Raw genomic sequence first — 70243 nt, 5'->3', positions numbered from 1 at the left:
AAATTTTTCCACAGTGGTTAATTGTTGCCTGTTTTAAACTTTTTTATTGGGTTATATTGTACAGTTTTGTTTTATTATTGTAAACTGCATTGATGTAGGTTTTATGACATCATATTTTTTAAAATAATAATAATACATAAATTATCTGGCCAGGGTGATGAGTGCTGTCCTGCCATCCTCTCTTTGGCTTTGCTGCCATTTAGAGGTTCCTCCTGTATCCACCTCTCCAGCTCTGAACTTGGGCTTTCTGTTTGGGTTGTAGGTTTTAGCTTTGCCTTACTTGGGGTTTAACTTGGAGGAAGCATGATGTGTTTCTCCCCAGTTTCTCTCTCTCTCTCTCTCTCTCTCTCTCTCTCTCTCTCTCTCTCTCTCTCTCTCTTTCATTGCCTGCAATAGAATTTCATTTATTTTCACCTGCGTGTAGCTTTTAGTTCTTTAATGCTGCATTCACCTCCATCTGCAAGAAAGGAGCTCTTCCAGGTGCTGGTGGTCTTGGTCTGCAGCAGGAGTGACAAATGAATGATGATTATGATGATAATAATAATAATAATAATAATTTATTATTTATACCCTGCCCATCTGGCCGGGTTCCCCCAGCCACTATGGGCGGCTTCCAACAAAATATTAAAATACAGAAATCCATCAAACATTAAAAGCTTCCCTAAACAGGGCTGCCTTGAGATGCCTTCTAAAGGTCTGGTAATTGTTGTTCTCTTTGACCTCTGGTGGGAGGGCATTCCACAGGGTGGGTGCCACTACCGAGAAGGCCCTCTGCCTGGTTCCCTGCAACTTGGCTTCTCGTAGCAAGGGAATGAGGCCCTTTAGAGATTTCTGGGGTTCCATCTCACATCAGTCCCAGACAGAAAAGTCAGGGGACTGAAGGGAGTTGTAGCCCTCCTCTCTCTCTCAACACTGCAACTTGCGGACAACCAACGAAACTGAACGCTGGAAGATTCAGGAGAGATAAAAGGAAGCCGTTTCTGCAGTGCATAGTTAAAACTACGGAACTTTCCCCCCGCAGGAGGAGGCAGCGATGGCCACCAACTTGGATGGCTTTACTAGAGGATTGGAGAAATTCAAGGAGGAGGAGGAGCAGGCTATTGATGGCTATTAGCCACAGTGGCAATGCTCTGCCTTCATGGTCAGAGGCAGCAAGGCTTCTGCTGGCCACAGTAAGAACGGGATGCTGGACTAGATGGGCCATTGGCCTGATCCAGCAGGCTCTTCTTAAGTTCTTATGTAGTCCTGCATTATCTGGAGGGCCAAAGGTTAGCCACCCCTGGCCTACTAGCATAGTAATGATTCTCTGCTCAGCTCTGAACTCACTTCGAAATTTTGAATTTCATGAGGGTTGCTGTGGTGAATCAGGCTTGAGTTTGTAGTTTCTCGTGTAACATGGGAATCTAGAAACAGCGCTGTGCCGAGACCATTGGTCCATCAACCTCTGCAGATTCTCTCCATCATTCCCTCCCTCCAGGTGATGATGGAACCAGAACCTTTTGCAAAGCAGCCACGCTTCCCCAAGCTGCGGCTGCTCTTTCTCTCCCCGTAGGCTGCTGGTGAAAGCACAACTGTGTGCATGCATGATTTTAATAACAAATCGCCATAATTCAAATTCTTGGGATTGATAATATTGACAGTCCACATGGCCCCAATCACAGAGTTTTTGTGTGCGTGCGTGCGATTATAATGCTTCATGTTTGTGCATTGACCCAGTTGTGTAAGAATTGCCAGGAGCAACGGAGCCATTTTCATTCATTCTGGCGCGTGAGAGCAGGAGGTGGTTGCCATAGAAACTTCTGGGGTGGACCAGAGCACAGCACATCAGAAAGCAGCCAGCTTGGTCCCCTGATCAGCTGCTCGAGCCAGTGATTTGCAGAGGGACAGCTGTGATTTGCACGGTGATGGAAAGGTTGGCAATTAGCAAGCCCCTCCACTTCCGATTTTTTACTCCTCCCACCCACCCACCTCTCCCAATCCTATATTAAACACAGCTCTGTGTAACACAGCTCTAAGTCAAGAAATCCACCCTGACATCTCTGGGTTTGCGATTCTTCTTTATTCAGTTCCTCTTTCCCCACCCACTGGTGATTTTATGTATCAATAATAATAATAATAATAATAATAATAATAATAATAATTTATTTATACCCCGCCCATCTGGCAGGGTTTCCCCAGCCACTCTGGGCGGCTTCCAACAGAAAAAACCCCACAGTAATCTATTAAACATTAAAAGATATCTATATCTCCCACCTTTCCCCCCAGACTCAAGGTTATGTGCACAAATTAAAACAATACAGATGCCATGCAGACTGACATTCTGAATAAACCTTTTTAGAGGGAAGGGGAGGGGGCAGTGGGGATGAGCCCCTGGAACCAAGGGGGTCCCCTCCCCCCCAAAAGCTTGGGAACCGCTGGCTTAAACTGTGGTTTATGTGACATGCACACTGGACCAGTGCTTGTCCTTTGCTTTTAGCTGCGAAGTTTTTATTGATTGCTTGTTTTTATGTCAGCATATGAAGGGGCGTGGGTGGCGCTGTGGTCTAAACCACTGAGCCCACGGCTTGCCGATTGGAAGGTTGGCGGTTCGAATCCGCGCGATGGGGTGAGCTCCTATCGTTCGGTCGCTGCTCCTGCCAACCCAGCAGTTCGAAAGCACATCAAAGTGCAAGTAGATAAATAGGTACCACTCTGGCGGGAAGGTAAACAGCGTTTCCATGTGCTGCTCTGGTTCGGCAGAAAGCGGCTTAGACATGCTGGCCGCATGACCCGGAAGCTGTAGCCAGTAAAGCAAGATGAGCGCTGCAACCCCAAAGTCGTCCGCAACTGGACTTAACGGTCAGGGGTCATTTACCTTTACCTTTATAAATTTATATTTTGGGGGTGGAATGTTACTTTGGGGTTCTTCTAAGCAGAAAGCAATAGCTTTCTGACATGCAGGTTGGATGGAATAAAATTTCTAGTTTGGGGCATCTGTGTGCTGAAGGCACCATGTTGGAGATGGCAGGTGTGCTTTTGTGCCTGTGTGGGGGGCAGCTTTTTCTTTGCACGGTCGGTTCAGAAAGCGGCTTCTTTTTGCAGCCGAGACATCGGATAGTGGGAACTTGGCTGTCCTTGTCCATTCTAGACCTCAGAAGATAGTGGCCTCTCCTTCCTTGGAGGTTTTTAAGCAGTGGCCACCAAGGATTCTTTAGCTGGAATTCTTGCATTGTCAGGGATTGGATGAGATGGCATTTGGGGGGTCCCTTCCAATTTTACTTATCTGTTGTTGATGTTGCAATTCCCTGATGGCTTGAGGGCATCTTTGCACTTTGGGAAGCTGGTACAATGACTCCTTCCATTGCTGATACAAAGGAGTCCTGTGACTTTTAAATGAGTACATAATACACAGTGCCAGTGCCAGCATTTATATTATATCTCATTTTCTGTTGATGTTATCAATTTCCTACCTGGCGACGGCATCCTGAGCCAAATGCATCCGAGTACCAATGCAGTTTAAACCTTGCTGGAAGGAAGAGGGGCTAGTGCCTTCCTCCCTCTGGTCCTGCTCTCCTCACAGCATTTGAGTTGGTGCTGGGGTCTTGTACATTTGCATGCACCCTTCTCGCTCTGGGACGGGCCCTTTCTCCCTCTCCTTTCCATGACTTGCTTTAACTTCAACACAGTTTGTAGAGGGTCATTAATCCAACTTGCAAAGGGAGCTGGTTAGCGTTAAACCAGGGTAAGCATGTTTGCGGAACAAAACCATGGTTAGAGCAAACCATGGGAGGGAAGGATTTGTGTAGAAATGGTGAAAAAGTAGGAGGAGGGAGCCCCTGCGATAAGAAAATATGAAGAGCCTGCTGGATCAGGCCGGTGGCCCATCTAGTCCAGCACCCTGGTCCTCACAATGGCCCATCAGATACCTCTTGAAATGGCATCGCCTTTTCATTCAAGCCCTGGGCACTTGTGCAAAAGCTTCTGATGGCTGTTCCATAAGACTCCAGAGTGCAAGGCTGGGAGGAGCTATATAAGTAGTCACATGGACTTGGGCGGGGCTTATGGGGAGTATATAAGAGAACTCTGCTTAAGTTTTAGCTCAGTTGGCTGGGGGAGCATCTGAGATTTAGCCAGGGCAGCCCTGGTCTTGGAGGGCATATCTCAGCTGTTGCCTGTGGATAGGATCACCAAGGCTTGCATTGTTTGGGTGCTTAATGGCTATCGATGGCTATCGATGGCTACTGGCCGCAATGGCTGCTTTCCGCCTCCACAGTTTGAGGCAGCATTGCTTCTGAATACCAGTTATTTGAAACTAGAGGGCAGTGGTGTCCAACAGGTCATTCAGGAGCGATTGTTCGATCCCCAGGAGGTTCTAGTAGATTGCAGTTGATGGCGGGCTCCTTTTCGTTTGCCGTGTCCTCCATTTTCATATGTTCGCTGGAACGGTTATTGCTGTGAGGCAACTTGTTTTCTTAGCACTAATTTGGTGAGTGAGTTTCCCCCTTACCCCTTTACTCAAGTTTGACATTCTCCTTCCCCAAAAATGGGACTCCCCCCCAAAAAAAGCTCAACAATTTTGACCTGAACCCCCAGTTTTTTATTCTGAGAATAGATCGCAGTCTCTTGGGAGTTAGACGCGCCTGCTCTAGGGGAAGAGAATGCTCTTGTGCTCGAATCCTGCTTGCAGGCTTCTCACAGGCATCTGGTTGGCCCCTGTGAGAACAGGAGCAGGGTGAATAAAAATCAATGGTTTTTTTAAAAAAATATTTTAAAAATCAGATTTTTTTTATTTAAATCAGATTTTTTATTTAAATCAGATTTTTTTAAATTTAAATCGGATTTTTATTATTTAAATCAGATTTTTTAAAATAAAATGCTTTTTGAGGAAAATATATTACCATCCAAAGGTTATTCTATCATGAAATAAAGATTAGTTTTTTAATTATGTAGAATAAGGTTGTATATGTTTAATTTTTTTGGTAAATAAATTCCATTAATCCATTCACAATGTCATGCTCTTCCAGAGGTTTTTGTAAGATTATTGGGCAGTTTCTCTGCCTGCAAGATATTATCACAGATGCTTGGTTTACTTTTGCAGTTCTCAAAACTGAATTTGACTCAACAGAGATCACATGCCTCTTCTTCACAGCAAAAATGTTATAACATGAACAGAGTTGAGAAAAAGACCTTAATCCTATTGTTCTACAAACCTATGAATACAGAATCAACCCCTTCAGTGCTAAGTTTCAAGAAGTTCAGTGAATAGAATAGAAACAATATTTTTCTGATTGTTTGGAGTGGACAGTATTTAAGTTTTTCATGTGTAGGCTGGGCTGACAGTCTTAAGTTTCTTAAAATATATATATTTTGTTTTTGTTTAGCCAAATTACTTAACAAACATGGATGTTTGTTTAAGCAAATAACATATGCTGTAATGCTGTAACATATGCTGTAATGTTGTTGTTTCAGTTGAATAAATCTATTTAAATTGTTATTATTAAGGTAATGATTATTTTTCTCCTTCCTAAGTACAACAGAAAAGTTGTCCAAATACAGTATGAATGTATTATATTACTCTACAGGTTGCTAAATTCCTAACAGCCGTCCTCTCGTACAAGAGACGGAATGGAATGTTAGCAGATTATTTATAGTTATAAGAATTTTCTATAATGACATCAGATATTGATTTTAGCGTAGTGCCTAAATTTTTTAATCATAATCTTAAACTTTTCTTTTTTGATTGTTAATATTTGTCCTTGTGAGCTGTGAATTGTGTTATATTATTTGTGGCTTGAACGAGTCCGCTGTTTTATTTGATTTATTTTGTTGAGTTGTGTTTTATGATGGGCGTAAAGCCGAATAAACATCCTGATGATGAGGGAGGAGACCGTATGAATGATTAACCTATTAAACTGGGGATAAAAAAACTAATATGAAAAGTTGTTATTCTAAAAATCTTCATCTACCAGCATATTAAAGTTATACCAGCAAGAAAACTATGATTTAAATCAAGCCTTACTGACTAGAGATTTAAATCGTGATTTAAATCAGTTGTTTGATTTAAATCAAATCCACCCTGAACAGGATGCTGGACTAGATGGTCCAGTGGCCTCCTATTATGTTCTCACAAAGCAGCATTCACACGGCACTGACTGCAATCCATATTGATCCTATAGCTTCTTGATAAATGCTGCTGTTTGATGCATTCCCCACCCACCACCACAAATCAGCTTCAGTCCAACTAGGATATCACATGCAATGGTCTCTAAGGTGCTACTGGAAGGATTTTTTTAAAAATTTATGTTTTGACTATGGCAAACCAACACGTCTACCTACCTGTAGGCAGGTCATGTGTGCAGATGGAAGCCCTTCACCCTGACCCCCCTTGCTTCTTTCCATTAAACCTTTGCCTCTCTTGTCCTGCAGGAGTTAGAGTTTGAAAGCAAGCTGGATGGAGAAACGGCGTCAGACAGCGAGTGCAAATCAGAAGTTGCCCAAGCAGCGCCGGTGGATGACACCCCAGAGGTCCTCAACAGGGCTCTCTCCAACCTGTCCTCCAGGTAAATGCTGATGTCAAAACACACTCGGACGTTTTGCAGCAAAGCCCACTTTTTATTTATTTCATGTATTTTATACACTGCTTGATATTGGGGAAAAACACAAATCTCAGCATTGTTTACAAAGTAAGGCAAAATAATAAAAGGATCGGTAAGAAGAATCAGTAATGATTTAAGACATTCAAAAACTTAAAATCTCAATGGACTGAAAACAGCTTAAAACTCACATCAACTTTCTTAGCATCTGGGTAGGCTTGTCAGAAGGTGCCTGCCTGATATCAATAGGCAGGGAGTTCCAAAGTGTAAGTGCTGCCACACTAAAAGATTAAAGTTCTTACAAATGCGGAACAGGCATCATGGGGCACCTGTGAGACTGAAGTGGTCAAGTGGAGTAGTGATCTCACAAGCATTTCTCCCTCCCCCAGGTGGACCTGAAAGGGTGCTTTATCTAATAGTTATGGTGTCATAGCTCTGCCGAGGAGCAGGAGCCAAAATGGCAGGGGCCTGTATGCAACCAGGACTCCCCACCCCACCAACCTCCCCAATCCTACAGATTTGCCACCATCATGTGTTATGAGAGGCTGGGCCCCCCACAAACAGCACAGGCATATAGGAAGCTGCCTTGTACAGAGACAGGCCATTGGTCCATCTTGCTGAGTATTGTCTACACTGACTGGCAGCAGCTCTCCAGGGTTTCCAGCAGCCATCTCTTCCAACCCTGCCTGGAGATGCAACTGGGGGTTGACCAGGGGCCTTCTGTTTGCAAGGCAGATGCTGTGCCACTGAGCTCTGGCCCTTCCCCAACAAATACTGCTTGGTGCCCAGTCCCATCAAGGCTGGCCCAAGAGGTTATGGTGGCACCTCTCTGCCCACCCCCTGCCCCGTCTACTAATGAGCAAATAATAAATTAACGAATTCCTATGCCCCACAAATAACCCAGAGGTGCATTTTAAATAAAAGGACACATTCTACTCATGTAAAAACACGCTGGACCATCTGCGGGCTGGATTGAGAAGGCGATTGGGCCGGATCTGGCCCCCGGGCCTACCAATGTGTTAGACAAATGCCCTCCCATGAAGAGGCATTTTCCAATTCCCCCCAGCACTGTCCAGCTCTGGCTGCCTTGACCAGCCTGGAAAGACCACTGGCAATGTACACATCATGGCCCTTGTGGTCTCTTCCAACTCTATGATTCTATAAGGTTGTTTTCTGCTGCTCCAGAGAAGCGGACACGGAGCAATGGATTCAAGCTACAAGAAAGAAGATTCCACCTAAACATTAGGAAGAACTTCCTGACAGTAAGAGCTGTTTGGCAGTGGAATTTGCTACCAAGGAGTGTGGTGGAGTCTCCTCCTTTAAGCAGAGGCTTGACAGGCATATGTCAAGAATGCTTTGATGGTGTTTCCTGCTTGGCAGGGGGTTGGACTGGATGGCCCTTGTGATCTCTTCCAACTCTATGATTCTATGATTCCAAGGATGCTGTCCACCTTCTTTGGCTTTCTTCATTAGAACAGCCTGCTTTGAGGGGGTGGGGGTGGGGGTGGGAACGGACTCCAGGTGCCAGAAATATGATTTGTTGCAGGCATGACACATTTTTTTGGCTGGGTGCTTCCTCAGGGACACCACAGGGTGATGTAGTGGTTAGAGTCTGTCTAGGGCCTGAGAGACCAGGGTTCAAATCCCCACTGAGCCCTGAAGGTTACTGGGTGATCTTGGGCCTCTCACTGCCTCGCAGGGTCGTCGTTGGGATTAAATGGAGAAGAGGAGAACCACTTACGCCACCTCGAGCTCCTTGGAGGAGAGGCGGGGTAAAAATGCAATAAAGAAATACAGTGGTACCTCTACTTAAGAATTTAATGCGTTCCGAACGCACATTTGTAAGTCGAAAAAAATTGTACGTTGAATCCCATAGGAATGCATTGGGAGAAATAATTCGTAAGTCGAAGCAACCCTATCTAAAAATTCGTAAGTAGAATAAAATCCTATCTAAACCGCATCCAAGATGGCGGACGGAGCTCCATTCGTAAGTACAGTAGAAACATTCGTAAGTAGAGTTATTCGTAAGTAGAGGTACCACTGTAATGCATAGGAAGGAGTATAAATAGCTAAAGCTGGACCATTAGGTCCAGTCGCAGACGACTCTGGGGTTGCGGCGCTCATCTCGCTTTATTGGCCGAGGGAGCGGGCGTACAGCTTCCAGGTCAAGTGGCCAGCATGACTAAGCCGCTTCTGGCGAACCAGAGCAGCACACAAAAACGCTGTTTACCTTCCCACCAGAGCGGTACCTATTTATCTACTTACACTTTGACGTGCTTTTGAACTGCTAGGTTGGACCGAGCAACGGGAGCTCACCCCGTCGCAGGGATTCGAACCGCCGACCTTCTGATCAGCAAGCCCTAGGCTTTGTGGTTTAGACCACAGCGCCACCCGCTTCCCAGGAAGGGGTATAGTGAGCACAAAACGCAATGAAGTATAATGCTACTTTTTCATCATCTCATTCCAAAGGAATGCCACGCAAAAATTATGAAATTTCTCCTATATATGGTAAAAGTCACTAAAGGAACTAAAAAATGTCTAGAACTAAATAAAGAAAAATACAAATCAAATAAAAAAGAGGACACCTTAAAAAAGAAGAGGTTTTTTGGGGTGGGAGGTGACTGTCAGTGGTACTATTTATTCTCTATCTGCTATCGTTGGCTACTGGCCACAATGGCTGTGCTCTGTCCCCACAGTCAGAGGCAGCAAGGCTTCTGAATATCAGTTACTGGAAAGCGCAGGACAGGAGGGGGCTGCTCTTGTGCCTGGATTCCTCCTTGGGGGTTTCCGTTTGGGGCACCTGTGAGGACAGCATGCTGAGCAAGGTGGGCCACTGGCCTGATCCAGGAGACTCGCCTTATGTTCTTACGTTACGCTGCTCTCAGGTTGTGTTTCAGTCTTGCGTCTGTTGCTGGTATGTGTGTGTGTGTATGTGTTTCACAACGGCGTCTTCTGCAGGCCTCTGTTTCTCTGGCAGGGTCTGGAGCGTGACCTTCTGCCAAGAGACCCCGAGGGAGAATGGTGTGTGTGTGTGTGTGTGTGTGTGTGTGTGTGTGTGTGTGTGTGTCTGTGTTCTCTCAGGAAGCAGCCTGGTGCCAGAAATAGCAGTTGCCTTTCGCCCTTGCTAGGAATGTGCCAAAACTTTGAAAGCCATCAGGGAGCGGATCTTCCGATTCTGGGAAGAGTAAATTTCCACAGCGGGGCCTCTGTTTCTTCCCCTGCAAGCTCTCTCATAGACTCAAACAGGGCGGATTTGATTCAAATCAAATCAATTTAAATCAGTAGTCAGTAAGAGTTGATTTAATCACTAGTCAGTAAGACTTGATTGATTTATTACGGTTCTTGACCAGCACACATAAATATGCAATACATAAAACAATAAAGGAAAAACAGTAATAATCTAAAAATAGGCAATAAATATAGGTTTTAACAATTGTTTAAAAGAAAACTGATTTAATCAGTAAGACTTGATTTAATCACTAGTCAGTAAGACTTGGTTTAAATCATTTTTGACAGAAAGGTTCAACCTTGCTGGTATCCTCTTAATATTTACAATCAGGTGAAGGTTTCATTTTTGGAATAATAAATTTTCAGAGTAGTTTTTACAGTTATATCAAAAATTACTGCTTTGGTTATACTATCAGAAATACATAGACAGATAATTATTAAATTATCTATCTATCTATCTATATATATACAGTCGTACCTCGGGTTACGAACACCTCGGTTTGCGAACAGTTCGGGTTACGAACTGCGCAAACCCGGAAGTGTTTTCGCCGCACGCGCGTGCGCAAAAGCAGCGCACGCGGTCTGCGCATGCGCAAAATGGCACTTTGCGCTGCGTTCGGGTTTCAAACTTTTCGGGTTACTGTATATGTAGAAGGTCCATATTTGTTAGGCCGTGACGTTCTCCGAAACCGCTTGCCCGATCGCGTTCAAATTTGGCCACAGCGTCACATGGGGATATCCGAGTGTTTCCATGTGCTTAGATTCCTCACATCTCACACCTGTGCCACGAAAACCAGGTAAAACCCACTGGTTTGAAACCCTGAACTCAGAGAGCCAGGGAAGCTGGGAAATAGAAGGCAGAAGAGGTTGCAACACAGTGCCCTCTAGTGGCTGCTACACTGGTACCACAGCTAGAAAACCTTGGCCCTCTATCAGAGGCTACACTGGTACCATGGGCGTACCCAGGGGGGCAGCTGCCCCCCTCCAGAAGCCAAAAAAATTACCTCCCTTCCTTCTCTCTCTTCCCTCCCTCCCTCCTTCCTTCTCTCTCTCTTCCCCTCTCTTGCCCCCCCCCTAGTTTGGATCCTGGGTACGCCCCTGACTGGTACTGCAGCTACTAGGCCAAATGGAGACTCGCCTTTACAGACTAGGCCGAATGGAGGTGGGGACTCGCCTGGGTGTGGGTTTGGGGCAGGAGGGGACAGGGTAGGTCATGGATCGGGACAGGGTGGGGGGAATCACAGGCATGAGCCACAGCAACGCGTGGCCTGGCCAGCTAGTTGTTTATATATGGCCAACTTTTCTGCTGTACTTTATTGGAAGGAGAAAAACAATCATTTCCTTAATAACAATTTAAACAATTTAGTTAACTAAAACAATAACGTTATAGCATATGTATCCATGTTTGTTAACTGATGTGGTTAAGCGATTTTTAAAAAACAAACAAACAAAAAACTAGACTGAGTTTTAGCACAGATGAAAAACTTTAAACAAATCCTTATTTCCTGGTGAATAGCCTTTGGACTAGAATGTAACTTAAGTAGAAAACCATCTTTAGAAAGATTTTTCCTCCAGAAGCATTTTATTTTAAAAATCTGAGTTAAATAAGTAAATAAAATCTGGTTACCGCATTTTATTTTATTTTTGAAAAAAACATTGGTTTTTATCCACCCTGGACTCAAACACTTGTTGAGTTGGAGAGGTCCCAATCTAGTACCACCCCCTGCAGTGCAGGAGTCACAGCTAAGGAATCCCTGATCTCTTTTGATGCTTTCCTTCCTCTGCAGATGGAAGAACTGGTGGGTGAGAGGCATCCTGACTCTGGCGATGATCGTCTTTTTCTTCATCATCATCTACCTGGGACCAATGGTCTTGATGATGATCGTAAGTCTTTGTGGTCTTTCTGGTCTTTTCCCGATGGAGGCCTGGGGGTTCGGGAATGGCTTCAATCTTGCCGGAAGGCAGGGCTGGATTCCACCTCCTCACGAGTTTAAAAGGCCATGGGGAAAGAGGAATGCTTTTGCCTGATGCCTCAAATTATGTACTGAGGGCTCCAGGCAAGCCTCCCTGGGGAGATAATTCCACAAGCAGAGAGCCATCCATTGAGCATAGCTGCCAAGTCTCCTGTATTCCCCGGGAAACCCCCGTTTTCCCAGCTGTTCCCAGCTGAAAAAACGGGTTTTTTTTGTTTCCCCCCGGTTTATTCTGGCACGGCGGCCATTTTGGAACTGGACGGAACATGCTCAGAAGCGACTTTTGGTGCTGCTCTGCCCAGTTCCAAAATGGCTGCAGGGCGACTTCTGGTGCGGCGGCCATTTTGGAACTGGGCAGAGCAGCATCAAAAGTCGCTTCTGAGCATGCTCCGCCCAGTTCCAAAATGGCTGCAGCGCTACTTCCGGCCTGCTACTTCCGCTCCGATCCCTTATTTTTCCGGCAGGAACTTGGCAGGAATGGCATGGGATATAAATGTAATATATAAATACAAAAAAAATATGCAAGAATGCTTCTTGTTCTCTTGAAGTGACCTGTAAATTTATTAGAACTCGTGCCCCCTTGCTGTCTGTCTGTCTGCAAAAGCATATTTAGGGGAGCATGACTGGTTTGGTTGCACTGGGTGCAGAGCCTCAAGGGCGCCACAACTATGATGTAAAATAGAAGATGTATGTGAGTGCCAAATGTTGGTGTCGTAGGAAATTTGAGACCCCAAAGTCCACCGCTGCTGTCTGTCTGTGTCTGTCTCTCTCAGGTGATGTGTGTGCAGATCAAGTGCTTCCAAGAGATCATCACCATCGGTTACAACGTTTATCACTCCTATGAGCTGCCCTGGTTCAGAACCCTAAGTTGGTAAGTGGAATCAGAGTTTGAGCTACCTGAGTAAGCTCTTGAAGTCTGCTTTCCCTTTTCCATGAGGATATCTCTATGCAGCTCTGTTCTTCTAACCAGCTCAAGGCGGCGGCTGTTGTTAACCTTTTCCTTTATAACTGTTAATTTATGACTGTTACCCAACAGCGCAGGGCAGTACATCATACCATGTAGAAAGCAAACAATAAGAAAAAGGAACCAATATAAATCAAGGCTCCTGTGTTCCCGAAGCTTTAATGGATGGTAAATGTTGAGCATCTAATTCTGAAACACAGGAAATAAAACCCCACCAGATGGCATAAAAGCCTTCTGGACCCTCTATCCCCCCAGAGACACAGAGTTTATGTCTTATCTTTTTCTCACTGGCCAAAGTCTGTAAGTTATTATGCCACAAAGCTAAATGCAGATTTTTCAGGCGTTTCCATTGCTGGACTACTGAAATCCTGGCTGCAGTCCACCAGCTGGTGCTGCAAACGTGGGTGGGCCGCCCCCAAGCAACTCACTTTTGTCCACCTGCTGTCACTCCCTTCCCTAGCCATTGATTTCTCTCTCAACCATTCTCTGAGTGTCTCATTCCAACGGCTGGTGAGAATTCCATGTCTAGCTGGGCTCTCAGCTGCCTTTACCTCAAGTCTGGAGGTTGGCTGAGCCATGTGGTTCTTGACCTGTGTCTCCCCCTAAAAAAGCTCAACAACTCAGCTCAATCCTCCCCCCCCCAAAAAAATGCTCCACAGCTATGGGCAATGACAATGGGTAGATCACTGCCAGTTTTATTATACAGTGGTACCTCGACTTACGAATGCTTCAACTTCCAAAGGTTTCGACTTACGAAGTCCGCAAACCCGGAAGTATTTTCGGCGCGCGTGCGTTCTGCGCATGCGCAGAAGCGGGGGGCACGGTATGCGCAAATCGCACTTTGCGCATGCGCAAAATGGACGCTTCGACTTACGAAGGATTCGACATCCAAAGAGCGCCGCGGAACGGATCGCCTTCGTAAGTCGAGGTACCACTGTACTTGGAGTAGATCGCAGTCGCTAGAGAGTTGGACGTGCCTGACCTAGACAACTTTCTGGTGTTTTCCAGCACCAGGATTCGATCTGTAGCTTGATCAGCTCATTCAACCGGGTGAAGAAGAATTTCCAAATTTGGTTGAAGTATTTCTCATGAAAGGAGCCTTAGGAACCTCTATGAAAAAGACAACGTACTGTATATTCTTTTAGGTACTTCCTGCTCTGTGTGAACTACTTCTTTTATGGGGAAACCGTGACGGATTATTTCTTCACTTTGGTCCAGAGGGAGGAGCCCTTGAGGATCCTTAGCAAATATCACCGCTTCATTTCCTTTGCCCTCTACTTAACAGGTAAGTGGGACTCTGCTCTCCCATTCAGGACAATGGCACTTGAAGGGGCTTCTTCAAGGATTCCTGGAGCCAGGCGGCAATATGGAGACACGGCGTCCTTTTCTCATTGGGCGCCATGTTTTGATAGAAGCAGAGTCTAGTCCAGTCGCCCACTTGGTCTGAAGCCAGCCCTGTGATTGGCCAGGATGTACTGAAGGGGGGGGGACATCAGGTTCTCATTTAATTATTTTATCTGTTTCTGCAGGCTTCTGCATGTTTGTTCTGAGCCTCGTCAAAAAGCATTATCGACTCCAATTCTACATGGTAAGAGAGATTTTCTCTTTTCAGAGTTAATAGCTTGTGAAGGGGGAGAGAGAGAGAGAGAGAGAGATAAGGAACAGACTGTTCTTATCTTGCCTTTGACTGGCCTTCCCCATCCAGATGCCCTCCAGATGTTTTGACTACAACTCCCATCAGCCCCTACCAACGTGGCCATTGGAGGGTACCAGCTTGAAGAAGGCCTTTTTCTTTTTTTGGTATTCCTTAAAACACTTTACGTATTTTCTTTGGTGTGTGAACAACGGATTGAAGAATGGGGAGGCCCACAACTCCTGCCAGTCTTAAAAGTTTATTTTGCAATTGCCTAAATCTTTTTAAACACCTGAAAACATATGTTAATAAACAAACGGATTAAGTATGAATTCATTACACATGAGTTTCCAGGTGAACTCAGGCTTGGAGCTGACCACCCCGGGGCTGGATTACTGCAATGTGTTCTACGTTGGGCTTCCCTTGAGTTTGGTTTGAAAGCTCCAAGGGATGCAGAATGCAGTGGCCAGGCTGCTGATCGCAGCTTCTGGCCAATAACATGCAGGACCCTGGTTGAAGCATCTGCGCTGGCTGCCCATCTACTACTGAACCAGGTTTACACTCCTTGTATTAAGCTACAAAGCCCATAACAACGTAGGCCCAGAGTACCTCAGGAACCCCCTGAACCCTCATATCCCAGCTTGATCACCAAGATCATCGCTGGTCATTCCCCGAGTTGGTGAGGCTCATTTGACAACAGCAAGGAACTGAGCCTTTAGTGTCACAGGCCTAGTCCTGTGGAACCCTCTGCCACTAGAGATACAGCAGGTTCCTCCTGTGCCAACTTTTGAACGCCCGCAGAAAACTTTTCTATTCTGCCAGGCCTTTGTAGGCCATTAAAGAATAAATCATTCTGCAATGGGTTAATTGGTGTCTGTTTTAAACATTTAAATGTTTTTTTATTAAACAGTTTTGTGTTTTTATTGCTGTACAGTGGCACCTCGGTTTAAGAAGAGTCCGGTTTAAGAACAATTTGGTTTACAAAATCCGCAAAACCGGGAATAGTGTCTTGGTTTGAGAACTTTACCTCGGTCTAAGAACGGAATCCAAACAGTGGAAGGGCACCGGCGGCGGGAGGCCTCATTAGGGAAAACACGCTTCAGTTTAAGAACGGTTTTGGTTTAAGAACGGACTTCCGGAACAGATTGAGTTTGTAAACCGAGGTACCACTGTAAACTATTTTGATTTTTTTTTAATGCCATAGAGGCACAAACATGTTTTTATAAATAGATTAATAATACACAATGTACAAGGTTGTGAAAGGGCAGCAAAGGTTCCCACTTCTGTAAGCTATTACTGTGGCTTTGGCAAGGCCAGCCCTTCAGCACCACCAGCTGCCACAACCCCTGAGCAAAACCAAAGGCTCAGGCCATTGCTGTGAGCAGCTGTGGCAGCTAAAGGGGGGACTCTCCCTGGGCCTCTGCTGGAGAGGAAGGAGCTATGGAGTGCTTTGCCCATGTCTCAAGTTGCGTGGGAGGATTCAGTGGACAGAGCCAATGTTGCTCCGGGGGGTGCCCGCCCCCCCCCCTCGATGTTGCTGGGCTCCAACTCCCATCATCCCTGGGGATGATGCTGGCTGGGGAGGATGGGGGGGGGGGAGGTCCAACGAGATCTCTAGACCTCGCCTTTGCCCAGTTCAAAATGAGGCCTCTCTCAACAGCCGAATTGCTGATCAGAACCCCGAGGATGCAGATATATCCGGATCTGGTCTGCATGGGAGAATGAATGGTGGGTGGACCTTTGGTTTTTTTGTTTTGTTTGCAAGAAAGAAAGCATGGACAGTGGGCCTCCTGGGAAGCGATGATCGGTTTTGGAAGGGGCTCCCCCTTGATTCCAGACTAGAGACAAGCTGCCGTGTGTGTGTGTGGTCTTTTTTGCTAATGCTGTGCCTATCGTTGTGGTACGTGGGGTGGCAAATTCCCTGATGTTTTCTCTCTTTCTCTAATCAGCATTTTGGTGTGTGTTCTTGAGAAATGTTGTTTTTTGCCCCCTGCAAACTGGATTGCATGCTGTTCTTTCTTTCCAGTTTGGCTGGACCCATGTGACTTTGCTAATAGTTGTTACCCAGTCCCACCTCATCATTCACAACCTGTTTGAAGGAATGATCTGGTGAGTTGGTGCTGCTTACTGACTTTCTGCTGTGCTGCCTTGAAGGACAAAGAACATAGCATGGGGACAGGCCTCCTGCATGGGGCTTCACTAGTAGGAGCAGGAATCAGTGGGCCGCTGGCTCATGCCCCCTCTGCCCACTGCTCCACCTGCCTTGGGGCAACTGTTTTGGGTTGGCATGGTGAGATCTGGGGGGAGTTTTCCTGGCATTAACCAGGCAAAAAGGAGGAATCCCAGTCTGCTTTTCTGTGCATGCATGTGCTCTTTCTAAATATTGAGGCAGCCACTTAGTGGGCCTTGCACAGGAACTGCTCTCTGCTCAGCAAAAAAAGCAGGTACGCTTCGGGCATTTTCCTGCATGAGGCTTAAAGTTCAGCTCTTGCTTCAATCTGATTTGTAAGGCCAGCATAAGACCAGTTCTGAATTAGTAGCGCACGAGAGGCCCAGAGGCGACTTAAGCTTCTTGTCTGAAAATGCCCTTGCAACCTGAATTGTGTGGTCTCCATTTCTGTCCTCATCCAGGACAGGCTGCCTACTCCGTTCCCTAACAAATTGCAAGCTTGGTGGCCTAAATGAAACCACCAGCAGTTTGAAAAACTGCAAGACCCTCTTGGAGCCCACTGTCTACTCCAACTCAGTCCAGCTAGGAGAGGCCCAAATGACAATGAGTGCCATCACCTAATGTGAGACCTGGTCCATGTGTCCCATCTTTTCCCCAGGTCATCTTCTGGGATAATTCAGCCTGGCAGGAATCCCCACCCCAAATCCATCCATTGGCTAACCTGTCCTAACGGCTATCTCAGAGTGAAACACTCACAGTTGGAGGGAGATCACTCTCATTATGCCAGGTGCCATAAAAATGAATAACCATTCAAACCATGCCAGCATGAAATGATAACACATCAAGGTTCCCACAACCAGTGTCTTTTCAGCTGGCTCTCACTTTTGCATAAATTGTAATTTCATTTGTCCAGAGGATAAGGATGCCTTTGGCACTTACCAAGGGAGCCATCTGTAACATGGCTATCAAAATACATTTAGCGTAGCTTGTCAATCAGCATAGGAAATGCAGCCACTGGCAGGATTATCTGTTTGTTGTTGTTGTTTTTGCAGATCAAACCAATATTCACACCCTTTAAGTGAAAACATAGCAACTAAAGGCCAAACTAGGCATGATATTCAGAAATGCCAACCTTTAAAAAATGCATCAACAAGGGGGTTGGGAAGGCAAGCTAATAAATATTGGGATTGCAGCAAACATGGAGGGAGAATTTAAGAATACCCTCCCTGCAGTACCGGTAGTCCTGGAGAAAACTTTTCCTCAAAAACTAGTATTTGCAGGGGTTGGGGAGAATCCCTCTGGACACTAGTGGGAAATTTCCTTTCAGGGCAAATAGAAGCTTTCAGCTGTAGCTTTTAGCATCATGTATAGTTAGTCCCTTGATGATAATGATAACCATCCAAATATTTCTCGGAACCATGATGTGAATTTCATCACAGAATGCAGAGACGTGTTTAGCACAGAAAAGCAAAATCTAGCTTTGGCAGCTAATATCTTTGAAAACAACCGCGAGGAGGGGTGTGAAAATCCATACACTTGAATGATACTTGTGGTTTCTGAAAGCCGAAATATCTGCTTAGCAGGGTGTAAATTCTCATTTAAACTGAGGTTCGAGAGAAGCTCTGGGCCCTTAATTTGCACCAGGAGTTCTTTCTATAAAATGAAATTATGAAAGCACTATTAGGAGTGGGAGTTTTGCTGATTGAAATGGCGCCTGCTGGTTCAAATGAACGCATCCATCCACCCGTCAGGGGACAGGCTTCCAGAGTGCCATTTCTAAATTAGCAGCTAGAACTCCCTGCTGGCAAGAAGATCTCTAGGTCTGAGCCACAGCTGTGGGCTGCTGCCCCTTGCTGTTGTCAAGTGTGCTTCTCTCCAATCCAGGCAGGTCCTTTGAGTGGTTTATCGAGGTCTTTTTCCCTTCCCCGCTATCTAGGTTTATCGTCCCAATTTCCTGCGTCATCTGCAACGACATCATGGCCTACATGTTTGGCTTCTTCTTTGGACGCACTCCGCTGATTAAGGTTGGTTCTGGTCCCGAGATGGATGGACAACTCTTGGGAAAAGCTGTTCTTGGAAAAAGCTGGGTTTGAATGCCCTTCCAGGGAGGCACCTCCTCGGTTGCATCCAGGCTGATAGTGCTGTGTGAGAGGGTGGAGTGTGTTTGGCAGGTGCACTAGAGCACAGGAATGTAGAGAGCTGCGTTATACTGCATCAGACCATTGGTCCATCTAGCTCACTATTGTTTGCACTGGCTGGCAGCAGCTCTCCAGGGGTTTCAGGCAGCAGACTCTCCCATCCCTACCTGGAGATGGAGCCCGGGTCCTTCTGTCTGCAAGGCAGATGTGCCACTGAGCTATGGCCCTTCCTCAATGCTTATACAGCGAGGGGGAGGGAAGTATTTGATTCCCTACTAAATTTCAATTCCCTACTAAATTTCAACTAAATTTCCCTACTAAATTTTAAGCATCAAGAATTGATGCTTTTGAATTATGGTGTTGGAGGAGACTCTTGAGAGTCCCATGGACTGCAAGAAGATCAAACCTATCAATTCTTAAGGAAATCAGCCCTGAGTGCTCCCTGGAAGGGCAGATCGTGAAGCTGAGGCTCCAATACTTTGGCCACCTCATGAGAAGAGAAGACTCCATGGAAAAGACCCTGATGTTGGGAAAGATTGAGGGCACTAGGAGAAGGGGACGACAGAGGACGAGATGGTTGGACAGTGTTCTCGAAGCTACGAACATGAGTTTGACCAAACTGCGGGAGGCAGTGGAAGACAGGAGTGCCTGGCGTGCAATGGTCCATGGGGTCACGAAGAGTCGGACACAACTAAACGACTAAACAACAACAACTAAATTTGCCCATTTGCCCTCTAACAAAAAAATGACCAGTCCATAATTTTAATGGTAGGTTTATTGTAGCTGTGAGAGACAGAATAACAACAGGAAAACCCCCAGAAACCCAGAAGACAAAAGTCAGAGATTGATGTGCATTATAATGAGTGAAATAAGCATTTGATCCCCTATCAACCAGGCAGATGTCAGTCTACCTGGTATCCTCACTGCATGTAACGAGCTGAGATTAGAAGCACCTGCTGTAAGGGAGAGGTCTTACCTGTAATCCCAGCTCGTTACAGTACCTGTACAAAAGACACCTGTCGACAGAAGCAATCCATCCAGCAGATTCCAAAGTAGCCACCATGACCAAGAGCAAAGAGCTGTCCAAGGATGTCAGGGACAAGATTGTAGACCTGCACAAGGCTGGACTGGGCTTCAAGACTATTGCCAAGCTTGGTGAGAAGGTGACAACAGTTGGTGCAATAATTCGCAAATGGAAGAAAAACGAAATAACTCAACCTCCCTCGGTCTGGGGCTCCATGCAAGATCTCATCTCGTGGAGGGAGTTGCAATGATCAGGAGAACGGTGATGAAGCAGCCCAGAACTACACGGGGGGAACTTGTCAATGATCTCAGGGCAGCTGGGACCATAGTCACCATGAAAACAGTTGGTAACACACTACGCCATGAAGGACTGAGATCTTGCAGAGCCCGCAAGGTCCCCTTGCTAAAGACAGCACATGTACAGGCCGGTCTGCAGTTTGCCAATGCACATCTGAATGACCCAGAGGAGAACTGAGTGAAAGTGTTGTGGTCAGATGAGACCAAAATCAAGCTCTTTGGCATCAACTCAACTTGCCGTGTTTGGAGGAGGAGGAATGCTGCCTATGACCCCAAGAACACCATCTCCACTGTCAAATATGGAGGGGGACATATATTATGCTTTCGGGGTGTTTTTCTGCTAAGGGGACAGAACACCTTCACCGCATCGAAGGGACGATGGAAGGGACCATGTATCATCAAATCTTGGGTGAGCACCTCCTTCCCTCAGCCAGGGCATTGAAAATGGGTCGAGGATGGGTATTCCAGCATGACAATGACCCAAAACACATGGCCAAGGCAGCAAACAAGTGGCCAGTGTGGTGTAGTGGTTAAGAGACTCGTAATCTGGGGAACCGGGTTTGTGTCTCTGCTCCTCCACATGCAGCTGCTGGGTGACCTTGGTCTAGTCACACTTCTCTGAAGTCTCTCAGCCTCACTCACCTCACAGAGTGTTTGTTGTGGGGGAGGAAGGAAAAGGAGATTGTTAGCCACTTTGAGACTCCTTCGGGTAGGGATAAAGCGGGATATCAAATCCAAACTCTTCTTCTTCTTCTTCTTCTTCTTCTTCTTCTTCTTCTTCTTCTTCTTCTTCTTCTTCTTCTTCTTCTTCTTCTTCTTCTTCTTCTAGAAGAAGCACATTAAGTTTCTGGAGTGGCCTAGCCAGTCTCCAGACCTTAATCCCATCGAAAATCTGTGGAGGAAGCTGAAGGTTTGAGTGCTTACACATCAGCCTCGAAATCTCACTGACTTGGAGAGATGTTTGCAAACCTGGTGGCCCCCTACAAGAAACGCCTGACCTCTGTAATTGCCAACGAGGGTTTTGCCACCAAGTACTAAGTCATCTTTTGCAAAGGGATCAAATACTTATTTCCCTCATTATAATGCAAATCCACCTCTGACTTTTGTCTTCTGGGTTTCTGGGGTTTTTTCCTGTTGTGATTCTGTCTCTCACAGCTGCAATAAACCTACCATTAAAATTATGGACAGGTCATTTTTTCATCAGAGGGCAAACGGGCAAATTTAGCAGGGGATCAAATACTCCCCCCCCTCACTGTAACTTAGTTTTGGGACTTCTGTCCCGTCCGATGTGTTCATGGAGTCTCTGTTGTTTTCTGCAGCTCTTACCTTTTAACGTTCTTGCCTCTTCCTGTATCTGCAGCTCTCCCCAAAGAAGACCTGGGAAGGCTTTATCGGAGGGTTCTTTGCCACTGTGGTGTTCGGCCTGCTAGTAAGTTGCTTCTTTCCTTTTTGGTTAAGAACAAAAGTTGTGTTGGGCCTTGGAGCAAGAGGCTGTGTTACCCGTAAAGCGACCTGATGGAGATAGATGGTGGAAGTCTGGGACCTGTTGAGGGCGAGGGGCCTGCCCCACAGAGCACCATCAGCCCACCAAGGAAGTTCTCTGAATGGTAGCCTCCTTTTGTGAATTTACAATAATCACCTGAGGTCCTTCTCCGTATGCTCCCACCATGGGAGGTCTGGGGGGCGGCAACAACATGAGAGCGGGCTTTTATAGTGGCAACTCCTCATTTCTGGACTGCTCTCCCCATGGGGGTGCTACTGGCGCCAGGCAAAAAGTTTCCTCTTCGACCTGGCCTTCGCCTTTTAACTATCTATTGCCTATTTGGCTGGGTAGGATGTTTAAATGTAGGTGGTGGTTGTTTTGCTTCAGATATTGTAGGCCACTTGGAGTTGCTGTGGGGGGGGGGGGGAAAGAGAGAGCGACAATTTTGATAATAATTCAGTTCAGGAATCCAGAACTGAAACATCAAGTAGCTATCCAATACAACAATAATATTTGGGCTCAGAGCCTGAAAGAAATGTAGGCAAAGCATGAGAATAATTCACACATTTCTGTCATGTCTGGTTCCCAAGGCTCCTAGCCATCCAACTGGTCCACTTAAAATAAATATCTGAAGGGCTGGTCCATGGAAGACGGAGCAAGCTTGTTTTCTACTGCTCCAGAGGGTAGGTCCTGAACCAGTGGATTCAAGTGACAAGAAAGGAGATTCTAAATAACCTTTAAGAATATTCTGCTGGGAAGAGTGATTTGGCAATGGAACAGACTTCATTGGTTGCTGGTGGACTCACCTTCACTGGAAGTTTTCAAACAGAGGTTTCTCTAGCTCTGATTCCTGCTTGCAGGGGCTTGGACTAGATGGCCCTTGAGAGCACCTTCCAACTCTGCTGTGATTCATATCAGAGTCCCTTGGCAGTGACTCACCTTTTGCCTCTTCCGTTTCCCTCTCTGCCAACCCAGCTGTCGTATGTGATGTCTGGATACAGATGTTTCGTGTGCCCCGTGGAGTTTAACAACGACAGCAACAGCTTCACTGTGGACTGTGAGCCCCCCGAGCTCTTCCAGCTGCACGAATACAACATCCCCTTGGTGCTTCAGTCTGTCATCGGCTGGGTAGGCAATCCGGGTCAGAGCGTTCAGGTTTGGAAAACTTCTGAGAACATAAGAGCTTGCTGGATCAGGCCAAAGGCCCAGCCAGTCCAGCATCTTGTTCTCATGGTGGCCAACCAGATACCTATAAGCCAGGATTTGAGCACAAGGACACTCTCCCCTCCTGTGTTTTCCAGCAACTGGTATTCATAAGCATTGCTGGTTCCAGCATCCTAGCCTAGTAGTCATTGATAGCCCTCTTGTCCATGAATCTGTCTAACTCTCTTTTAAAGCCATCTAGGTTAGTAGTCAACACTGCCACTTGTGGGAGAGAGTTCCATAGTTGATAACTATGTGCTGGTGCGTGATTTCTTATTATCTTTAATTCATTTATATCCCACTTTTTTTCTCCAGGGAGCTCAAGGCGGTTCTCCCTCTCATTAAATTCCGCACAACAACCCTCTGAGGTAGGACAGGCTGAGAGGCAGTGACTGGGCCCCCTGAGGTTTATGGACAAGTGGGGATTTGAACCCTGGTCGACAAGGTCCTAGTCCAACCACCTAACCATTGTGCCACACTGTTTTACTAAAGCAGGTGTGTGCGATGATTGACAGTTAACCAGCTTATACGTTCAGCAGAATCAAGCACGGCTTTCCTCGGACTGTACCAGGGCAAGCGAGGGATGGTCTGAATCTACCCTACAAATGCGAGCTCTTTCATTGAGAAAATGAGGACGTTTGAGAGAAATGTTCTGCCTCTGCGTTTTGCTACTTGTGGACGTTGTGGGAAGGGGAGGTCTGGGGGGGGGGAGGATTTGTGGGGAGCACATATATATATACAGTAGTGCTTCCTCCCCCTACACAATTGCAGTCCAAAAATGGTACGGGCCAGAAAAGAAGAACAACCCTCCTGAACTTGTGGACACCCAAGGAAGCTGAATGTTGGGTGATTCAGGACAGATGAAGGAAAATGTTTCTTCACGCATCGTTAAACTAGGGAACCCCCTTCCACAGGAGGCACTGATGCCGGATGTAAGGGGAAGAGAATATAGGGATCCTCCTCCCCTCATCAGGAGCAGCTCCTCCACTAGCAGCAGTGCCAGCGAGGATGGGGAGGAGTCCAGTGAGGAAGGGGAAAGAGAGGTCCAGGGCTCTGGCAACACAGAAGAGCCCCTGCTACACGTGAGGGAGGAAGAGAGCGAGGGGGAAAGGGGGGAGAAGGAAAACATGGAGCGTAGACCCTTTTTTCCCCCGGTTCCGGAATTACGCAGGAGAAGGAGGGGAAGGAGATTTGCCGTCCCGAGACTCTTATGCTGGAAGAAGTCTAGGGGCGGTCCATTGCCGGATTCTGCATCGGACTGAGCAGACATGTTCTACACACCAGTTTCACTGTAAATAGACTGCACTAAATAAAACTGTCTAAAGACAAGAATGCGGAGCGTCGTTACTCTAGAGTAGTCGCAACAACCCCCTGACACCAACCAACTTGGGTAGCTTTCAAAGAGGACTGGGCAAATTCATGGAGGAGAGGGCTCTGCTCATGCTTCTGAAGGCCTGTTGCTGGATATCGCAGGAGGAGGAGAGTGCTGTTGTGCTTGAATCCTGCATCCGGAGTAACTGGTTGATGAGAAGAACAGGATGCTGGACTAGATAGGCCATTGGCCCGATTCAGCAGGCTATCCTTATGTTCTTAAAGTCAGTCGTAAGGCTGCAAGTATAATAGGCAGGGTTTGCAGAGCCGTTTTCCAGTTCGCCTCTGCTGGCGTGGCAGAGCTTCTTGAAATGACAATGACCCCCCCCCCTCTCCTTTTTCTAGAAAACAGTTCGGATGTACCCCTTCCAGATCCACAGCATTGCACTCTCTACTTTCGCCTCTCTCATCGGTCCCTTCGGAGGGTTTTTTGCCAGCGGATTTAAAAGAGCTTTCAAGATCAAGGTATGGCACAACTGGAAAGAGCATGGTCAAGATGGCAGGTCTATCGAACCCACATCAGTTCTAATAAAACATTTCCTGGAATATATTTGTATTTCTCTGTATCCTGCCTTTTCCCCAGACACAAATTAAAACAACACAGATAAAATACAAAAAAAGCTAAAAACATGTAAAGTATTATTTTTAAAGTAATTAAAACTCTAATGGGATAGTTATTTAGATATTATATTATACCCCACTTTTATTATCTAGACTTTGAAATGTCTTGCAGTGATAAAAATGTACAGTTTACAAAACTTTAAATAGTTTTTACTGTACTGTATATGTCAATTTACAGGTTTTGTTTTTTAAAAAAAATCAAATGTTTATATAAAATATAGAAGCTTTATTTCAAAAACAGAAATCCTTCTCCTTAATGTCTGGGTAAGTAAACAAGAAGTGAAACAATTTAGATTCCATAACTTCCAGTGGGGTGTGAACAGACTGAGTGAGGACTCTTTGTTTGGTAAGGGGCTAATGGGGGTGGAAATTAGTGATGATCTTTTCCTCTTCCCTGTTTCCTCGTGTCAGTGTCAAGAGGGCAGGTGGGTTTGGATCAGGAATCCCCTCCACCTGCCAGGGCATATACAAACTCTACTTTCCCCCTCTCGATTGTGCAGGACTTTGCCAACACCATCCCAGGGCATGGAGGCATCATGGATCGGTTCGACTGCCAGTACTTGATGGCCACCTTTGTGAATGTCTACATTGCAAGCTTTATCAGGTGAGATGATGGTTTGGTTTGCTTGCGGATCGCACCATCAATCCTTGGGTTCTCTTTTTCCTGAAAGTATATGTTTATCGGCTTTTGAAAACGCAGCTGTAAAAAGGCAAAGAGATGTACAGATCATTAAAAGGAGAACAAAACACAGCTCTGACTGAACAGAGTACAGAAGTTGTTTACAACATCATCGATATTAGGAAATTAATGTGGAGTGGTGGGTGAGAGTGAAATCAGAACAGAAGCCATTAGGAAGAGAATTAATTGGTTGGGGAAGGGAGCAGTCAGAAACAGGTCTAGGCTAGGCAAAAGAAATATCCATCAGGAGGAAGGCAAATACCCCTCCAGAGCTATGCATGAGTCATTGGAGGTTTATATAATACGCTATTATTGCTTATGAAAGTTACAAATGACTATATCAAAAGGGTCTTGTTTAGCCAAACCTCAGTTGACTCTGGGACGGCGAATCAAATATTCTGACAGTGCAATTTCCCCACACCACCTCTAATAATCCTTGTGTTCTCAGTTCAGAGTTTAGGAGGGTGGAGAGAATGTGAGGCTGGGATCAAAGGGATCCCTCGCTCAGCATCAAAGGAGAGCCTGACGGTGGCATTGAAAGGAAGACTCGCCTTAGCCATTAATCCTAGTAACAAAACTAAACAAGGCGTGGGTCTACAGCAGGGTTTTCCAATCCTGGGCATCCAGCTGTTTATGGACTACAACTCCCATCATCCCTAGCTAGCAGTACCAGTGGTCAGGGATGATGGGAGTTGTAGTCCAGCTGGCGACCCAAGTATAGGAAACCCTGGTCTTTGGGAAGCCTCCCTTTCCAAACGTTCCCAGCCTGGTGAGGTGAGGTGATTGCCTTATTCTTTTTTTTTTCTCACTCCAGGGGTCCTAATCCGAGCAAGCTGATCCAGCAGCTGCTAACTCTGCGACCGGATCAGCAGGTGAACATCTTCAACACGCTAAAGGCCCACCTGGTGGACAAGGGCATGTTGGCTGGCTCTGAGGACGCATAGGCGCCTGTGCTGTCAGGATGGAACTGAGCACGGGCAAGCCCCCCCTCACCCCCCAGAGGAAACCCTCTCCCAGCTTGCCTGATTTAGGACAGTAACCAAGCCTCATGTCTCACACTTCCTTTTCCGTATAAAAGGTTTGCATTTGTGCATTTTTTTTAAAAAGAAATGTATCTATATCTCTGTGGCGGTGGTTTTGAGCAAACAGAGGGCAGCTTTTAGCTGGGAAGGAACCGTGGCGCGGAAGGAGACGCTCAGCTGATGGTTTCGGAAGGTGGTTTTACCCCTCAGATCTGCCCGGTGGTTTTTCTTATTCCCAGATGTGTATAGAAAGTCGTGCAAGGCTCGTTCTACTCTCAGAGCAGCGGCGTTTTTGTAGCGGGGAGAGGGAAGAGACAGGAAAGAGTGCCAAATAGCGTGGGTTAAAAAAAGAAAGAAGGCAGGCATGTTGAATCAAAATTACCTGGATTATGCACCCCTGTTCCACCATCCTGGCTTCCTTATCCATGAGATGGATCCGGTGCTGCGTATTGCATTTGGCAAATGCCCAGGTTCCTAAGTGCAGTGAAGTGAGCAGCTTTCCCCAATCTGCGTCCCTGTTCACCACACAGACATCCGGCAATGTGGTGGTGCAGAGACCCATCCTTAGTGCCAAGTGTATAATGTTGAGTGGGTTTTCATAGGGGTGGGTTGGAGATCTCGCCCTCCCCCCGGCCAGCCAAGAAAACTGGGATCCAGGGGCACTTTGCTCACAGAAGCAGCTCGAGAGCCAAGAAGACTCAAGGACAGCTATGCTGAATGTCCCTAAATGGCGCTTCTGCAAGGGGGTGGGGGCAAGGCCTGCCATCCTGCCCTGGAAACAGCTGCCCTTGTCTCGCTTCCATGCAGGGGAAATCCCTGCCAGCAGGAGAAGCCGCTTCCTCTTGTAACCCAGTTTCCTGCGCAGAAATGGATGCATGTTGCTGCCTGTCCTTGTGACGTTGCCCTATTTCTTGCGTTGCTGGCAGAAAAGGATGCAAAGTTCACCTGCTACTGTGCGGTTCTTGATAAGCAGAGAAGATCAGAGCATTTATCTTCATGTTCCCGAAGCAGAGCAAACCATTTGCCACAGAAAAATTTGGAAGACCATGAAGGCAAATGCATTTTTTTGTTTGTTTAGGTTTTATTTCACAAATCCTACTGAACTTTTTTGGGGGGTGTTTTTTTTTCCCTTTTTCTTTTTTTAAGCCTTCCTTCATTTTGGAGGAAGAGCACCTGAATAGATGGATATGGAAGCAGGACATTTGGCCTCCTGGGAACTTAAAGGGGTTGTAAAGGAGCGGAGGCTGGCCTGGGTGCCCAGCCATTGCAGTGCCCAGCTCATGCAGCTGTTTGAGTCCCTGCTGTTGTGAGGCTCCTGTTTATCTTCTGTCCCCTCAAACACTCCCACTGGAGTCCCCGTTCCCAAGGCAGTGGTCCCACTTTCAGTTGCAGAAGGGGACTCATATGACTGAAAGCTCGTGCTTACAAAGGCATTATCAGGACTCAGAAAGCGAGAGGGTGAGAATAAAGATTCTGTTAGCTTTCCATATGAACGCACGTGGGTGTGTTTTGGGGTTTATTTGTTTTGGGGTTTTTTTGGAAGGAGGAAATTTCAACCACGTTGAGCCCCCCCACCACAGCCTGAAGTGGTCCAGCCTTGATTCAGATTGATGTATGCTTTGAGATCTGGGCCTGAGTCACTGAGCAGCTGCTAGCTTAGGTACGATGCCTGATCTCTTTACGTGATTCCACTTCAGGGTCCCCTTCGCCACCTGTGCTGTCACTTCCTCTCTGACAGAAGAGAGTGCGTGAGGAGCCCTTTGCGCTAGGCTGATTAGCTTTTTTTTTTTTAAAAAAAAAAAAAGGTGTATTTTTTGAAAGCTGCTCATTTATACTGTTTTGCTGCCTCTTCTGGTATATTCCCTGATCCCATCTGCCCCAAACGCTCTTGGATTCAGAGTCCAGGCATCTGAAACCACATAGTGGGAGAAGCTTATTGAGTTGAGGGGGGTTGCAGGGAAAGATTTTTTGCCCCCCTCTTCCCGTTCCTCTGCTGTCAAGACACACACACCCCTCCCCAAAGGAAACAGTATTTTTTCCTGACCTAACAATCGCCTTTTAACCGCAGCTGACCCCTAAATTGAACATGCCTGCCATTTTGATGGGAAGTTTTGGGTTTTGATACCTAAAAAAGGGTGTGTGTGTGTGTGTGTGTTTGAACTTACTCAGTGTTTTGACCTTGGGGGAAGCAGGACAGAAGCAGAATGGGTATGTGGGGCAACGAGTGGCCATGCAACGGTAATTAATTAATAAAGAAAATTGGGGGAGGGGGCTCAAGGGGGGGTCCCTGTTTCATTGAAATGTCACTGACATGCCCTGATTCCAGCTAAATTCAGTTGTTTGGTTGGTGGCCACAATTCCTTGCATCCTGCCTACCAAAGGGAACTGGAAATGAACAGTTTATCCTAGACTCCACACACACACACACACACACACACACACACACACACACACACCTGCAGCAGCCAACAACACTTCTAATATATAAGGCCCGTTGTGTGCACTCTGGATAGTTGCGCACTGTTCTGGGATTGCTTCTCATGTCAGTGCATTTCAGGTACTGGGTGGGTTCAGTGTCCCAGCAGTCCACACATTCTTGCAAGATTCAGTCTTGGGTATAAGTCAAACAAAGTGTTGGTGTTTCTGTTGCAAAGGCACCACAGTTGCACCCCTGAGAACTGGCACTCATTTAAAGTTACCCAGAATAGGAAGGATTCACATCCTGGTTTTAGTCATTAGATGACAACATTATGGACAACTTTAAGTTCGATACCTTTTTTTTTTAATTTAATGGCTTATTAGTTTTCTCTTTGGGGGAGTTTAAAGACGGCCGTGACCCATCCATATTAGAAAAGGGCTGCTCAGGGATACAGAGCATCAACACAGAAACAGCCGGTTCCTCCAAGGGGCTGAGGTGTAAGTGAGAGAGAGTCTCTCCTGCCCAAAGGGAAGCCTGTGGGTCTTAGTTCAGTTGCACACAGGTAGCAAAGGTATGGGGAGCAGCAGGTAACAAAAGGCAGTTTGGTATGCAGTGGAGTTGCGGTAGGGGTAGTTAGCGGTGCGGGTGTATTTGCTGGTGAAAACCCCGAGTTGGCCTGGAGTTGAGCAGGATTAGTTTGGGGTGCTGTAGCTGTTACTAAGAGGAGTGTGTGCTCCATATGCTAGGCCTAGTCCGGCCAAAGTGTGTCCTTTTCCATGGTTGGCTGGCCTGATTGCCTGGCACACAGCGCGCACGCACCAGTAAGCCAGGTGGAGCTGGAGGTGTGTTGCGCGTCACACCTGAGCCAGGTGACCTTGGCCCACCTCCCCACAATCCCAGTGGTAGCTGGGCCAGCATCAAGGGAGTCCTTGCACACCTCTCACGGGATGGGGAAGGTGGATCCAGAGGGGTTGTGTGAGGAAGCTGGATATCACAGGGGTTGGAGCTGGGTCCAAGTCCGGATTCTGCATTCTTTGGGGCTAAAGAGAGACACTGACACAAAGCAGTGTCTCTGGAGTGGAAGACAGGCACTCACTTGCGAGGCGGTTGTGATGATTTGAGTGGAGATTTGGAAGGCTGGCTATGTGGAGTTGGGGACAGAAGAACTGGGGAACACGGGTCAACTCACCCCCCCCCCCATTTAAAAGACCCTTTGCTTAACGGGTACTGGTTGCTTAGCAGAAGTATGAGATTTAACGTTTCAGGAGCTCTAAGGCTGACGTCCTCCTAACTCCCCTCTGTTATTTCAAAGAGGGGGTCCCAGGGCATATCTTTTGGGATGTTCTGCCACATGTATCTGAGGGGGACTCCTTGCCCCGCTTGCTAGCATGGGCTCCCAGAAGGAAGTGCTTCTACATTCCTTAACTGCCTCTAGACTTGCCAAGTATCAAATCAGACTCTTAGCCATCCCTTTCCAACCTTTCTCAGCCCCCCCCCAATTCTTTCTGGTAACAGCTCTGTATGTTTGGAGGGGTAGCTTAGGTTGACAGAAAAGTCCCGCATTCACAATATCTAAAGCTGGCAATACAACCTTTGTGCTCATCGGCATGTCTGTATCAATGAGAACTTGTGAGCCCCTTTAATGTCCCTGTGACATCTTCCTCCACTCACAGACCCCACTCCCACCCCTGTTTTCCTTCTTCTGATGGGGATGTGCTTATCCCCTCCACAAATCCTCTGCTTTATTTCTCTGTGCTTTTGTCTTTTACAGGAGGAATGTTGGTGGTTGGTTTCTTTGGGGTTTTTTTTGCAGACACTTGTAGGCTTGCCTCTTTTTGGTTCATTTGACTGTCAGAATGTGAAATATTATATAAAGGTATTTTATCCTATTTATATACGGTAATATTGTTAAATAAAAATGTATCTAAACTGTTTGTGTGTGTGTGCGTGCAGTTTTTTAGGCCAAGCAGAAGGGTTTGTTTTATTCTATTTTTTGTTTTAAATTTTTATTTGCATTTTCAAAAACAGGAACAGAGAGCATATTTAACCCCCTCCCCTTCCCTCCCCTTCTCCCTGTCCCACTTACAACTTTAAGGGGGATGCTACCCCCCGCTGTCCCCCAGTAGCTCCATTTGAGCGACTTTCCATGCTCGCTACAGGAATTGGAAGTCCCATATTGATCTTATTAATGGTGCATTCATTCTCTCCCCCCCCCATTCAATATGTTTCAAAGCTTGAAATGCTGATCATTAAAAAAAAAAGGACCCAAGAGGAATTAAGCTTCTCTTAATGATAAATAGAATGAATCCTAAATCTTGAGCCAGCTCCTCTGGTTACCCCCAAGAAAAATTATCACACCCAAAACATAATTCTTGGTCTTGTTGTGCATTATAAAAATTGCCTCAGACACAAATGCAACTACCAGGAAATACAGCTGCAATTACACTGCTTCCACAATATACCCTGAAGCTAAGAAAACCAGACTCGTCAGATTGCTCATTACCTGATCAATAAGCATTGCACAAGTCCAGTAAACCACAAGTTGTAATGCAGATAAGGTGTCGTCTTCAAATAACACCTTTTATGAAGCGTTTTCAAATACGAAGTTTTCCAGATGTAAACCTAGTCCAATCTGGGGTTGAACTAGATGACCCTCGGGACCCCAACTCTACGATTCTATGATTCCATAAGTGCTTCTTTCTTAGAATTACTGAATTGGAGATCCCAGTTTTGGGATCCAACACTGCTTCCTCTGTGATCTGTGCTTTTAATGGTAGTGCTCTGCCTTCCTCCTGGAGCACATCCTGCTTAAGGTGCCTTGGACCATTATCATAGCGGTGGGCTAGGAAGGGCTGGTGGGGAAGATGGTGTGTCGCACAAACTGAGCTCTCTCCCCCCCCCTCACTTCACACCTCCCCAGAAGTTTTAAAACACACTACAGTACAATCACACCTTATATGGGGGCTCGGTTCCAAAGGTTCGGCCTAAACATAAAAATCGCATATACCCAAATCCTTGGAGCCGCCCCACAGCTAGTGGGTGGGCAGGAGAGAGAGAGGGAGGGGGTGTCAATCCTCAAGCTCTCCCAGAACCTGCACGCCAAGCGGGCCTTGCTCAGCAAGCAAGGTGAAGAGCTTAAAAAATTTGCGCCGGCTAACCAAAGCAGACCTGTCGCAAAAAGAGCTTTTTGAGCTCTCCACCTTCCTTGGATTTTAGTTGTTCACCATCTCAACCAGGCCTGCCTTCTGCTGCGTATGGCTGAAATCACACAAGTTAAATGCCTGTTAAGATGCGATTGTACTGTACTGTGTCCAGGGCAGCTGTCTATCAGCTCCATCTGGTACGCAGGCTGAGACCCTACCTGCCTGCGGACTGTCTCGCCAGAGTGGTGCATGCTCTAGTTATCTCTCGCTTGGACTACTGCAATGTGCTCTATGTGGGGCTACCTTTGAAGGTGACTCGGAAACTACAACTAATCCAGAATGCGGCAGCTAGACTAGTGACTGGGAGCGGCCGCCAAGACCACATAACACCGGTCTTGAAAGATCTACATTGGCTCCCAGTACATTTTCGAGCACAGTTCAAAGTGTTGTTGCTGACCTTTAAAGCCCTAAATGGCCTCGGTCCAGTATACCTGAAGGAGTGTCTCCACCACCATCATTCTACCCGGACACTGAGGTCCAGCACCGAGGGCCTTCTGGCGGTTCCCTCATTGCGAGAAGCCAAGTTGCAGGGAACCAGGCAGAGGGCCTTCTCGGTAGTGGCGCCCACCCTGTGGAACACCCTCCCATCAGATGTCAAAGAGAAAAACAACTACCAGACTTTTAGAAGACATCTGAAGGCAGCCCTGTTTAGGGAGGCTTTTAATGTTTAATAGATCACTGTGTTTTATTTTTCTGTTGGAAGCCGCCCGGAGCGGCTGGGGAAACCCAGCCAGATGGGCAGGGTATAAATAAATTATTATTCTTATTCTTATTCTTATTCTTATTCTTATTCTTATTCTTATTCTTATTCTTATTCTTATTATTATTATTATTATTATTATTATTATTATTACAACAGCAGGAAGTTGTGCTGGTCGGGGACGCTGGTGGGGAGTCCAAAATGTCTGGGGAGGCTGGCCTCATGGATCACTGTCTGTGCCAAATTTGTAGCAGTGTGTGTGTGTGTGTGTGTGTGTGTGTGTAGGTTTTACATAACTTTACACATTTTAACTTTAACCATTTCAAACATTAAAATAAAAAGTTCATTCAAACCTTCAGACCTCCTTCCTTCCCTCCATGGGTTCTGTGTTTAAAATAAAGTATTCTGCATCTTTTACCCTTATCCAGCTATTATATATCCACGGTTACCATAGTTAATTCCACTTTACAAGTGTGATTACATCCCTGCCAGAGTTTAACTGTTTACAGTGGTCTTTTAAATATATGGAAAATTTACAACAGTCTTTTAGGAATCCTTGATCTTCCTGTTTTCTGACCTTCGCCGTCAGTTTCGCCATCTCTGCATACTCCATCAGTTTAGTCTGCCATTCTTCTTTTGTTGGTACTTCTCCATCCTTGCATCTGTGGGCTAGAAGCATTCTCGCTGCCGTCATTGCATACATAAAAAGTATTTTATCTTCTCTTGGTAGCTCTTCACCTGTTATACCTACGGTAGTAAAAGGCAGGCTTCTGATTTTTTTTTTAACAAATGTTTTTTTAAAACATTTTCTTTGGTTCATTAAATATCATTTCCCAGACAGCCTTTACCAATGTACATGTCCACCACATATGCATAGCTGCCAAGTTTTCCCTTTTCTCGCGAGGAAGCCTATTCAGCATAAGGGAAAATCCCTTTAAAAAAGGGATAACTTGGCAGCTATGCATATGGTAAAGAGTACCCTCCTTCCCTTTACATTTCCAACACAAATTTGAACTAGTTTCAAACATTTTCGCAATTTCAGTTTGTGTTAGGTAAAGGAGCCCCTGACCATCAGGTCCAGTCGTGTCCGACTCTGGGGTTGTGGCGCTCATCTCACTCTATAGGCCAAGGGAGCCAGCATTTGTCCGCAGACAGCTTCCAGGTCATGTGGCCAGCATGACAAAGCTGCTTCTGGCGAACCAGAGCAGCACACGGAAACGCCGTTTACCTTCCCGCCTTCCCTATTTATCTACAGTACTTACACTTTGATGGGCTTTCGAACTGCTCACCCCGTTGCAGGGATTCGAACCGCCGACCTTCTGATCAGCAAGCCCTAGACTCTGTGGTTTAACCCACAGCGACAATACATGATTTTCATATCATTTCCCTTCAATGAGCAGCACGTTTTAAACTTTTATGTCCTCTTTCCATAACTTTTCCCAAGAAGAAAGTTGTATAGTATAACCAAAATCTCTAGCCCAGTGCATCATCACTGCCTTAATTTCTTCATCCTTTGTATATCCTTCCAAAAGCAATTTGTACGTTTTTGATAATACAAATTTGTAGCATTGTTCGCAGTCTGGTCTAAAGGCGACGCATCCTGTTAAGAGAGGAAGGGGTTGCCACGCTCGCGGCATGTTGCCAGACATTTCCCACAGTCATGAGCTGAGTTGCACATGAAAAACCTTTAATACTTTCTGGTTGTCCTCTCTCCCCACCCCCAGGGCCAGATTTAGGTTTGATGAGGCCCTAAGGTAAAGGGGTAATGGGGCCCTTTATATGTCCAACTGTCCTTTGTCAACAACAAATTGCCACTATTTTTTGTGTTGAATATATGCTATAGTATATAGTAATTTATGGACCTAACAGGTATCTAAAGCCATTTGTACATGCAGAATGTAGGCACCCTATATATAGAAATGAGCAAACCAATGATATTTTAGGGAGCAGGCTAGCCATTACTTACATCATAGGAGCCTAAAGGTAAAGGTAAAGGACCCCTGACAGTTAAGTCCAGTTCTGAGCGACTCTGGGGTTGCGGCGGTCATCTAGCTTTACAAGCCAAGGGAGCCGGTGTTTGTCCGCAGACAGTTTTCTGGGTCATGTGGCCAGCATGACTAAGCTGCTTCTGGCAAAACCAGAGCAGTGCACGGAAACGCCGTTTACCTTCCCGCCAGACTGGTACCTATTTATCTACTTGCGCTTTGACGTGTTTTCAAACTGCTAGGTTGGCAGGAGCTGGGACTGAACAATGGGAGCTCACCCCGTCGAGGGGATTCGAACTGCTGACCTTCCGATTGGCAAGCCCTAGGCTCAGTGGTTTAGACCACAGCGCCACCCGCGTCCCCTCATAGGAGCCTACACAACACAAAACACTGTTGCTGTATGTAGGTTATATTTTATTTGTTTTTTATCTTATATTTTGGAAATGTACATCCAGTTGTTGTTTTCCTTTAAATTTTTTTAGGGGGCCCCAAGAGAGTGGGGCCCTAAGCTATAGCTTGTTTAGCTTATATGTAAATCCGGCACTGCCCACTCCCCAGTGCATGAGTAATGTACAAGCGGCAGCCCCCACTTCCTCAAATGCGCTAACATAGTAGCACCCATACAGCTCCATGAACCAAGCCTGCAAACTGTTTCAGGGTGTGTACATGTGCCGGTCTTAAAACATGTTTGCACATTAGCAGGGAGCTAAATGCAGCTAGAGCTCAGGTGCTCTCCAAAGCCCTTGGAGGAATGGGGGTGGGTGTGTGCAGGTTGGAAACAAACTGATATTTGCATTGCACCTAGAAATTGAAGAGACTGAACTGGAAAATAAAAATAGAGAAGTCCTCCTTTGGGTTTCTCACAGAAGATCACAGGAAGTTGTTGGCAAACCAACGTCAACCGAGACTTTTCTTCTTCTTTCATGTAAGCCCAGAAGGAAATTAAATATATATATATATATAGCATGCGCACACAATCTGTGGAAGGGATTCAGACCCGCAGTTCAGACACATCTGCGCAGACCTTCCCGCCACTGGAACCGGGATGTCTCTCAAGCTGCCACGGAATTGGGATTTCAACCTGAAGATGGACATGTCTAAAATAGGTACGGCTGTTTTTTTCTTGACTACATTTCTAGCCTGCAGCATAGATGGCCCTCCCTCATTTTGTCCTCTCAACGACCCTGCGAGGGAGGCTAGGCTGAGGCAGAATGACTGGCCCAAGGTCACCCAATGAGCTTCCTGGCTGAATGGCGATTTGTACCCAGATTTCTCTGGCCCTTGTCCAACGCTCTTACTGCTCTTGTTTCCCTAATCTCTTGCGTGTATCGAGGGCTGCTTGGGTTTCATGAGAACTCGGGAGTGAAGCTCCCCCTTTTAGCCAAAGGCAGACTTCCTCTGCTGTCACAAACCTCTGCACAACATTTCCCCCAGGCCGTTTTACAGAGGCCACGTCTACAAAAAGATGTCCAGATTAGCTTGCCTCCTTATCTCAGACATGTTGCCTTTCTTCTCTACGCATCTTATGATCTGATGCAGTGTCCACATTTCAGCTTTTAATTCTTTTTTTATATATAAAAAGGAGGAAGTTGGATTGTTCACCCTTTTAATTCTGCAAATGAGCAGGCAGTGATCACTCGAGGACATGAAGTTTCTATGCTCTGAAGTTCTGTCCTCCTCTTCTACAAGAAAGAAGATTCCACCTAAACATTAGGAAGAGCTTCCTGACAGTAAGAGCTGTTCGACAGTGGAATTTGCTGCCAAGAAGTGTGGTGGATTCTCCTCCTTTGGAGGTCTTTAAGCAGAGGCTTGACAGCCATATGTCAAGAATGCTTTGATGGTGTTTCCTGCTTGGCAGGGGGTTGGACTGGATGGCCCTTGTGGTCTCTTCCAACTCTAGGATTCTTTGAGCTCTTTGCCCACCCCCAATCCTTGCCACTCCATGCTCAACTACATCATGTCATTATTCCTCAGTTGCCCCTGTCTTTCTGGCCACCTCACAGCTTCTGAACAGAGGGAGCAAATGTTTGTCCCCAGGGCCTCTGTGAATAGACGGACCCAAGGCAGAAGGATTAACCACAGCAGTTCTGCAAGAGAAAAATATTTGCATGTCTATTGGTATCACTTGAATAAGCCCCTGGGGGAAGGGATAAGATCTTGCAGCAGAAAGGTCCTAAAGGGCATACTTTTCTCTCCTGCTCCTCCCTGGTCTCTCTGTCACAGGCGGGGCTCTAGGTCCTCATAATCGGGGTGTGAAAGCAGCAGCCCCACATCTGTCCTCAGCACCTGACACTCTCAAATCCGCTGCTGCTGTGAGTTGAAAAGCAGGACCTGCTGCATCGGCCTGTAGCCATGGCGGCAGGGGTGGGGCAGATTTGGGGACACCACCCCTGTCCAGAACAAGGCTGGTCTACCTGTGTCCTGTGCTCTTTCCAAGGTGGAAGAAGGTGCACCAGAGCCAACTCCTAGGGGCCAAGGGAGCTTTGGTCCCCCAATAAAATATTTGAGGGGCTGCCCCCCCAAGTTGATGGGCATTGCCATTCAAATGGTGTGTGTGCACCATGTCATGTGATTGACTATGTGGGGTGGGGCTTACCTGCCCCCCCAATGTTTTATTCAAGCTGTCACCACTGAGTGTGTGTCTTTCCTTTGCTACCTGCTTTGCACAAACTGTCTTCTTTTGGGGGTGGGCACAGGTAAGGTAAAGGTAAAGGTGCCCCTGACCATCAGGTCCAGTCGTGTCCGACTCTGGGGTTGCGGCACTCATCTCGCTCTATAGGCCGAGGGAGACGGCGTTTGTCCGCAGACAGCTTCCGGGTCATGTGGCCAGCATGACAAAGCTGCTTCTGGCGAACCAGAGCAGCACACGGAAACGCCGTTTACCTTCCCGCCGGAGCGGTCCCTATTTATCTACTTGCACTTTGATGTGCTTTCGAACTGCTAGGTGGGCAGGAGCTGGGACCGAGCAACGGGAGCTCACCCCGTTGCAGGGATTCGAACCGCCGACCTTCTGATCAGCAAGCCCTAGACTCTGTGGTTTAACCCACAGCGCCACCTGGGTCCCTGGAGGTGGGCACACTGTGGAACAAAACATTCTTCTGCGTTAGTGCTGTCAAACCTTCAGTTAATATGGATTTTCTGCCATTCTGTATAAGCTTCTAAATGTGACCAAACACTTGGTTACTTGAAGTGTGTCCCCCAAAGCACAGGAGATGCACAAGGGGTGCTGATATTGCAGCAGGGTGTGCAAAACGAGTAAGTCACTCTCCTCCTTCGAATGCTGCAATCAATAAACCCACGTAAGCTGGGCTAACTCCAGGGCCACTTTATTCTGAGTAATGGCACCAACCATCGGGCCGTTTAGCACATTCTCTCTGCTTCTCTTGACGTGGAGAAGGTCATCTCAAAATAAACTGAGAAAAGCTTTCACAAAATAACGGATGTTTCCAGCCAGGAGCACAACAAGCACTAAGGTTTTTTTTTTTTTTTTTGCTGAGCGCCTTGAAAACATGAAGCATTGCTTCTTCCTGCTTGTGTTTTGAGAGCCTGCAACAGGAACCACCCGGAAATGGCCTGCAGCCGACATTTCGTGTCTGAGCAGTTTTTTTTTCAGTGTGCAGAAAATGCCATCAAGGCATGTGCATGTTACATGCAGTTTCCTTTCAAATTGAAATATGAGGTGCACATTTTGCAGCTCTCTATGAACTTGCTCTTCTATCTGTAAGTTCTCCGGCTTGTATCTAAGCATCTGCTCCAAGCCTATTTGCATTCATTCCGCCATTGTTTTCACTGTCAGTTCTTTCGGAATCAGCGGTGGGGTTGGGGGGGCATCAAAGCAGTCCAGAAGGCAGGACACAGGTTGAGATTTCCTGCTGCACAAAGAACCACAGTTCTTGAGCAACTTGTTTGGAGAGACGGAATTTGTGCAAAACAGGGGTGCTATCCTTAGACCAGCTAAGCAGCTGCTAGAGTTTGAGGAGCACTGTTTTATACAGTTTAGTTTTTGTTATATCCTATAAATTTTGGATACTTTGCGTTTATTTTATATTTTGAAAGCTCTGATATATATATATATATATATATATATATATATATATATATATATATATCACACATACTTGGAATGGTGGAAAATTCAAGAGAGAGAAAAGAAAATCCTTCCATAGCTCAACTATAGAACTTGCTCCCATAGGTAAAGGGACCCCTGACCATTAGGTCCAGTTGTGACTGACTCTGGGGTTGCAGCGCTCATCTCACTTTACTGGCCGAGGGAGCCGGCGTACAGCTTCCAGGTCATGTGGCCAGCATGACAAAGTCACTTCTGGCGAACCAGAGCAGCGCATGGAAACACCGTTTACCTTCCCGCCGGAGCGGTACCTATTTATCTACTTGCACTTTGACGTGCTTCCGAACTGCTAAGGTTGGCAGGAGCTGGGACCGAGCAATGGGAGCTCACCCCATCGTGGGGATTCAAACTGCCGACCTTCTGATTGGCGAGCCCTAGGCTCTGTGGTTTAACTCACAGCTCCACCCGTGTCCCTAAATGGCTTTAAAAGAGGGTTAGATGAATTCATGGAGGGGAGGGCTATTGATGGCTCCTAGCCAGGATGGCTCTGTTCTGCTTCCATAGTCGGAGGCAGCAAAGCAGGCCCGGCTCTAGGGGTAGTCTCGGAAGCGCGGGGTGCCAGGGCGCTGGGCCGGCAGGTGGGCGCTGCGTGCTGCGCCCGCCCACTAGGGCGGGGGCGCCAGAGCGATCTCCGTGCCCCGGCGCCAGGGCGCCCGACCTGCTTGAGACGGCCCTGCAGCAAAGCTTCTGAATACCAGTTTCTCTGAACCTCACAGGAGGGGAGAGTTGCCCTCGTGCTTGAATCCTGCTTGCAACAGGCCACTGTGAAAACAAGGTGCTGGATTAGATTGGCCATTGGCCTGATTCAGCAGGCTTTTCTTACGTTCTTAAAAACAACAGCAGCAGCCCTTTTTGCTGCAATATTTCACACACACACACACACACACACCCTTGCAGACGTTTGTGCTGCTGGGAAATAAAGAGTGTTTTCTCCAGCAGAGGAAACAGCTTCGAACCTCTGGGAGGTTTAGATCAGAACATGGTGGTGGCAGGAGGGGAGGAAGTGATCTTCTCCGGAAGGTTTCTTTTCTTTAAAGGAAACAGTGGGAGACCTGATTATGAATCTCTGGTGTCTCGCCTTGATTGGGGCTTTATGAGACAGATCCACGAAGCTCTCGCTTAGCAAAAGCTGGGTGGCTCATCCTGTCATCATTTGTTCTTCCTGCAGCTTTTTCAGCCAAAAGGCTGATAATGACAAAGGCAATGAACTTCAAATGCCGAGGATCAAAGAAAGGAGGCAATACGTTAATTCCACCTTACGTGAGAAGACAAAAAAATGAACTGTGAGCGTACAAAAGAAACACAGAGTGCAAATGAGTCAAAGCAGGCATAGGGTCTCACTTTCCCTCTCCTGCTGCCTCGGTTATCACAGTTGTGTGTGTGGTTGATCAATGACTCAACAAGCATTTGGGCTGTTTGGAAACTCCACTTGCAGCTCAGATGCCATTTCTGGACATTGGAAGCTGCCCCATATGGAGTCTGATCCGTGGTCCTTCCAGGCCAACCTCCCCCAAGTGCATGCTCTCCAAAAGCTTGGGACTACAATTCTTTTCAGATCCAGCATCCTAAATTTGAGCCAGCTGGGGCTGATGGGAGTTGTAGTTCAAATCATCATCATCATCATCATCATCATCATCATCATCATCATCATTTTATCATTTATACCCCGCCCATCTGGCTGGGTTTCCCCAGGGCAACTTCCAGCACATATAAATGGTTTTTTTGTTTGTTTTAAGAAAAGAAAAGTGTTAACAACATCCCCAAGAACAACAGAAGAACCTGAAGCACCAGGCCAATATGGCCGATCTAGTCCTGTTCTCATGGTGTGCAACCAGATGCCCCAGTGGGAAGCCTGCAAGCAGCATTTGAGCCCAACAGCCCTCTCCCCTCCTGTGGTTTCCAGCCATGGGCATAGCAAAGGGGTGTGTGGTAGGTGTGGTCTGCCCTGGGTGTCCCCATTGAGGGGGGTGACAAAATGGCGGGCGGCCCTCACTGTGGGGCCTGGAGCGCACTGGAGCCACGTGCCCCAGGCACCCGCAGGCTCCATAATAATGATAGTAATAATAATAATAATAATAATAATAATCTCCTGCCAACCTAGCAGTTCCAAAGCACGTCAAAATGCAAGTAGATAAATAGGAACCGCTACAGCGGGAAGGTAAACGGGGTTTCCATGTGCTGCTCTGGTTCGCCAGAAGTGGCTTTGTCATGCTGGCCACATGACCTGGAAGGTATACGCCGGCTCCCTCGGCCAATAATGCGAGATGAGCGCGCAACCCCAGAGTCGGTCACGACTGGACCTACTGGTCAGGGGTCCCTTTACCCCTTTACCTTTACCCTAATAATAATAATAATTTATTATTTATACCCCACCCATCTGGCTGAGTCTCCCCAGCCACTCTGGGCGGCTCCCAATCGAATATTAAAACAACACAGCACTAAATATTAAAAGCTTCCCTAAAAAGGGCTGCCCTCAGATGTCTTTTAAAATTAAGATAGCTGCTTTTTCCCTTGACATCTGATGGAAGGGCGGGTGCTGCTACTGAGAAGGCCCTCTGTCTATTTCCCTGTAACCTCACTTCTCGCAATGAGGGAACCGCCAGAAGGCCCTCGGCGCTGGATCTCAGTGTCCGGGCTGAACGATGGGGGTGGAGACGCCTGCTGCCTCCCCCCCCAGCTGTAGGGCGCCTGAGGCCCTGGCCCCCATGCCGTGCCCTGTCCCTAAGGGCATCATGCCCCCCACCCTGTCCCTCTGGGTGCCGTGCCAGGAGCCCGAGAGCCTTTCTCTGCCTTGCTTGCTAGACAAGGCCTGTTCAACACTTGGAAGGCAAGGGGATTCTCTCTTTCTCGTACTTGCACCCGCCTCAGCACGGGGGCAGCTCCAAGGGTTTAGGTATACGCACTTTCCATGTATACCCAAGATGCGATTGCACTGCGATGAATTCACATCTTCTCCTTCTACCCACGACCTGATCCACAAGCCTCCAGCAGAGGGAGCTCATTAGCTAATAATGACACTTAACCTTTATGGAGTTTGAGAGAGTCTTATGCATTTACCTGGTGACAACAGCCCTGTAGAGCAGGTCAGGCCCCATATTACAAGTACTGAATCTGAGGAGGAGCCCACATGACACGGGCAGTTGAGTCTGCCTAGCTTCTGGTTTACCTCTCAGCAGCTGCAGAGTCCGACTCAAATCAGTTTCATTTCCACTTTGCACCTTATTGCATCGCTGCTGTGTTTCTGCTGAAGCAAATATTTGAATGGCCTAATTTAGCCATTGGCACTTTGGGGAGGAGTCTTAGCCTGATAGGGCTGTTGTTGTTGCCTTGGCTTCAACAGCACCTCCTGTTAAGGGATTTGGGACAGCAAAGTTGAGGAATGAATGGCCTGAATGCAGGGCCGGATTTAGGTGTGATGAGGCCCTAAGCTACTGAAGGTAATGGGGCCTTTTATATGTCCAGCTGTCAACAACAAATTGTCATTGTTTTTTGTGTTGAATATATTCTATAGCTATATGGTCATTTATGGACCTAGTAGGTATTTAAAGCCATTTTTATCTTATATTTTGGAAATGTACAACCAGGTTTTGTTCCTTTGATTTTTTTGGGGCCCCCAAGAGAGTGGGGCCCTAAGCTATAGCTTGTTTAGCTAAATCCAGCACTGCCTGGATGGAGATCGAGGCAACACAACAGAAATATAAAAAAACTGTGCATGGCATGGAGAAAGTGGATAGAGAAACACCCCACCCCACCCCGTCTCCCATAGGAGGCTGTCATGGCCACCAGCCAAGATGGCTTTAAAAGGTTGTTGGTGTCTGTCTGTCTCAAGAGACAATGGAGTGCACCTCCAGGGGTGATAGTTAAATTGCTGTGTTAGATGCTACAACCAAGTGATGGCATCCTCCAGACAAATGGATGGGTCTTTCCTCCACAAGCACCCATAGCTGCTAGGAAGGAGAACAATAGTCAGAGAGAGTTGTGGGTGAGCTGAGCTGGAAGAAGGCTGGCCGCTAGAGGCACAGAGACATGCTAGTTCTGTGCTGAATCCAAAGCTGCGCCTAATGGAGAAGAAAGATCTGTTGGGGTGTGAATGCTGTGAGCCCCAGTTTCACGTTCAGGATGTATGTTGTCAGCATCTGTCTGTCTCGAGAGACAATGGAGTGCGCCTCCAGGGATGAAACCAAACTGCTGCGTTAGCTGCACTGAAGTGACCTCCCTGGGGCACAAGCCACCCTGGTCTGCCCAGAGGACAAGGCGCTCCTCTTGTCCTCACTGATGTGGTCCAAAGGAAAGCAGAGCAAGACGTTTGGCACCAACAGGAGTTGCTGGAAGGAGGCGTACAAGGCTCCATCCAATTGTCTTAGGGACTCCACTCCGGATTAGCCTTTTCTTCTCCTGAAGATATCCTGCAAAGCAGTGGAGGTTTAGGAGCAGAGTTTTCCTTCTCCTAACGGGCTTCCTTCCCCTCACTTCCCTCCTACAGCACATGCAGAAATCACCTTTCTAACCATTGGACCCACTCTTGGTCTCACCCACTCAATCTGCTGGAGCCCTTCTTCACATGCAGGGGGATGTCCCTAACTCACTGAGCGTTTGAGGCCCACTGGCTACCCTCACTTAGTTTAGTCGGCCAGTGAAAGCTGTTTCCTGGGGTGTGGCCACTGTCCCACGCACGCGGACAGCTTTTAAGAGTCACAGGTGAGAGCTGAGTGGGGAGCAAAGGTGTACAAACTCCCCCAGAAGGAGCATTCCTCCTCCTCTGACACCCCAAAAGATAAAACAACAAAATTATCAATAAGAAGAATTAACAACAATAATTTCAAACATTCAAAGGTTAAAATAACAACAGACTGAAAACAGGTTAAAACTCCCATCAACTTTCTGAACATCTGATTAGGTTTAGAATCATACAGTTGAAAGGGGCCATGAGAGTCACCTAGTCTAGCAATGCAAGAATCTTTTGCCCAGTGTGGCATTCCTGGCACGTGACACAAATGTCCTGTCCTGATTTTTCTTGGTGGCTGCCGAGGAAGGCCCCGGCAGGTCCCCCTCGTTCCTGAACAGCCGCATTTAATAAGAAAATCTGATGTCCTGGTTGGTGGCAGCTTTCGGTTGCTTGCCTGCATTTGTAAAGACGAACGCCCACGCAGGAAAAAGGAAGTCCATTTGAACAAATAGCTGCAGTGGCTTCCTTTCTCAAAGCTACGGGCTGCCGTGAGCCCCGCCATCCGGCAGCAATACCTCCTTGGACTCACTCCTCTGCTCTTTGCTCCGTTGTGGAGGTGCAATGGTGGACTTTCCTCCCTGACGGGCTTGAGCCACTTCTGGGCCAGAACTGCCCCCTGGCTTTGCTCTGGGGTGTGGGTGTGTTCTCCCTGCTCCAGCTCACTGCCCCTCGCTTCTCCCCCAGTCCGCTCCCAGAGCATGATGGCCGTCGACCCGAAAGGCTCGGGCAGCTGGTCCCATCCTCCCAACCTTCTGGAGCGGCCCCTGAAGACCGGCTGGCTGAAGAAGCAGCGCTCCATCGTCAAGAACTGGCAGCAGAGGTACTTTGTCCTGAAAGGGCAGCACCTGTATTACTACAAGGATGAAGAGGACCTCAAGCCCCAGGTACTGTTCAGGAAGAGGGGCCAGGGGGATCGCCCTGGGCCAGGGGGAAAGAGCTCAGTCTCAGGCAGAACTGGCCCAAGATGTTCTGCCACCTGAGGCCCAATGGCCGCTTCTGCCACCTGAGGTGACTGAAAATGGCCAGGGGAACCCCCGGTGCTCTGAAGGTGGAGAAAAAAGGAAGCTGGAGAGGAGCAAGTGGTGGGGCAGTGGGCGACAAGCCCAGGAGATTGGGAGGGGGAGCACCCTTTGGTCCTCCAGATCTGCTGCCCCTCCCTACTGTCCTGAGCCTGCCGCCTGAGGCAACTGCCTCACAGAGCCCCATAAGTGGGCCGGCCCTGGTGGCAGGAGAGGCTGTGGAAGCAAAGTCAGTGAGGTTCTTGTGAGGTGGGCTTGGGGGGAAAAGGGCTGATCATATTGTCACACCTCAGAAGAGAGAGGCAAGATGGAGCTGCCCCTGAATTCTTCCCTGGCTCAGATTGAAATCCGAGCCGGAGAAGTGATTCTGGCTTGTCTCCTGCAAGTTCTCTTCTGCCCCACCCGCCCCACATGCAAGCTAGTGGAGCTGCTTCTCTCTGCTAGATTGTATGGGGAGGAATCTTGCAGGGGCAAAATCCAAAATCCAAAACCCCTGTAGTGCAGATATGGGAAGGGCAGGGGAGATGGGCAAGCCAGTTTCAGAAACTGTGGTTTGACGTAACCTTCTTTTGAAACCAACCAGTGTTTCCTAAAAACCATGATTCCTGCTCTGGACAATATGACAAACTAAGATTCAGAGAAAGTGGACAAAGGGGTGGGGGTGGAGAGCTGGTGGTCCTTCTCCTGGCTGTGGGGAGGGGCTGGGGCAGGGCTTGTGGAGGCTCCTCCCTGCTTATGCAGATCTCACTATACTTCAGCTAGCATAAGGTTACCAGAATTTTTTTCAATGAATCCAGGGACACTTTAAATAAATAAATAAAGTAAGTAAGTTCGGGACGTTGATGCTCCAGCGATGGCGGGTGCAGAGGGGCGGCCGCCGCCTTCACCTCAACCGCCATGTTTCCCCTTCCTCCAAGGCTTCTATCTCCTTTTCCCATGAGCCTGGGTTGTTGGTTTTTTGGTGGTGGTGGTGGTGGGGAAGCGGTGCGCGGTGGGTCAGGCATGGAAGGTGGAGAAGGAGGCCCGAGAGCAGCAGCGGCGGCGGCGAGGCTCGGGCAGCGCGATGCCTCCCTTCCCGTCGGAGCAGCGCCAATCCCATTCCTACTTGCGTGCAAGCAGGAGGGGACGGGGATCCCTCAGCTGGGAAAGGGGGCTTCCCGTTGCCCAACTGAGAGATCCCTGCCCCTTCCTGCTTGCATGCAAGCTCTGATCGGCAGCGTGAAGCCTCCCTTCACAGCTGAGTTGCTGGGGTCAGGGAAGGTGGAGGCAGCCCGGAAGCTGCATCTTAGAGCCCTTGCACCACCATCAGATGGGGATTTCCAGGCAGTTCCTGAAGCCAGCCAGAGCCAACTGAGCTACCAGGCTGGCTCTGAGCTGCTGAGGCTGCTGCTGCCGCTGCCACATTTCCAGGGGACATTAGATGAAATTAATTCTGGGGATGCAATTTGTCCAGGGACAGATTCACAAATCCGGGGACTGTCCCCAGGAGACGGGGACGTCTGGTAACCCTAAGCTAGCATAAAGTGTGAACCAGATTCTGAGCTTTAAACATCTTGGTAATGTTATCCAATATAAGGCCTTTTTAGTTTCCTCTGCATCTAGTGGCTTCCCACTGCTGACGTTGGTAGTGTGCCACAACCCCATATCTATCCTGTTGTTGCTTATGGAAAACTGCGTTTTGATACATTTCCCCCCCAAACCAGCTTCAATCTGAATTGAGAAGAACGATGGCGTAGCTGCATTTTTAGCTGGCAATGTGTACACAGCCTTGGTGGCGTTTTCATGTTTTAAGCGCTGGCTAAATATATACCCAGCTTCCTTCCCCGTTTCACAGAGCAGCTGGTATTACACTGGTGGACTATAAATTCTCCTTCTTTCATGATGTAGATTAAGATTCACGAAACCAGATTTTGTGACACCGTCACCAGAAAGTATGCAAGAAAACATTTGTAGAACGTTTGCAAAATGATAAGCTGCCTGGAGAGGGAACTTTCCCTTTCTTTTTCAGAACAGTAGAATTTGAGCCACCCCCTTAAGTGGATTCTGCCACTGGGGAGCTCACTCCCACAAGCTTTAAAGGTAAAGGGACTCCTGACCATTAGGTCCAGTCGTGACCGACTCTGGGGTTGCGGCACTCATTTCGCATTATTGGCCGAGGGAGCCGGCATATAGCTTCCAGGTCATGTGGCCAGTATGACAAAGCCGCTTCTGGCAAACCAGAGCAGCACATGGAAACATTGTTTACCTTCCCGCTGTAGCGGTTCCTATTCATCTACTTGCATTTTGACGTGCTTTCGAACTGCTAGGTTGGCAGGAGCTGGGACCAAGCAACGGGAGCTCACCCCGTCGCAGGGATTCGAACCACCGACCTTCTGATAAACCTCAGTGGTTTAACCACAGCGCCACCTGGGTCCCTTCACCCACAAGCTTTAGCAGTGGGCAAATGTTTAATGGCATGGATGTAATTCACCAAGGACAAGTCTTTTCAAAGGGCTCCTCAATAGAACCTCCATCTTCAAGAGAAGTCTATCTCTGAGTTTTAGGAGCTGGGCACAAGGAGCGGGAGAAGGTCACTGTTGCCTTTATGCCTCTTCTGCTGCTTCTCAGGGGCAGTGGGCTGACCACAAAATGGGGGGCTAGAATGATGCACTTTGCTCTGCCTCACCAAGACAGTTCTTTTATTTTTACTTTTCTGCACACTGCTGGGGGTGGAGGAAAGGCCTTTCCTCCCACCCCAAACCAAATTACCTCTAAAGACCCTCACTCATTGGCAGTGATCTTGTCAGCCCCTGCTCAAGAAACTCTGCACTAGGGGTAGCGACTGACTTACAATAAACAATGTACCCCCAAACAAATCAAAACCCGCTAAAATGGAGAAACATGGGCCCGGATCCTGTGCTTCGAGCAACAGGTTAATCCGCAAAGATCACTAGGTAGAGTCACCTAGAACCACAGAATTATAGAGCTGGAAGGGACCCCCAAGAGTCATCTAGCCCAACCTCTTGCCATGCAGGAAGAAACATTCATGGTGCGGTGGAGATGAACTGCCCATAGCTGCCAAGTTATCCCTTTTTAAAAGGGATTTTCCCTTATGCTGAATAGGTTTCCTCGCGAGAAAAGGGAAAACTTGGCAGCTATGGAACTGCCATCAAAGGCGCAGGAGCAGGGGCTGGTTAAACAGCTGGCAGTCTCATCTGCTAGAAGCTGCTTGGCTTCTCCGCCCCCTTCTGCCCACCAATATAGTTCCTCTCTTCTGATTTCGCTTCCCATTTGCACAGGTCCGTCCTGGGTCTCGCTCCACCCACACGTCTGCTTGAACCCCCTCCTGCCTTTGACTTTTGCCACAATGCTTCCTGTGGCAGGAAAAGACCCTGCAATGCCACACACTTAATCTGTCACACCCACGAGTTATCTGGCAATGATGTGCAATCTTCACGATAAAAATACTTTGCACCTTTTTAAAAAAAAATATAAAAGTGCAATACAGTTGAGTAACCATGAAAACACCCAAGGCAGCCCTTGCTACCAGTTTGGCTCAAGTCATCTGCCTTTTCCTCGTGACTGCCCTGACTCATGACATTGCTGCCTGAGCTCTTCCTTGGGCATGAAGAAAAGGCTGTGATTCCTTTCATTGGGGCAGGGCTGAAATTCCACCCTGCCTGCCCCCCGCCACCCGGTTTCCCAAAAATATTTTCCCCTTGCAAAAAAAAAAAACAGGGACTGATTTTCTGTTCCTTTCTGGATGGGGGAGTGGGGAGTAATAGCACCACAGAATTGTAGAGTTGGAAGGGTACCCCAAAGGCCATCTAGTCCAACCCTTTGCAGTGCTGGAATCACAGCTGAAGAATCAGTGACAGGCATGGCAATCCAAACTCTGTTTTAGAAACTTCCAAAAAAAATAGAGCATCTGGTTTCCAGGTAATAGGAGGACAACTTTGCTGCTGTTTCTGGTTTCAGGGATCGATGCGCCTTCACGGAAGCACCATCAGGGAGGTGGCAGCCACCGGCTCCGACGAAGTTGGGAAATTTATCTTTGAAATCGTCCAAGGTGAGCAGCCCTGAATGGCCTGGCGATTTCAGTCCTCCTTTCTTTGCTCTTCTTCGCTCGGTGACAAAGGCCCTGCCCATGCCGCCCAGTTAAACCAGTTAACGGTCATAGCTTCCCTCTGTGGTGCCCTTGGAATTTTCGTTCAGCTAAGAATCTGCAAGCCTCTCTTGCTTCCCTGAGCAGGAGGAAAGAAAGAAAGAAAGTACGTCTTCCTGCAGCGCATAGTTACCGTAAACTACAGGATTCACTCCTGCAGGAAGCAGTGATGGGCACCAAACCTATAGGTGGCTTCAAAAGAGGTTTAGACAAATTTATGGAGGGAGAAGCCTGTGGGAGGCAGTACTGCAGGGGTCAGCAAACGTTTTCAGCAGGGGGCCGGTCCACTGTCCCTCAGACCTTGTGGGGGGCCGGACTATATTTTGGGGGAAAAATGAAAGAATTCTTATGCCCCACAAATAACCCAGAGATGCATTTTAAATAAAACGACACATTCTACCATAGCTGCCAAGTCTCCCGTATTCCCCAGGAAACCCCCGTTTTTCCAGCTTTCCCCAGCCGAAAAAACGGATTTTTTTGTTTTCCCCCGGTTTATTCTGGCGCGGCCGCCATTTTGGAACTGGGCGGAGCATGCTCAGAAGCGACTTTTGATGCTGCTTTGCCCAGTTCCAAAATGGCTGCAGCATGACTTCTGGTGCGGCGGCCATTTTGGAACAGGGCAGAGCAGCATCAAAAGTAGCTTCTGAGCATGCTCCGCCCAGTTCCAAAAGGGCGGCAGCGCTACTTCCGGTCTGCTACTTCCAGTCCAGTCCCTTATTTCTCAGGCCGAAACTCGGCAGCTATGCATTCTACTCATGTAATAACATGCTGATTCCCGGACCGTCCGCGGGCCGGATTTAGAAGGCGATTGGGCCGCACCCAGCCCCCGGGCCTTAGTTTGGGGATCCCTGCTGTACTGTTTCTGAATCCCAGTTGCTGGAAACTGCAGGAGGGCAGAGGGCTCTTGTGCTTGGGTCCTGCTTGCAAGTTTCCCACTGGGGCATCTAGGTGGCCACAGTGAGAACAGGATGCTGGACTAGGTGGGCCACTGGCCTGATCCAGCAAGCTGTCCTGATGAGGATTCAAATTTGCTACACCTGGCCCCTGCCCCAATAAAAATGTTGGTACTGTATGCCACTGGCTGGAGTCCACGCCATCTGTTGCACACAAGGAGGGGAGTTTCCCAGTATCCTCTCTGCAAGCCTTTCTTAGTCTTAGTGCGCAAGGCAAAGAGAATTTAAAATAATGCATCCTTGATAGGTGGGAGCCCCTGCAGGGCAGTGGCTTCCAAAGTGGGTGGTACCTCCCCCTTGGGGTGGGGGTGGGATAGGGGGATTACGTAGGTGGGTGCTAAGAGGCAAGCAGGTAGCAGCGGGGCTAGATTCATTGCATCAAGTTCATCAGTTTTGTTGATTTAATTAGTTTAAACGGGGTTTTGAATAAATGTGCAATTAACTGTTGCCATTCTTAATTTCGTTGTGTTGTTACCTTCCTTAGCGGGTTGTGCAAACTGCTATTCTGAATCATGCTTTTTACAGGGTCTTATTATTGCTATTATGATTTATTAAATTTATATGCCACTGCTCTTCATCAAGAGGTACCAAGGTGGTTCACAGAATAAAAATACAAGTGAATATTTAAACCAAAACAACAAAACAATAACCCCCGCTTAGCACGCACTGGGGAGTTGTTTTTGGAACCAAGCGGGGAGTGGCCAGAACTGCTGTTTCCCCATTTTTTTAAAAAAGCTAGCTCTGAATAATGTTGATTTTAAGTGCGCTTTTTGGATTCAGTCCTGGGGAAGCACTGCTCCTCTGAGTCACTGCCATAATTTACAGGCAAAAGCCTGTTGGGGAAAGACATTAGTAGGGAGAGAAATCCATTTGCAGCATTTTCTCCACTTTCCAGGATGAGTAACTTGCTTCCCCCTCCCCTCCACGCAGGAATCTCGGGAGACCAGAATCGAGCGGGACAAGACTCTTACGTGCTGATGGCCAGTTCCCAGTCTGACATGGAGGACTGGGTGAAATCTCTTCGCCGCATGGTGGGGTCTCCCTTAGGAGGTAAAGGGGGATGCAAAGCTCTTTTGTATCAACATGCTTTTGGCCCAACCACCATTTAATGCACTTTCCATCCATTTCAGTAGGACAAGAGACATCCCCACTTTTCATCTTCATCACTGTGGGAAGTCACAGGATAAAATTTCCTGTGATGGAGGTTTCTGAAACTCTGAGGATGTGAGAAAGCTGTGGGGTTGCAGCATTGTGAGGGCTGTGTCATAGCCAGCCTCAGCAATGCAAGAGCTGTTGTTCTGTTATTCATTACCTGCCCTTCACCCCAAGATCCCAGGGCGGGTGGCATCATTAAAACACAATATTCAAAACAATTTGCAGTCTTAGAAATCGGATGAGTTCTAAAAGCATACATGCATGCTGAAGAGCCAGGTGTGAGTAAGGTGCTTTTGGTGCCAAGGATGCAGGTGGTGCTGTGGTCTAAACCACTAAGCCTCTTGGGCTTGCCGATCAGAAGGTTGGCAGTTCGAATCCCCATGATGGAATGAGCTCCTGTTGCTCTGTCCCAGCTCCTGCCAACCTAGCAGTTCCAAAGCAAAACCAGTGCAAGTAGATAAATAGGTACTGCTGTGGCGGGAAGGTAAATGGTGTTTCTGTCCGCCCTGGCTTCCGTCACGGTTCCGTTGTGCCAAAAGCGGTTTAGTCATGCTGGCCACAGACCTAGTAAGCTGTCTTTGGACAAACGCCGGCTCCCTCCTCCTGAAAGCGAGATGAGCGCCGCAACCCCATACAGTAGTTGCCTTCGACTGGACTTAACTGTACAGGGGTCCTTTACCTTTTGGTGCTGGAAAATGGGTGTGGAAGATCCATACTTAGCCCCTGATTTCCAGTTGAATGTTCCTGGGGTGGGTGTGAGTGAATGAGACATGTAGGGGTTAGTGTCGGACTAAGAACTGGGAGACCAGCGTTCAAATCCCCACTCGGCAATGACACTCGCTGGGTGACCCCAGGGGCCAGATCCTGCCTCTCGGCCTAACCTACCTCACAGGGTTGTTGGGATTACACGAAGAGGGGGACAACCTTGGAGGAAAAGAGTGGGACAGAAATGCAGCAAATAAACAAAACAAATATGCATTTTATTTATATGCCATATTTCCAACAAACTGCATAATTTTGTAATTAGTTTGGCCTTGGCAACAAGAGGCCACCTTAGTGGTGAAGACAAGGAGGCCTTGATGTGATGAGGACCCAGAGATGCTTGTGCCTGTTACTGGCAGATGGCTGGGCTTCCCTAGGCCACCTCATGAAGAGCCCACTGTTAGCCGCTTGTCATTGTAGACCTTGATTCGACTGCAGGCTCCAGAGCTCCAGAGCCCTGCCTCTGACATGGGCAACGTCATAACTGACACAGCCATATCCCTGTTGGAGAGACTTTGGGCTCCTGGTCGATCATCCACGGAGCATATTGATTTTTCAAAGTGCTTTAGTCTTTGGCCTCGTAACAGCTGGGGGAGGCAGGCTGTGGACACCCTCCCTTTTGAAGGCTGTGCCATAATTTCAAGGCAGAGGGCGAGATGTGATCCCAGGCCCCAGGCTGACTAGCGCTGAATCGTGGCGCCGTTTTGGAGGGAAATGACTGCCTCTTTCTTTTGCTGCAAAGAAGGGAGCCGTGATGTGGAGAGGGCAGCTTCAGTCTGAGTGAAGGAAGTCATATGCAGGACTCAGAGTAATGGAAGGAAGCACCCGTTTACTATGCACAATGACAGGTTTATGATGATTCTCTAAAAGCCAAAGAGCTCTTTGTAAACCGTCGGATCCTTGCCCCTCTTGGCGTTCCTGGGAAGAAGGATGTGTGGACGCTGGGCTGATTTGGAAAGGGAAGAGACTCCAGGATTTCCTTCAGAATCTGGAAGCAAGGATGAGAACAGGAGCCCGTCAAAAGGCATAGAAGCAAGTTCTGAAGTCCTTTCCAGGTTGGAACTTGGACTTCCCTGCCATCCTCTTCCTGCCTGGACTCCCGATGAAAGGCTGGGAGTTGGGTTTTTGCTTTCCAGACCTGGAGATGTTCTTTTGCTGGGAGTACAGGAAGAAGAAGCAGCAGCAGCCCATGGCCCACAGGAAAGGTACTGCTGCTGCCTCCTTAAATGCCAGCCTCTTAGAAATTCCATGCACAGTGTGGCCTTCGTTTTGACTGGTGCAGCAGCAATGCACACAAATGCGTCCGGAGCTCTCTGAAGAGGCGGATTTAGGAGAGTGCAACCGGTTTGCCTGCCCTGGGCGCTGAGCTGAAAGGGTGTTTGCAGGGGACACTGCAACAATGACGATCAATGGAAGGCAGGGGGTAGGGGGCCTGAATTTTGGTGTTGCACAGGGTGCTGCTAAAAATGTTGAAGCCCAAAGCCCGCCACTGCTCTCTGTGTGTTACACAGCAGGACTTGACTTGCCAAATGCCGAGAGCCATTGAAAAGCTTTTGTCTCTAAAGTGGTGAAATAAACTGGCAGGGATGGCTGAGCTGTGAGTCAAGGAAGTCTCTGGTTCAAATCTCACCTCTGCAATACTCAGTAGGTAGTCTTAGGAAAGCTACTATTCTCCCCCCTTCTCATCTACCACAGGGGGATGAGAGGAGCCTACATTGCAGGGCTGTTGTAGTAGCTAGTAAGGTTTTTGTGTGTGTTATTTCATCATTTGTACTCTCATACATTTTTTAAAATGCAAAAGTACTTTGTTGTTTCATTTTTTGCACTTCTGTATTTTTTTAATTTAACAGAATTTCAGTTAAGGGTCATCCACAGGAGCCTTCCCTCAATCTGGTGCCCTCTGGATGTTTTAAATAAGTGCTTGCCAAAGTGTTTTCAGCACACACCCCACCCCTAGAGGAGCACTAAGGGGCAAAAGGGTGGCTCTAGTAGTGTACATGGCCATCAGACTTTGAAAAGCTGGCATTACTGGATGAAGTCCATCCATTCTGTTGAATTAATTAAACTAAATAGTTTTCATTGGGTTTTGAATAAATGTGCAATTAATTGTGACTGTTTTGAATCTTATTGTGCTATTATCTTCCTTAGTGGGTTGTGCATAGGGTAGGGTAGGGGGGCCCTGGGGGTGAGTTTATGGAAACAAGGGGACAGTGGCCTAAAAAAGGTTGGGACCCACTGTTCCCAATTTTGGACTACAAATCCCATCAACCCACCAATGCTGCTGTCAGACCAGCGTCATATGGCTGGTGGGAGTTGTAGTCTGTAAAATCCGGGCAGGCTGATCTATAGGGATGCAGAAACAGAACTGAAGATTAAGTGGGCTGGTTCCCGGATAGGACCTTTTGAGAACCCATCTTTCTTTTGTGTCTTCTTCTCCCCTCCTCCCCCCCACAGTAGTTTTTGGGCAACAGCTGGTGGAGACCATGGTGTATGAGCAGAAATTTGGGCAGCATCAGGTCCCCATCCTGGTTGAGAAATGTGCCGAGTTCATCAGGAAGCACGGCCTGAACGAAGAGGGCATCTTCCGACTTCCTGGCCAGGACAACCTGGTGAAAGAGCTGCGGGATGCCTTTGACGCAGGAGAGAGGCCGTCCTTTGACCAGTAGGTGGCGCATTTCTCAAGGGAATCCATGGCTGCAGGTTCTAGGGGATGTGATTGACCTTTAGATTTCACACCCCACATTCTCCCCACACTTTAGGCTCACATGCATGCCTTCAGAGAGATGCTGGAATAAAAGTGTTTTGATAGGAAGCTCTATTTGGGTGCTGAATTATGCCCCACTTTTGAAGTTTCTTAAAGCGAAACCTAGAGTTACACGAGTATGACTCGTCCCCGTTTTTCCAGCACTGTTTGTGGGGTCTGCTCCTGCCAGGAGCAAGGTCCTTTGGATGCCTCTCTATCTCCTCTCCTTATTTTGCAGAGACACAGACGTGCACACGGTGGCTTCTCTGCTTAAACTCTACCTCAGGGAACTCCCTGAGCCTGCCATTCCTTGGACACAGTATGAGGACTTCCTCTTGTGCGGCCAGCTCATGACGGCTGATCAGGCAAAGGTTCGGAATAACGCACCTCTTATCAGCATTCTCATGTTATTTTCTAGGATGCAGTGAATGTGCACACTTTTTGTATGGGTTATGTAAACAGCCTGAGCTGCCTTGGGATACACCTCCAAGGGGCAGTACAGCGCTATCCCGGAAGTCAAACAGAATCCGTTCCGGAAGTCCATTCGACTTCCAAAAAGTTCGGAAACCAAGGCGCGGTTTCCGGTTGGCTGCAGGAAGCTCCGGTTTCCGGTTGGCTGCAGGAAACAACTTTCGTTGTTCCCGCAAGGGGACAATGACAATGACAATAAAGATAAAGATATCTAAAGAAAGATATCAAAACCACTTGAACCAATGCTTTGTAGGCCTGGGAGAAGTGCAAGGATAAGAGCTTTTGGTATTGAAAAAGACTACCTCAGAATGTTTTTAAACGGAGGTTTGGGGGTCGGCTGTTCGGGATCCTTTAGCTGTGATTCCTGCATTGCATGGGCTTGGACTTTTGTTGTTGTTTAGTCGTTTAGTCGTGTCTGACTCTTCGTGACACCATGGACCAGAGCACGCCAGGCACTCCTGTCTTCCACTGCCTCCCGCAGTTTGGTCAGACTCATGTTTGTAGCTTTGAGAACACTGTCCAACCATCTCATCCTCTGTTGTCCCCTTCTCCTTGTGCCCTCCATCTTTCCCAACATCAGGGTCTTTTCCAGGGAGTCTTCTCTTCTCATGAGGTGGCCATGGGAAGTATTGAATCCCAAAGTATTCAGGATCCTTTAGCTGTGATTCCTGCATTACATGGGGTTGGACTAGATGAGCCTTTGTGTCCCCTTCCAAGTCTACAATTCTATGAAATGATCATGTTATTTTGTGCCAGGGATAAATGCTTGTGACAACTGAAAACCCAGCCTTATCTTCTTCTAGGGTCATCAACAGCTAGTGAAGCAGCTCTCTCTTCTGCCTCGGGACAATTACAACCTCCTCAGTTACATCTGCCGGTAGGTGCCCATTCACTGATGTATCCGTAGCTTGCCATTTTATACCAGGAGATGTACAAGTTGCCACAGCCAAAACCCTCTTGCTGTCAGGGCGCTCATTTGCAGACCACAGTGTGCTGTGAATTTCAGTCCCAACTTTTGGCACCTTCACATAGAAGTCTTAATCTTCTGTTTGTCCAAGAAAGAAGTAAGCAGAAACATTTGGTAATTTTCAAAATCTTCAGGACTGGGACAAGCCCCCTAAGTAGCAAGAATGTGTAGAGCACTGGTTTTGTTTTAATATGTATGTTTTGGTCTCGTTTTGTATTTTTATGTTGTGAACTATCCTGTGATCTTTGCATGGATGGAAGTATAATTTTTTAATAATAATAATAATAATAATAATAGGTTCCCAAAGTGGGCACTGGAGATATAAATGACAGGTATCATTGGACCAAGTTTATAAGTTTTGTTGAATTAATTGTTATATGTAAAAAAAGCAAAAAAAACATATATATATATATTTTAAAAAGGGGCCGAGATGCTTTCCTTCCATCAATACACAGATGAAGTACCGTATCTGCACAGGCTAAACTTAGAAAGTGTTTTTTAAATAAAATAAAATAAAATGCAATCAACTTGCAGCTCATGCATGGCTACTTGTGTAATTTCAGCTTTACGTGCTGCCGACCAGCCGGTTGAAATTGCACAAATTAAGCTCATGGGAGGGGGAGAGCTTAAAAGCTCTATTTTTTGCTTGAGGGGGACAAGACCTTTTTGGCATTCCGGGTCTGGGAGATAAGATTGCTTGCACAGTTGCGCTTCCAAGTGGTTGTTTTGAGTACCTACGTACATACATACATACATACATACATACATAAAGGTAAAGGTAAAGGGACCCCTGACCATTAGGTCCAGTCGTGACCGACTCTGGGGTTGCGCGCTCATCTCGCATGATTGGCCGAGGGAGCCGGCGTATAGCTTCCAGGTCATGTGGCCAGCATGACAAAGCCGCTTCTGGCGAACCAGAGCAGCGCACGGAAACGCCGTTTACCTTCCCGCTGTAGCGGCCCCTATTTATCTACTTGCATTTTGACGTGCTTTCGAACTGCTAGGTTGGCAGGAGCTGGGACCGAGCAACGGGAGCTCACCCCGTCACAGGGATTCGAACCGCCGACCTTCTGATCAGCAAGCCCTAGGCTCAGTGCTTTAACCCACAGCGCCACCTGGATCCCAATACATACATACCGGTAATTTTATTTGTATGCTGCCTTTTGATAGTTCAAACCATGTTCAAGGCAGCTTACAACATGAAAAAACCCAAAAATCACGACATAACAAAATTACAGTAATAAACAATAAACAAAACTTCAAAAAACAAACAGCCAAATTGAACAATTTCCACATGAATCATAGTAAGATTTAAAACAATGATGCAAAAATTAATACCGATAACAGCAACCCTCCCCCCCCTCCACACACAGCCCCCTAAACAGTACTCCAACCCAAGACCTCACCTTCCCAGGCCAAGGGGAAAAGGCCTGCAAGGCGCAGGGAGCAGGTCTTCCAGGACTCGCAGCCAAGACGGACTATTTGCAATTTTGACTTTACACACAACTCGCCCCACTGCCCTAAAGCATAACCCCCGTGCAAATTGTGAGTTGACTGTAATAATAAAAACAAACAAACCTATGGACCTGTTGTTGCTGGACTCTCACTGTCAGGGATGCTGGTGGCTACCCTCGAGTAACGATGCTCCACACCTTCGTGTCTTTAAGACTTTTATTGGTGCACTAGTGTCATTCAGCCCGTTAAATAAACGGGCGCTAGAACATATGTGAGCGTTGCGCGGAGCACCGGATCAAGGAGCCGGTCTGCAGAGTCAGCGCCCAGCAACGCCGTGCTGGATTGAGGAGGTGATGCTCCGTGCGGCGTTGCTGGGCGCTGACTCTGCAGACCGGCTCCTCGATCCGGTGCTCCACGCAGCGCTGATCAGCACCGACCCAGCAGGCCGCCGGATCAAGGAAGCGGCCTGCCGGGTCGGCACCCAGCAGCGCTGCACGGAGCACCGGTCTGCAGAGTCAGCGCCCAGCATCACCGCACGGAGCATCGCCTCCTCAATCCAGCACGGCGTTGCTGGGCGCTGAGTCGGACACAAGGACACAGGGACTGGACGCAGAGAAACTTGCACTTTATTATATAGGATACTTATTTACAGTGCAAGAGATAAGAGAAGCATTAGTGTTCTTCATCAGAATCTCGCAATGGCGCTTTCTGGCTACACGCCCAGCAAAGTAGTTTGGGGACCCCAAGGCGCCGCCCCTTGCTCCTACGGGAGCTGGCACGCCTCAAATCAGGCGTTGGGGGAAAAGGACACCTGTCCGATGCTCCTCCGCTGGCCATTTCCTGTAGAGGAGCTCTAGGCTGCAGTCGTGGCTCTTGGATGCTGCCGGAGCCCTGTACCGACCTGCTCATTTCCTCCTGCCCTTCACTGGACCCGCTGCTGGAGCTCTGACTGGTTGAGGAGCTGGACTTTATGATGGGGGGGCCGCTCTCTGTAACTCCGCCCCCTTACACTCACTTCCCCATTTTCTGGCCTCTGGATTCTGGCAGGTTCCTCCATGAAGTCCAGCAGAGTTCTGCCACCAACAAGATGAGTGTGGAGAATCTGGCGACAGTGTTTGGAGTGAATCTCATCAGACCAAAGATTGAAGACCCTGCCACCATTATGAGAGGTGCAATGGGGCAGAGGGGTGGGGTGTTTGGGTGAAACGAGGTGCCCCATTTATCCAACAAGGTGCACCCCATTTTGCAAATGTTCATATAGGTTAGTGCAACCTACATTTCTAGATTGTTAAATGAAGCTGATATTGTATAGATCAGTGGCTCCCAACTGGTGGTCCTTGGGCCCCAGGGGGTCCATGGCACCATTCCCCATGCCTCAGGCTTCTACCTAGCATGATCCTTTGGTGTGTTCCTCCCCCCCCTTGCAGGCACTCCTCAAATCCAGAAGGTGATGTCAACCATGATCAGCGACCATGCAAAGCTCTTACCCATATCGAAAGACATAGCACCTGCTTCGCCTCTGCAGAACAGCGACTCCAATAAATCTCCAATTCCTCGCAGCTCCGTCGGCTGGGATGCTGCCCAGAGGCCACTCATGGCCAGGGCGGGGAACAGGACTCTCCTGCGGCAAATCGTGAGCAGCTTTTATTATTATTATTATTAATTAAACTTGTACCCCACCTTTCCTCCAAGGAGCTCAAGGCTGCATACATATCCCCCCCTTTTAATCCTCACAACCACCCTGCGAGGTAGGCAAGGCTGAGAGTGAGTGAGTGGCCCGAGGTCACCCAGTGAGCTTCCTGTCCTAGTGGGGATTTGAACCCTGGCCTCCCAGGTCTCAGTCTGACACTCTAACCACTGCACCACACTGCCTCTACGTCTTTCTTCGTGGCCTCTGCGTCTTACCCATGCGCCGCAGGGTGTGTGATGCACATTCATTTACATTCATTTAGTTGCTTACAGAAAGGCTTACAGAAACCACAAAGTGGCTTCCAAAATAACGAAAAAGCAACACGAAATTTAACCCAATGCAGTAGGGATATGAAAACAAATAAAGACAGGTAGAGCGAGATGCAGGCACAGCAACAAGACTTCACTAGCGGCAAATAGAGCCAAAATGGTTTCCAAGGCATGAATCTCAGAAGAGCCTGCTGGATGAGGCCAATGGTCCATCTGGTCCAGCATCCTGTTCTCACAGGGGTCAACAGGATGCAACCTATGGGAAACAAGCAAGCTGTGGGAATGTGCAGGGTGGCAGGAGAAGATATATTGTTTATTAATATCCTTCCTAACTTGCACTAGCAAGTTCCTTTTCTTAGCAGAATTTACATTCCCCTTTTTACACGCACAGCAGATAGCTGGTTGCAGGCTTGTGTAAGCCTCTCACTATTATACAATTCAGTCTGTCTCAGACTGAATTGTGCGTTCCTGGTAAGTTCTCTTGAATCCCTCTTAAAAGAATAAAGACGTCACAATCTTATTCAAAGTCAATAATAGAAGTTTACTCACATCAGTTCACAGTTGGATTCCTGAAGGCAGACTTAGTTACAAATATGTACATGTGGATCTACCCCATATGGGAGAATTATTCTAGTGCTTCTGCTAACTGGGAGCTAGCAGAGCAGTCCTAGCTAAAAGCTGGTCAGACAAAGAAGGAAGGGGGGGAGAGAGGTGCGCTGCGTGACTCGTCCTTTTGTTACCTGGACAGGTAAGGTCATGCCCAATTTCTATCACATGCAAAAGGAAGGATGCTCCAGCCAGGAGGAACAGGAAGTTTCGACTGGCTGGACCAAACACCCCCTTGCATGTCCACTCTAGGAAAACAAGGAATGTTGTATTTCACTGCTCCCAGTAGATTACATCCCACACAAGCAGGATTGGCACACAAGAACAGCCCTCTTCCTTCCCATGTTTTCAAGCAACTGCTTGCTATTCAGAAGTATTGCTGCCAGCAACTCTGGAGGCAGAGGGTAGCCGTGATGGCTAGAAGCCATTGATAGTCCTCTCCTCCTCCATGAATTTGTCTACTCCTCTTTTAAAGTCATCTAGGTTGGTGGCCATCACTACCTCCTGTGGGAGGGAGTCCCACAGTTTTAACTCTGTGCTGCCTGAAGAAGTCCTTTCTTATATCTTTCCTGAATCTCCCAACATTCGGCTTCACTGGATGTCAATGAGTTCTGGCATCGTGCGAGAGAGAGAAATGCTTTTCTCTATCTACTCTCTCCAAGCCATGAATAATTTTATAAACTTCTGTTTATCCACATTTACCTTTTCTCTGCTCCTTCCAGGTATGGTTCATGCTTTAAAACTCCACGGCAGAATGCCCCCCCTTTCTTGCTCCAGAGCTTTCCCTGCAAAAACCTACTCTTTAAAGCTTAATTGGAGCAAACAGAAATCCACAGAAAACCTGAATTTCCATTTGTTGAGCTTCAGCTTTAAAGAAAAAACAACAACAACGCTCAGTCACTGAGCTTTTTAACATGTGGACCTGTTCCTGAAAAGTGTGGAGCAAATTAAGTGTGGATGATGATGGCGATGACGATATTTATTTATTTATTTAATACTCCGCCCATCTGGCTGGGTTTCCTCAGCCACTCTGGGTGGCTCCCAACAGAATTAAAAGCACAATAAAACACCAGACATTAAAAACATCCCTAAACAGGACTGCCTTCAGACATCTTCTAAAAGTCAGTTAGTGGTTTATTTCCTTGACATTGGATGGGAGGGCGTTCCACAGGGTGGGCGCCACCACCGAGAAGGCCCTCTGCCTGGTTCCCTGTAGCTTCACCTCTTGCAGTGAGGGAAACACCAGACGGCTCTCGGAGCTGGACCTCTGTGTCTGGGCAGAACGATGGGGGTGGAGATGCTCCTTCGGGTATACTGGAACCGAGGCTGTTTAGGGCTTTAAAGGTCAGCACCAACACTTTGATTTGTGCTTGGAAACATAGTGGGAGCCAATGTATACGTCTTTGAGGACCTTATCGTCCTTTCTCAAAACTTAGAAGTCCTGAATGCTGCAACCTTTCTTCAAAGGGGGGGGGTCTCTCCACCCCCTTGATCATTTGGGTCACCCTTTTCTGAACCTTTCCCAGCTCTAGAATGTCCTTTCTGAAGTGAGGTTGACCAGAACTGGATGCAGTATTCCAAGTGCGGTTGTACTGATTTCCCTGAAAAAACCAGCCCTTCCCTTCCAGTGTCTAGTTTGGCCTCGGCATCTGCTTGAACGCTTCTCTCTTCTCTTTCAGAAAGACAACCCTGACGTCTCCATCTCTGAATCGGCTGCCAGGTCAGCTCAGTCGGCAGAAGGTAACGGGGAGATGCAGCCCAGCGATGTTCTGGGGACATGGACAGAAGAGCCCCGGAAAAGGACTCAGACACTACCGAGCAGGAAATGCTTTTCTTTCCTTTCCTCCAACAGAGGGAACCAAAGCACAGATGGAAATGAGATTTTCAACAGTGAATTTTGGTCCTCACCTTCCCCTTCCCCAGCCGGCTTGCAGCCTGTTTCTTCTACAGCTGCCCACAAAAGGACGCTCTCGGGGGGACTGTCCAAGTGGTTCAGTCTCCCACAGGCTTCCAACTCCCACACCCTCAGTGGTTCAGCGCTGGAAACGAGGAAGGAGGCCCACGATGAGAGGCCATTGGACCAGATTAGTGAAATTTCAGGACAGGGTTCCCCAATACATGACATTCCTCATCCTGGGCAAAACGGGGCAGTGGTTGCAAACCCCAGTCCTGAAAGCAGGAGCTGCCATTCAGAGGACCCCGAGGTCCTTCGGAAGATGATTGCGGAGCTTAAGGAGGAGATGGAGTCACAGAAAAAGGACTACGAAGAGCAAATTAGGAGGTAATGCAGATATCTCGGTTGAGTCTGTTTCTCTCTGAAGCTGATAGTTTTATTTTATTCATAGCGGCCAAGTACTCCGTATTTCCCGGGAAACCCCTGTTTTCCCTTACCGTTTCCTGGCGGTCTCCCGTTTCAGCTCCTCTCCCGTTAATCTCCCTTATTTTGGCTCATGTCGGCGGCCATTTTTCTGGTGTCGCTTTACCCATCTATGGGCACCAGAAAATGGCTGGCGCCAGAAGTCGCATCTACGCATGTCTGGAAGTGCGTAGATGCAACTTCCGGTGTCGCTTTGCCCATCGATGGGCACCGAAAATGGCCGACGCCAATTGGCAAAAAGAAAGGGGATAATGATAAGAAAACTGTTAAAGGAGAATTAAAAATGAAGACCGGGGAAGGGGGGAGGTAGGGGAAGCCTTCAAAATAATGTTTATGGATAATGAATGGATATAGTATTTTTCTTCTTTTTTTCCTGTTTTCTTTTTTCTGTTTTTCTTTCCTTTTTTATTTTTTGTGGGGGTGGGGTGGGGCTTTTCTTTTTTATAAGATATGTATAGATAGATAGTTGGGTGGACACCCTCCTTTATCTTCCCTCGCCATCCTAGAGCTCCCTGGTGGCAGGAGGGGGCTCGGGGGGGAGGGAGGAGGGGACAAACCCAACTATAAAATGGACCACCTTCAACTATCCACTTTGCATGGGACTCTCTCGTGGCAGGAGAGGGCTCGTGGGGGGGGGTAGAAGAAGGGGGAGAATATGTTATGTATGTCTTGCTTTATTGTGTAAAATTAATAAAAAATTATTCTAAAAAAGAAAAGAAAGAAAGAAAATGGCTGACGCCGGCACTGGAAGTTGCGTCTACGCACTTCCGGACATGCGTAGACGTGACTGCCATTTTTGGTGCCCATAGATGGGCAAAGCGACACTGGAAGTTGCGTCTACGCAACTTCCGGTGTCGCGCGGCTGCCGATCCCAGATTTCTCCGCGAGAGACTTGGCAGGTATGATTTTATTATTTATTTGTTCCATTCCCACCCCACCTTTTTCTCCATGGAGCTCAAAGTACATGGTTCTCCCCACATTCCTCCTTTAATCCCCACAACAATAATATTCTGGGGGGGGGGGTTGTTATTGTTATTGTTGGTTATTACTGTATAGTATGTACAGTATTTTTTGTATTTCATCTAATCCCAATGCCCTGCAGTCATCAGAAAGAATGCACATTCTCTCCTCCCCACCCCCAGAAATTTCCCCAAAGAATTATGGAAAACAAGTGACATTTATATATCATTTCTTACTCCCATCAAATTGATCTCTTAATGGATAATCCTGCAAATACAGAATGTGGCTGTTTGCTGGGTGCTTGAACCATCTTCAGCAGGCATAGGCAAACTCAGCCCTCCAGATGTTTTTGGGACTACAATTTCCATCATCCCTGACCACTGGTCCTGTTAGCTAGGGATCATGGGAGTTGTAGTCCCAAAACATCTGGAGGGCCGAGTTTGCCTATGCCTGATCTTCAGCATCCTTCCTGAACTTTGGGCTCTCCTGATCTTTAGGACTTCAACTTCCACCAGCCCCAGTGTCCATCCAGCCATCTTCTCATGAGCTCCAGCATCGTAGGGCTGTGCTGGGGAGAGCAGATGGAAGTAGCAGCCCAAAGCAACCAGAGGGAGCACCATGTTGAGGAAGATAGTACAGTAATAATACAGTAAAAATGCATCCATCCTCCCTGCCCAGCCCCCCTGTGCGCACATCTGTCCTGGCTACCAGCAAACCATGCTACACTGCTGACAAGATGGCATCTCCCATTCCAAGGATAGAAACTAAGTGGAGGATAGAAACTAAGGATAGAAGGACAGAAACTAAGAAACACATGCACCCAGGTTAAGATAAGATAAGATAAGATATCTTTATTGTCATTGTCCCCTTGCGGGAACAACGAAATTACTCGGTTGCTACATCCACTCAGATAAAGCATTCCGCATAATCCAAAATTACAAAAAGCTAATTAAAAACAGTAATTATACTACAAAATGACAAGTAAAATAAGATGACTTCAAAGTCCGGGCTTTCCATTTAAGGCCAAAATTGCTCTAGAGAAGAAACTGTTCCTGAGACGGCTCGTTTTTGCCTGCATTGTTCTATATCTCCGTCCTGATGGCAGGAGCTGAAAGAAATGGTGACCAGGGTGCGTTGGATCTCTTGATATATCTAGTGCTTTTCTATGGCACCTGGTGGTGTAAATTTGTTCTAAGGTGGTGAGTGAGCAGCCAATAATGCTCTCTGCTGTTTTAATAATTCTACACAGCCCTGCTCTGTCCTGGGAAGTACAGCTTCCGTACCACACACATAAACCGTACGTGAGCACGCTCTGTATGGCACAGTGATAGAAGGCAAGCAGCAGCTTTTGTGGAAGATGGTTTTTCCTTAAAATTCTCAAAAAATACAGTCTCTGCTGCGCCTTCTTCACAAGCCCCCTTGTATTAACACTCCAGGACAGATCCTCCTGTAACTCAATGCCTAGAAATCTAAACGTTGTTACCCTCTCCACACAAATTCCATCAATCAAGAGTGGCTGGACCTCGTTCTTCTGTCTCCTAAAGTCCACCACAAGCTCCTTAGTTTTCTTTGTGTTTATGAGCAAGTTGTTGACTCTGCACCACTCTGTCAGCCGCTCCACCTCATCTCTATACTCAGTTTCACCCTCCTTATCAGAGATGAGCCCGATGACGGTTGTGTCATCTGCAAATTTGACAACCCTATTTCTAGGGTGGGCAGCGACACAATCATATGTATAAAGTGTATAAAGGAGCGGACTAAGCACGCATCCTTGTGGTGTTCCTGTGTTAGTCCTAAGCATGTTTGACATATAAGGGCCCAACCGGACCCTCTGGGAGCGATCTGAGAGAAAGTCCAGTATCCACCCACAGAGTGATCGCGGGAGCCCCAGATTTCCCAGTTTCGTTATCAGACGTCGCGGTAGAATGGTATTGAATGCCGAGCTGAAATCTACAAAAAGCAGTCTGGCGTAGCTCCCCCGCTGCTCCAAATGTGCAAGAACAGCTTGGAGGGCAATCGCCACGGCATCCTCTGTTGTTTTGTAGGCAAATTGGAATGTGTCCAATCCCTCTGGTAGGCAGGCAATGACATAATTTCGTACCATAATTTCGGTTAAGGGTGCATGCGACAGGCCTGCTTTGATCTCCAACAGAATGGCCAAAGGCTCAGGAGGAAGGGCTGGGGAGAAGTGGGGAAAGCTATATCTGAAATCTGCTCATGACCTGCCACCTGAGGCAGTTGCCTCACTCTCCTAACGGTAGGGCCAGCCCTGCCTGTTGACAACACTTCCCATTTTTTTTGCAGCCTCGAGAAGGAGAACTATGAGGTCTGGGCCAAAGTGGTAAAGCTGAACAAAGAGATCGAGAAAGAAAAGAATAGGTTTGCTGAGCTGGAGAGTAAGCTTCAGGGCGTCGAGCGTTCCCAGGCTGACGTTGAAAAGAAGAACAAACTTCTGGAGAACTCCATTAAGTCCATGATCCAATCTGCAACGAAAAGTGACTAAGGGAAAGGGCCGCTCATTCTGAACAGAAACTAGCCGTGCTCCTTGCAGGGCAGGGGGGCGGTCGGTCAGAGGCTTTTTCAAGCACCGTGCCTGCCTTTCTTTCAATGGCCTGTTGTGCTGGGTCATGAGTCAGGCCTGGTGGAGACTGGTGAGTCCCAGGCAGCTGATAGATGCTCTTAGTATATGCTGGAGAGCTGCAGGCTGCAACCTCCTCCCACGCCCAACTCTCTTTGCAGTAATAGCACAGCCGCCTCAGGCCATTTTCCTTCCTGACCCCCATTGATTAAACATCCCGTTCTTGTGGCCAAATCGCAAGAGCTGCCACACACACCCCCCCAGCATTCTTTCACTTGCTGGCTTTTTTTGTGTGTTTTCATTCCATGTTATATTTATTTTGCCAGCCCTCCTTTTAATCCTGCTTGGCAATCTTGATTGCAGGACCAGGCATCGGGTTCCCCTACCCCAACTCATGCAAATGAGAGACCAACGAGGCTGGTTTTTTGGGGGTTATTGAATACAGATGAAAGAGGATTGGCTTAAGCATGGGGCAATCAAAATACTTACAGCCCGCCCGCTGGAAGTGATGCGTGGTCAATCCAGACGGGGGTTCCTAAGACTTACATCAAATAGGGTGGCCCCCGAAGGGACCGCCATCTGGGGGAGTGCCTTCGGTCCTGGCCCCCCCTGGGCATGTGGACATAGCCACTCCCCATGAATCTCTTTAACGGGATACCCCAGCGTTTGGAGGGGCAGGCAGAAACTACAACCTCCCTTCCATCCAAAACAAAGGATTGCCCCAATGCCCAATCAGTTGTGACGATTGCTATGAGGTAGGCAAAACCAGTGGGTCAGTGTCAATTAGCCCGGTGGGCAAATTCCTACCCGACCCCTTAAAGAACGATGACCACCGTAGCCACAGCAAAGCCATTGACTATCAGCTTAAACCAAGTGTGGGTGGGCAGGAAAGAAACCTGGCGAAGGAACAAACAGGTACAGTGGTGCCTCGCAAGACGAATTTAATTTCGTTCCACGAGTCAATTCGTTTTGCGAAAAATTCGTCTTGCGAATCGTGGTTTCCCATAGGAATGCATTGAAATTTCTTTTTTTTGCCCATAGGAACGCATTAATTAAATTTCAATGCGTTCCTATGGGAAACCGCGATTCGCAAGACGAATTTTTCGCAAAACGGATTCATCTTGTGAGTCACCATCAGATCCCAAAACGCATTCGTCTTCCGAAAAATTCGTCTTGCAGGGCATTCGTCTTGCGAGGTACCACTGTAGTGCCCCAGGTGTGGGCTGCTTAAATGGGCAAGGGGCGGATCCAAGGGAAGCCTACCCGCTCTGTTGGCTCTGCCCCTGGCAGAATTGTAGAGCTGAAAGGGACACAACCTCTGTGCAACCTCTGTGACGGTGGCCTTGTGAGTCCAACAATTTATTTCCCATTCTAATTTTGGTGCTGGCCACCCTGTTGCATGTCCCCTCCCAACCAACAACTTTGCCTGGGAGCCGTATCAATCCAGTTAGCTGTTGCCTTCTTGGGTTTGATGGTACGTTCTATTTTATACTCACTGGCTGTGGCCAATGGTGTCTGAAGTCCAAAACCTCTGGCGCTTGGGGAAAGACAGCCCTGGAATGAAGGAACCCTACAGAAACTTGACACTGAAAAGACTTTGTCTACTTTCACACTTTGGTGTTTTGTTTAGAGCTGAAATGAAACAAAATGTTGCCTAGTCGTCAGATGAGCAAATATTACACACCTGAACACAGTGTATTGAACCTTTACACCCAACCCTTGAACAGTATCTTTTTTAAAATGAAGAAATGTGTGTGTGAAAATGTCCAGTTGTTGCAAGCACTGGAGGGCTGGCTGGATAGCTTTAAGATATTAAGCAGCCCAAAAGTGTGGATCAAGGTTCTAGTCCTGTGGGAGTCTGGTGGAGACACAAAACTGCTGAAGTGAAGAAGAGATCTAACCTCAAAGTGGTTTCCTCCTATGCTGGAAGAAATACTGGCACATAAAATGATGGTTTCATCTCTGTATAAAGTCTCTGACATTTTGTGTTCAAACAGTTCCTGAAATGCTCTACTCTTGAGCTGAGAAATGGGGTGGGAGCAGGACACCATTTCACTGAGGGAGGAGAAATTCTGCAACAGCCTCACAAGCTTCAGGCTCACAATTTGAATTTCTTTCTTTTTCTTTTACTAAGGTTTTTCCAGTGGCAGCTAACATAATAAAATTAAAATAGAACAATAGAACAACTTATTAAAACAAACAAAGCAGGGTAAAGGTAAAGGGACCCCTGACCATCAGGTCTAGTTGTGTCCGACTCTGGGGTTGCGGCGCTCATCTCGCTTTATTGGCCGAGGGAGGCGGCATACAGCTTCCCGGTCATGTGGCCAGCATGACAAAGCCGCTTCTGGCGAACCAGAGCAGCGCATGGAAACGCCGTTTACCTTCCCGCTGTAGCGGTACCTATTTATCTACTTGCACTTTGACGTGCTTTCGAACTGTTAGGTTGGCAGGAGCAGGGACCGAGCAACGGGAGCTCACCCCGTCGCGGGGATTCGAACCGCCGACCTTCTGATCGGCAAGCCCTAGGCACCACATACAATTGTGGAGTCGGCAGGAACCCCCAGGGGCAGAGGCATTCCTAGGACAAGGAACTGTATTGGCACCCTCTGTGAAAATACCACTTCTCCCTCTTTTGATCTTGCTGCAATAGCGGCTGTGTGTCACCAGCACAAGGGACCCTAGTTAGGCCTCTGGAGATGCAGAAGAATATACAGAAGAGAGAGAGCCTAACTGATCACATTCGTATAGGGAGACAGTTGGCCGAAGAGAAGAAGAGGTGGCTTACGGTGTTTCGAATGACATTTCCTTATCTCAGGTTGTGCTGAGAAGCATAGAGGAAAAAAGGGGCACATAGCTAAACTCTCACTAGGTGCAGTAAAGTGGCTTCTGTTTCTTTAGCACAACAAATCAACTTGAAATAAAATTATCAGGACTTTTTGCAGTTTGGAAAGTGTCAGGGAAATGCTAGCATGGGATGAACGATTAACTCTAAACACCCTGTAAGCAAATCGGGAAGAACGCAGAACAAATGCTCGCAGTCACCCAACAGCTCAACAATGGATAGATATAATCTAACATCTGCGTAAGCTTTGTGCAAGCAAATCAAAATGAATGTTCTGGCGCTGCTGCTGCTGCTTCCTTCATCTCCCCTTCTCCTTATCTCTGTCCAGAGCTGCTTTGCCTACCGCAGCCCTGAACCCAATGAAGGAGCAAAAGGCTGCCTTTGAGTCCCGACTCCTCTTCCCCTTTAGACAATCTCTTTATTTCTCGTCTCCGGGTTGATTAAATGGTGCTTAGCTTTAGAATAAGTCCAAAAATCGTATATAAGAGGTCAAAATCTTGTAAACATGGAAAGGTTATTTTTTATTGGGGGCGAGCCAAGGGGGGTGTAACACAGAACTTAGCAGTCCTTAATTTTGGGGGTGATTTTTTCCAGACACTCCCGGGCCTATGCCTCTGGCAAGGGTCAGTTTTGCCAATCTCTAGGTGGTACTCTGATCATATTCTAGCCCAAACTCCTGCAATGCAGGAATCACAGCTAAAGAATCCCTGAAAGATGATCTAACCTCTGCTTCAAAACTCCCATCGAAGAAGAATCCACCACCTTCCAATGGAGTCCATTTCAGTGTCAAACAGCTTCATTGGCTCCCGGTACGTTTCCGAGCACAATTCAAAGTGTTGGTGCTGAGATTTAAAGCCCTAAACGGCCTCAGCCCAGTATGCCTGAAGGAGCGTCTCCACCCCCATCGTTCAGCCTGGACCCTGAGATTCAGCGCTGAGGGCCTTCTGGTGGTTCCCTCATTGCGAGAAGTGAGGTTACAAGGAACCAGGCAGAGGGCCTTCTCAGTAGTGGCACCCGCCCTGTGGAACGCCCTCCCACCAGATGTCAAGGAAATAAACAACTATTTGACTTTTAGAAGACATCTGAAGGCAGCCCTGTTTAGGGAAGTTTTTAATGATTGATGTTTTATTGTGTTTTTAATATTCTATTGAGGGCCACCCAGAGTGGCTGGGGAAACCCAGCCAGATGGGTGGTGTATAAATAATAAAATTTTAATATTATTATTATTACTATTACTGTCAGAAAGTTCTTCCTAGTATTTAGTCGGAGGCCTGTTTCTTGTCATTTGAATCCATTGCTTTGGGAGCAGCAGAGGCTAGATGGCAATCTTCCAGGGGTCCTCTAGATGTAATTCCTGCATTGCAGGGGGTCAGACCAGATGACCCCTTGGGTCCCTTTCAAGGCCACAGTTCTGTGATCCTATGCACCACCTGGTTAGCGCTCCATGCACTTTGTGTAGGTGAATAGGTTCGCCAACTGCAAGCCTGCAAGAGAAAGACATGAAGGCTTCTGGTGGTGAAGAGTTAACAATGGGCTTTGCTCACATTTCAAAACATTTTTCTTAACAGGCCAACAGCACATTTTTTCCCCCTGCCACACGAGAGCTTGCCTGTGCGGCAAAGGGCTCTGAGACCAGGCCAAGTGGGTGTTCGTTTAGCATAAGCTTAGAAATTTCACCACTTCCTCTGCAGATAGGCCTGTATGAAAATGTGTCTG

General features: G+C 47.6%; 2 protein-coding genes across 4 annotated transcripts in view; both read left to right on the top strand.

Annotated features, from left to right (window-relative positions):
* CDS2 (CDP-diacylglycerol synthase 2) overlaps window positions 1-30730 on the top strand; it is a 41109-nt gene extending 10379 nt beyond the window's left edge. Inside the window, exons 2-13 of the mRNA XM_035119052.3 lie at window positions 6406-6539; window positions 11588-11684; window positions 12547-12644; window positions 13883-14022; window positions 14267-14325; window positions 16397-16479; window positions 18477-18564; window positions 21359-21427; window positions 22457-22609; window positions 24401-24520; window positions 25177-25280; window positions 26170-30730. Coding sequence (XP_034974943.2) covers window positions 6406-6539; window positions 11588-11684; window positions 12547-12644; window positions 13883-14022; window positions 14267-14325; window positions 16397-16479; window positions 18477-18564; window positions 21359-21427; window positions 22457-22609; window positions 24401-24520; window positions 25177-25280; window positions 26170-26299 — 1275 coding nt within the window. The 3' untranslated portion in view covers window positions 26300-30730. The remainder of the gene's footprint in view (window positions 1-6405; window positions 6540-11587; window positions 11685-12546; window positions 12645-13882; window positions 14023-14266; window positions 14326-16396; window positions 16480-18476; window positions 18565-21358; window positions 21428-22456; window positions 22610-24400; window positions 24521-25176; window positions 25281-26169) is intronic.
* A 4631-nt stretch (window positions 30731-35361) lies between these two features.
* On the top strand, window positions 35362-67656 carry ARHGAP25 (Rho GTPase activating protein 25). Of its 3 annotated transcripts, none has more exons than XM_035120641.3 (11): window positions 35362-35790; window positions 44221-44420; window positions 48513-48603; window positions 50583-50702; window positions 54027-54231; window positions 54551-54683; window positions 55587-55660; window positions 58253-58374; window positions 58633-58838; window positions 61450-62051; window positions 65412-67656. In XM_035120641.3, exons 1-11 carry the CDS (start codon window positions 35730-35732, stop codon window positions 65608-65610), a joined length of 2013 nt encoding a protein of 670 aa, XP_034976532.1. In that variant the 5' UTR covers window positions 35362-35729; the 3' UTR covers window positions 65611-67656. The 3 variants fall into 3 exon arrangements, with proteins under 3 accessions (XP_034976532.1, XP_034976531.1, XP_034976533.1); XM_035120640.3 differs by having other exon boundaries at window positions 35364-35790; window positions 54024-54231; XM_035120642.3 differs by lacking the exons at window positions 35362-35790; window positions 44221-44420; window positions 48513-48603; window positions 50583-50702 and adding an exon at window positions 51178-52774 and having other exon boundaries at window positions 54024-54231.
* The last annotated feature ends 2587 nt before the right edge of the window (window positions 67657-70243 follow it).

Source organism: Zootoca vivipara, chromosome 6 (assembly GCF_965207765.1).
Source record: "Zootoca vivipara chromosome 6, rZooViv2.hap1.1, whole genome shotgun sequence".
In the NCBI taxonomy this organism is placed as follows: Eukaryota; Metazoa; Chordata; class Lepidosauria; order Squamata; family Lacertidae; genus Zootoca; species Zootoca vivipara.
This window is presented reverse-complemented; position numbering and strand designations above follow the sequence as displayed.

What these genes read in the sequence shown, in the direction of transcription:
- ARHGAP25 (XM_035120640.3), top strand. Translation starts at nt 35,730, where the DNA reads ATGTCTCTCAAGCTGCCACGGAATTGGGATTTCAACCTGAAGATGGAC. An exon ending in GATGGACATGTCTAAAATAG is followed by an intron (nt 35,791 to 44,220) that starts GTACGGCTGTTT and finishes CTTCTCCCCCAG; the next exon opens with TCCGCTCCCAGAGCATGATG. An exon ending in GGACTCTCCTGCGGCAAATC is followed by an intron (nt 58,839 to 61,449) that starts GTGAGCAGCTTT and finishes CTTCTCTTTCAG; the next exon opens with AAAGACAACCCTGACGTCTC.